This window comes from Lolium rigidum, chromosome 1 (genome assembly GCF_022539505.1).
Source record: "Lolium rigidum isolate FL_2022 chromosome 1, APGP_CSIRO_Lrig_0.1, whole genome shotgun sequence".
Taxonomy (NCBI): Eukaryota; Viridiplantae; Streptophyta; class Magnoliopsida; order Poales; family Poaceae; genus Lolium; species Lolium rigidum.
Genome location: NC_061508.1, coordinates 116487071 through 116559159, shown reverse-complemented (window position 1 = coordinate 116559159; position 72089 = coordinate 116487071). Strand labels below are relative to the sequence as shown.

Below are 72089 nucleotides of genomic sequence, written 5' to 3'. Positions count from 1 at the left end.
ATAGTGTGTTTCGAAGTATACAAACACGAACAGCGCGCAGCCACCTCACCTCAGAAGTAAGATGCACCAAGAGGCGGAGACGTGCTGTCGTGTCCCGGGGACGGAAACACGACAGATTCAGCGTACAATTAAGGTGGATTACTACGATTTTGAGGCCGAATTCAGAGGATGCATGGGAGGTAGAAGAAGGAACCCAGATGAGAGCAAGGATAAGGAAGAGTCAAACTTCATTCATTTTCTTCAACGGATTGTCGTCCCGTACATGGTTTGGCTACAATTTTAGCAGGGGAGCTGCTAAATCCATTGAAGTGATAGAAAACGGTCAACAAACCTGGACTGTTCAGTTTATTGAGAAAAATCGCGTAAAAACCTAAACAACCACAAGCCACACCTGATGCACATAGGACATACAAGATGACGGCAAGGCAGAACACACTACACACACCGCCGAGCACCCAAGCTTCGCTCGCTCCAGACTGCACATCGAAAACCGTCGCGTCGACCTGACCTATCATGAGCATTTTCGCCAACCCTCGACAACGCCAGGGAGAAATGACATGCCTTGATAGGACATGTGCCTCTCTGATCCCACGAGTAAAGACCAAAAGACTCATCCAGCATTCATCTCATGTGGAGATTGCTCCTGTAGTCCACCGTTGCCGCAAAATCCCATGAACCACGGGTCCCTTTGGCCGAAACCATCTCCAAGAATGATGTCCTCAAGAGGGAAAACACCATCCGATCAGGAGGCCAGATCTAGGGCTTCCCCAGAGCATGTTGGGAAGGAGGGTTGAGAGCTGCATATCGACGCCTTCAACAAGGCAGGGACACCTGTGAGCACTGCCATCAACAACACCGGCACAACCGAAGTAAAGCTTTTGTCGATAGTCTCACCCACCCCAACCCCAACCCCAACCCCATGATCCGACTAGCCGCCACGTCCTCCGCTCCACTACCTCCACAGCCGCCCATTGTCACACCGAGAGGATGCAACATCTGGTGTCATTCTACTCCTGCAAAAGATGTGAGAATTTAACACCCAGTGCCATTCATCTCTCCTCACCCCTACCATCTGTTGCTAGCCCTTCTTCCTCCGACACGGTGGCGCACTCCTGACATGCTTCCACCCCAATGCCTCCTTCACCTTTTGCACGGCTTCCGACAACACCTTCAGCCTAACTTACACTTCTCACTCAACCAAGAGTCAGTAGCGATGGCTGCAAGCACAACACACAACTGCCTCCATCACGAGCAGAGAGCTCCAACTCCGAGCGAAACACATGGGATGGTTGCGGCCCATAACAGCCCGGGGTGGGCCCAGGATAGGACGCGTCTCCTACACCTCACGTCGTGCTTTGCCGCCCCTCCAACGCACTGTTGGAAATATGACATACATGGAATAATAAAGATAGTTATTATTATATTTCATTCTTCATCATAAATTTTTATATTCCATGCTAGAATTATATCAAGCAGAAACATAATACATACGTGATTTCATACACACTGTATCCCTAGTAAACATCTATTAGACTAGTCCGTTGGTTAGTTCGGAGCCTCTACATATAATACATGTGTGGTTTCATAAACATGATACAATGTTCTAGCCAGCTGATATATGGTTCTGAATTCAAGTCTAGAAATTCGGATGAATACTAACGTCAGCTTAAGCGGCCATCGTGGTTGTCCGGAAGTTCGATAGTGAATCTAACTACCAAAATCAACATCACAAATGTACTACTCCCTCCGTTCCTTTCTATAATGCCTATAGATTTTTGGTATTTGTTTCAGAATATAAGATTGTAGTTTGGATTTTTTTCAATTACCCCCTCTACCGGTCAGCTCACACATGACATGCGTGAAAAAATCCATACAAAAAGGCACAATTAATTGAGATTCCTAATGCATAGCCCAACGATTTCTTAAATTTAGGAAACAATATTTTTATTTCCTTAATATAACCTGGCTGCACATATATGGAGAGTCAACCAGAGAGATTTGTGAGATTTGTTATGTTAATTTAGGAAGTTACCGATTTCCTTCATTTTACTCTGATCTCAAATCGTTAATATAGTGGGTCTTATGTAAAGAACACTCTTGTGCTAATTTCCGTGCCAAAAAACTATAGACACTATAGAATGGAACAGAGGGAGTATCATCCATATACATCACACTAAGCACATATAGTAATCTAAATATGAAATAAGTACAAGTGCAAGATAAGAGTTGTTGTTGCGTTGACACCAAATCTGTAGAGGTCAACAAGGAAGCAGTAAGCAAGCAAGGAAGAACTCGTAAAGAAGGTTGCAGTCGAGACATTCCTAAAAATCTTATTAATGGTCTCCCGATGCATGATTTTAATGGACAGGGTTTTGAGACCTTGCTCTCCCGCACGACCGTTCTCGTAGTCGTCGGGATTGAAAAGACTAGAGAAAGGCATATAAAAAAAAAGAGGGAGAGGCACTGAGGAAGTGGTCGGGTCTACCGGTATGTTCTATCTTCTCGATGTAGCCTACAACTAGAAGACATTTGGTCAACTGAATCGACACACCGTGGAAAGGGGGCGGCGGGAGGACGAATATGGAGGCGGAGAAGATTTGAGTTTACGTTCTAAATTTTCAGGCAAAAATTGAAAGGTTTTGAACGTCTGAAGGAGTTTCTTTTTTATAAAATCAACATTCTACTATGCCTGTAATAGGTATTTGAGGTATTTGGAGCCAGAGGGAGTACATGATTTTCTGCATACATATATACAACCAGCCGTATATATACAAGTATAATCTACGAATGAATCCAAGTCCAAAATGAAGGGAAAAAGAACCAAATAACGTGTGTCGGTATAGATGTGATGTCATGTCAGTCTCAACCCAGCTAAGCAAACTAGTTAACGACCTTACGTGCGTGGGTGCGCCGGTGCCGTGCCTGGTCGCACCACCCACGTCGCACGTGCGTCCAAACGCCTTCACACACCGGCCACGCGCGCGCGCGGGAAGCCTAGACGACGGCGCCGCGGCAGAGCGGGCAGGATGCGTGGCGGCAGAGCCAGCCGTCGATGCAGGGCAGGTGGAAGGTGTGGCCGCACCCGGGGAGGCTCCTGGCCCTCTGCCCGGCCTCGAACTCCTGGAGGCACACGGAGCACCCCGCGTTCTGCTGCGCGGCGGCCACCGCCTGCCGCTCGGTGACCGTGGTCGCGGGGAGGTCCGCGATGGCGTCCGCGGCCATGCCCTTGAACGACGCGCCGCCCGTCCCGAACATCTCCGCGAGCGTGGGCGGCCCGTCGACGGACCCGCCGGCGGCGTCGTCCACGGCGCTCATCTGGCTGTGCACGGCGTTCTGCACGGCCGGGTCCACCTTCTCGCGCACGAGGCGGCCCGTGAGCAGGCTCCAGATGACGTCGAGCACGTAGAGCACGCTCCAGATGCCGGACTCGTCGGAGCGCCAGATGGCGACGGACCGGTCCACGACCTCCATGGCCACCACGGCGCCGGAGATGGCGCCGATGCCGGCGCCGCGGACCAGGCCGCTCTCCGTGGCCAGCCCGATCAGCCCGCCCGTGATGGCGCCCAGGATGGTGCCCACCGTCGCGAAGACGAAGGTGATCACGCCGCGGAGGACCGCGCCCGCGACGCGCGCCGGCCTGCTGCTGGAGACCTCGTCGTCCTGCTGGTCAGGGTAGAAGGCCGGGGAGAATGTCGTGCCGTCGGCGTAGGCTAGCGCTGCCTCCATGGCTGCCGGATGATCACCTGCTGGCTGCTGACGGGTCCGTAGGTCCGGTGTCGGATGAACAGATCAGACAAGGAGAATATCCGCCGCTGCCCGCTGGTCGATCAGAGCAGTACAGAGGATTGAGCTGAGAAGGCTTGCGGTGGTGAGATGGAAGATTTTTAGAAATGATTTGGGAGTGGCTGAACTTATATATAAGAGCACCTAATACGACGAAGCGCGTTGATTAATTAGCCGAAGACTCATCGCAGGCCGGAAGCGTGGATTCGCCAGCTGATTGGAGAACTCGCCAGGTGCGCCTGGCTCGCCAGCTCAGCCGTGCACCGTCGGCGACCACGCAGGCTTCCAACGTTTCGTTTTCAGCACACACCCGGAGTACGTGGCACAAGAGGGAGCCTTGGCGTTGAAGGTCGGTGGCGGAACGGGTCCATGAGAAACCATGGCAATCATCTTAAATGCTAACGAACCGTGCGCATCGGGCACGCGGCTGATGGCAACTTGCCGTACGCTCTTGCCTTCGCCCGCTCCTTCTCTTAACGGCTAAGCTTTCCCTCTTCCGGCACCTACTCCACAGCTTCTCCCAAGCGAATTCCGAAACTTCTGCTTACTCCATCCGATGGCTGCGTGACGGGTGCAGTCCTACGTGTTAGTACCACTTACCATGTGTTTCCATCAGCCAAGATTTTTTGACAAGGCGGCGAAGAAAAGAACACAAGAGAGTATTATATTATTTTTTTGCAATTTTTTTGCCGTTATATTAATAGTACAAACAGATCCAAAAATAATAAAAATTACAAGTAGGTCTTTCGACCATCTAGCGACGACTACAAATAGTGACGCGAGCCGAAGGCGTGCCGCCGTCCTCACCCCTCCATCACAGGAGCTAGGCAAAACTTATCGTAGTATGATGTCCCTCCGGACCTCAGCGCCCTGGCCGTAGGAGAGCTCCTCCAATTGGCTGACCGTCTGACAAACATTGCCCTGGATGAGGGCGTGGAGGATGTATTCTGATGGAGATGGGAGTAGGACCATTGCTACTCTGCGCGATCTTGTTATCGTGCGATGTTCGGAGGTAGAGTGGAGATGGCGGGAGCGGCTCAGATTTGGCGGTCCAGGGCACCGCCAAACTGCAGAGTTTTCCTTTGGCTGGCGGCCAGGAATAGATGCTGGACTGCGGACAGGCTGAGCAGACGTGGTCTCCCGCACCCGGCAACGTGTCCTTTCTGTGACCAAGAGGCTGAGATGCTCGACCACCTTCTGCTTGGATGCGTCCTGTCCAGGCAGGTCTGGGCAACGTGCCTGAGATGGTGGGGAAAGATCCATTGGATGCCGCAGACTGACACTAGATTCGTCCCTTGGCTCCAATCGAAGCGTGGGGGTCCGGGCAAAGATCGAGATCTCTGGACAGCTGTCACCCTCGTCTGTTGTTGTCTGTGGCGGCACCGGAACGACATCGTCTTTGAAGGCGCCACCCCATCCTTGGGCGCGGTAGTCACCCGGATCTCTGACGAGGCAGACATGTGGCGTCTGGCGGGTTTGTTTAGGGGTAGTCTTGTAGACGTGGGAAAGTGGAGATGTCGTGAGTAGTCATGTAGTGTGTGTGTGTAGCTGCCTTTCTAAGGCAGCGTGGGGTGCGCTTTCTGGCGGCTGTGCCAGAAGTGTGTTGTACTTTGGCCTTCTGGCCTTTCTTCTATGAAACAGATACGTCTCTCCATGACGTATCCTTGAAAAAAAAAACTTATCGTAGTAGAGCTTGTTGTAGTAGACAAACGGGAAGTCATCGTGCTAAGACCCTAAAGGACTAGCGCACCAGAGCAACAACCGTCGCCAAAGATGACAACCGTAGATCGGAAGAGACTGACCTGAAACCACACCAACAAACAAGAAAACCGATCGGATCCCTCGAGACCCGCCGGGCACATGACTCCACGCTCCCTCCGACGATGATACATGCACCACCAGAGCGAGGATATGGCGGGAAGAACCTTATTCTGACATCAAGATGGAGTCGCCGCCTCACCATCCCGAAGAAGACACTGAAAATAACCTAACAATAGAACAAAACCCCTCCCGCCGGCGAGAGGCCATGGTATGCCACACCTCCAAGGCCCCAAGGCCACCGAAGACGGAGCGGACGAATGGCGTCGTCGACAAGGGGACGGAACCCTAGATGGGTTTTTCCAGCCGCCTCCCGATCAGCTTTTCCTGAGAGTCACGTGCGTACCGGTTAAAAAATTAATTGGTGTGGTTCATACTTCTTTGCTGGATTGGTTGCTCATGCCTCTTATTATTACAATCTATAAAAATAAGTACCCTACAATTGGCTTACTAATGATACATATTGTATTGCTTTATTTCTTATAAAGGGAGTTAATAATAGCAAGTGGATATCAATTACACCCGTCTATGCGACGACGATATAATGTTAAGAGCTAGTCGAATCAATGATTCACACAAACAATAGAAAATTAAAGGAAAAAAGAAAAAAATCAGGGAATCAACGGGAACTACCAACACTAATGACAACATCCAAATTACACAAAAGGTTCTCCGAGAACGATTCTTTAAGAAAGAAACAATGCACAAACACCCTCGTGGCCTGATCATCAGATCATGGGTTTTCACACGAAGAAATTCCAAAACTCTAGAGAGTGCCTTCAACAAGGAGACAAATAGAGATTTGGCATTGCCATGTACAACAAGTGATGGCCAGATCTAGGATTTTTACCCTGAAAAATCAAGATTTGGCGCGCAAATAACACCACCAAGAACAAAACTCCTCTATGCTACCGCCCCCGCTTGCCAAGACCGCCGTAAAACTACGATCATTCAGCCAATAGTTTTCAACATGGAATTTTCCATGCAAATGAAACTTCAATCAGTAGGCGAGTAGTGAAGAATTGTCTTCTCCCCATACGTTGGGATGCTTTCTCCTAACTCCATGTGCAATGCAAGCTGCTTAGAGAGATGCTTATGAAAATAAACCAAACATTTTCTTAATCGCTAGTCTTATTTGTACAGAAGAAGTTCCTAGTTAGGTATTTGTCTAGTATAATAAGCCCCGATGCTTAAAGTACAGTTAATTTTCTAAGAATTTCTGTAAAAACCTTTCACTGTACATGCCCTAAGTGCCTTACCGATCTCTTCAAACACAGGTGCAACGAAAACATAGTAACACATTGGTAATCATGGCGAAGATTGACCAACATACCACAAGAAGCCAATGAAGTGTACAATACATGGTTCCATGAACTTCGCGTAGGTTTGCGGCCATCAACAAAGGCATGGCATCCCCGAATGCATGATGTGGGGATCGATAAAGTGAGGGAGAGGCGATGGTCATGGCCGCGACCACACATGTCATCCTAGAGCCCACACCACCACTACCCCCCTTAGGTGGGAGCAAGATCTTCACGACAAAGGCGATGAGACGACCCCACACCTATTTGATCTGCTCAAACACACCACATCAACTGTTGCTGATGACAAGTCCGACATGTCGAGACGCTTCCACGAGTCACCGGAGGAGGCATCGGAGGGGCACAATCTAGTGTTGGCGACAGAGATGCAGGGTAGAGCACGTCACTACTCCCGCAGAACTCATTGGTGCCCGCTGCACCATGGGCCATCCATGTGGGCCACCTAATGCCCACCACTGCAAGATTTTATTTTTTTGTAGCCTTCACAAGCAAGATGAGAAAAAATGAGGGGGACAGGATGCCCGAGGCAGCTTTTCGCAATCGACGTCGTCCTTCAATGGCATCGAGGAAAAGAGAGGACGTAAAGAGAGGTCAGCCGTGGGGTGGCTAGGGTTCCCAATGTCGCCTAAAGGGAAGGACACATGTCTCATTTTGTTTGTTTGAAATTATGCACAATTTTGTTGGTTTATGTGTGTCCTGTGCAGCCTACCTGTACCCTGGCCACAACACGTGGAGCTCTGTACGTATGCCTTGTAAACAACTGCCCCTATGTGTTATCTGTTGCTATCTAGCAGTAAAAAAATTAGAAGAAACCCAGCATATGACATTTGTCGTGTTTGGATAATACTACCGCATGGACAAACATGGCACACGAAGGAAAGGGCGACTAAAAATCGCCGGTCAGCTTACACGGGCGCCGGTCCAGCCGGCGAACTTTGATCTTCGTGTCTTCCATTCAACGGCGCATTGATTGCCGGAGAAGGAAATTCTACAGCGATGGGGAGAGCTCCGTCAGCAGAAGCAGCGGCTGACCTTGTGTGAGCCGCCGTGGGCAGAGAAACGTTCAAAATAGGAAGCCAACACAGGTATGGATCCGCCAAGAAAATCTTACCGAATGTGATGTCAGGATTCAGATGGTTCTACAACAGGAAGGAAACCTGGATGGACCACAGCGCTCAGTGGTGTAAGCCGGACGTGGCGGCAGACGGTAGAGCCGGGAGTAGGGCAGGCTGAACCTGACGACACTGACTTTCTTGACTGCGTTTATAACTTGACCCAGCTTTCTTTTCTTTTTCGAAAATTAACTTGACTGAGTCCGATGCTGAGCATGTAGCTCGGCTCGCACAAGTAACGACTGGAATAGTCAGTGTGTAGTAAGGTAGATGAAGAGCAACCTTTTCTTCTTGCTACCACTCTTTTTTTCCCTGCAAATTACTTCCTGCGCTCATTCAGTGAACCACACACACAGGTTGGACAAAACTGCCCAAAATTGATGGTACCGACGGTTATTTATGCTAGAGATGTATCCTTTTATGTAGTATATATCTCTATTTTATAAGAGGTTTTCTGCACTTTGACACATATATATGTATTGGACTTTTAGCTCCATGTGAATCATAGCTGTTCATTTCCAACATGATATCAGAGCTCATGTTAGGGTCTCCATGCACGTAGCAACTATGTGTTTTTTCTATGCTCCTGACGCCGATCTTTCCGGCCGCCGCTGCTCTCCCTCGTTCTTCCTCTCCCGTTTCTTGCTCCAGATCGAGATGTGCCGTTGATTTTGTGGTTTCCTTCACTAATTGAGCAGTCATCGGTGGGAATCAGCTCCATGGAGCTCGATCTGGATGTCGTTGCTCGTGCTCGACCGCTGATGTTGTTGCTGCATGTACCTGCACCACCGTTGCCCATCGCCGGCCGCCATGCTCCCGCCACGCCCACACCCACCCGTCGTCGTCCGTTTCCCAGCCGTTGTCGCGGCCCAGCTCCGGCCGCCCCCGCCCCAATCCGGCCCGTTGCCGACCGCGGCCGCCCTGCCTTGATCGGCCTTGCCCCTTTGCATCGAGTGAATTCTCTCGTGTCTGAGCGATGCGACCTGATCCTGATCCGTTCTGGGTGTTGACCCGCAAAACAATGCGTTCTGTTATGGCATCCTCCTCGTCGAGCTATATCAGCATTCCTCGTTGCCAAGTGATTTTTGATGGCACCAACTATGCCGAGTTTGTTCCCTTTATGCACATCCATATACGTGATCTCTGGCTTAGGAGTGTTCTCACCAGTGAGGTCTCTTGAAAGTCATGTCCTGTTTCTCTTGTGGTTCATACTCCGCCTATGCCACATGTTCTAGCTCTAATGCTTCCTAGGCTGCTAAGGAGGCACCCAAGGCTGCCGAGGATGCTCCAGATGATGCTAACGATTAGTAGGTACTCCCTCCGTTCTATTTTAATTGACTCAGATTTAATATAACTTTGTACTAAATTTGAGTCAATTAAAAAAGAACGGAGGGAGTACATGAATACTCAGCTACTCTTAGTGCTTATCATGATGGTCTGATGCGTACTCTCAGTTGTGTGATGAGGATGTTGATGACCCACAAGTATAGGGGATCGCAACAGTCTTTGAGGGAAGTAAAACCCAAATTTATTGATTCGCCAAAAGGGGAGCCAAAGAATATTTATAAGCTTTAGCAGATGAGTTGTCAATTCACCTGCACCTGGAAATAGACTTGCTCGCAATAGTTTACTAGTAGTAACAGTTTTATAGCACTGGTAGTAGTGAAGTAACGAAAGTAATACAATAAAAACACCCAATAGCGATGATTGCAGTAGACAGCAGGATTAAAATACTGTAAGCACATGGACAGATGAACGGACGCTGCATGAATGAGACAGTCCATATAATAGCAAGACATAGGCATTGCAAGTAGTAATGATATAAGCATCCTAGTATAAAATAACCATAGGTGTGTGTTTCTATTTAGTCGTGCGTGCTCGCAATGAGAAACTTGCACGACATCTTTTGTCCCACCAGCCCGTTGCAGCGGGGCCTCAAGGAAAACTACTGGTAATTAAGGTAATTCTTTTAATAGAGTACCAGAGCAAAGCATTAACGCACCGTGAACACACGTGATCCTTGCATCATAGCCATCCCCTCCGGTTATTCCAATTTCTGTCACTTTGGGGCCTCGAGTTCCGGACAACAATATTTGTATACAACTTGCAGATATGATAAAAAAACAATAATTATCATCATGAATCAGTAACATGTTCAGATCTGAGATCATGACACCCGGGCCCAAAGTGACAAGCATTAAGCATAACAAACTGCAAAAATGTCAAAAATACTACCAACGGATATTAGGCACTATGCCCATAACAATCTTATAGCTATTACATGACCAATCTCATCCAATCTCTACCATCCCTATAGCCTACAACGAGGAATTACTCACACATGGATGGAGGAATCATGGATGGTTGATGGAGAGGCGTCGGTGATGGCGATGGCGATGATCTCCTCCAATTCCCCGTCCCGACAGGGTGCCAGAACGGAGTTTCTGGTCCCGGATTGGGGTTTCTGGTGGCGGCGGAGCAGCGGAACTCTTTCTGAAAAAACGTTGAACCCCCCGGTATTTTCAGGTCAGGGGCTTCTTATAGTGCGAAGGAGAGGTCGAGGGGGTGGCCAAGGCGGCCAGACCACCCCTAGGCGCGGCCAAGCCTTGCCCGCGCCTAGGGCTGGTGTGGGCCCCTCATGGCCCCCCTCCGTCTCGTCTTCTGGCTCCGTGAGTCTTCGGGTGAAATATGGATTTTGCGATATTTTCCGGGAATTTTCCTGAAAGTTGAATTTCTGCACAAAAACAAGACACGAGAGCGATTCTGCTAAAAACAGCGTCAGTCCGTGTTACTTGCATTCAAAACTCACTAGATAGAGGGCAAACAACAGCAAAAGTGTTCGGAAAAGTAGATACGTTTTGGACGTATCAACTCCCCCAAGCTTAGCTTATTGCTTGTTCTCAAGCAATTCAGTGACAACTGAGTGCGATAAAAGAAACTTTCACGAACCTATTTGCTTCATATGATGTATATATTCCCATTACATGATCAAATTCTTAGGCAATTCATAATAAGAAGCATGCAACTAAGGCTACTCAATAGTTATGCAAGCTATGAAAAGATACCAACACAATAATAAACAACATGAAACATAAGTATCTGCAGGATTGAAATGTTCATAATATGATATGATAAAGTGGTATCTCGCTTGCCCTATTTGTGGAGCAAAACATAAATGTCGGGGCACCTCTGAAGTTCAAGAGAAGACTAGAAGTAAAAATATCGAAAGATTCAAGCATCACAGTTATACCACAATTAATCTTATTCCGGGACAACAATATTACACTAAGAATGATAGCTATGCTTTCAAGAAAATGCTCGAAGAATGGATGGTGACTCAACATAAAAAGTAAAATATTGGCCCTATGCAGAGGGAAGCAAAATTACTCATGTGCTAGAGCTTTTCATTTCAAATGCAATAGGAGTGTTGAAAATATATATTTTGAGAGGTATGCATGTCTATGTCAACGACAGGCATTAAATGATTTATCATCCCTTCATATATATAGTGACCTCAAGAGCGGCTCCCATGTAATTCTCCAATGCACACCATTATTTAGGATCTCTCTAGTACATAATGTGCGGAGCAGTGTTTGTTTATTTGTTCATTTTATATTTTTATTTGGGATGGGCACCCAGCGCCTTGCTCTTTTTGCAATATTATGTACCAGCACATTATGCATGCTAGTCGCAGTATGAAGTCATGAAAGGACAATAAAGGACTTAATACTTCCTCATGAGCTAAAACAAAATATAAAACAGGTGGTAATTTTGAAGGTTTTAAAGGTAGCACACAAGCAATTCACTTTGGAGTGGCAGTGAAATACCACATATTGGTATGTATGGTGGACTCAATTGACACTTTATTTTTAGTGGTTGGATGCACGAGTAGAGCTCATACTAAGTACAAGTGAAGGCTAGCAATAGACTGGGAAGCGACAATCAAGAAAGCAGTAGCTGTCATAATCATGCTTGCGACGAACAAAATTAACAGAAGCATAAAAATAATACAAGAACTCCGAGGCAAGACAAATCATCAAGACTTAAATGACTTTTGTTTTAGTCTTATGCATGCTTGAGAATGTGCCAAGTCGATTCAAATGAAGCCTTCAGAGAAGGATACCACAATGTCATACTGTTATATGAATAAAGCAATGCAAGCAAACATCTATATGACATGTTACCTACTATTAGTAAATTGGAACTAATCATGAGAGAGCATAAACTACTGAGCATCATTAAGTAACATACACCTTACACACACAAACTAAACATGTCCACATAAATGAGTATATGTACAAAATGAAAACAAATAGAGTTTATACCAGCCTCTCACCACAACTCGAATTATCGTGACCGTCATTATTGCTCTTTACTCGTGTGGATTCAATAATATGAAATGATAACCAAGCTCCAATGAAATCACGGAAGACCGTTGAACCCTGCAGCAACTTTACAAAACCAAAGAAGAACAACAAATATTTTTGGGTTTTTGATTTTTAATCAACACACAAAGCAAAATCTTTTTGGATTTTTGAATAGCAAACCATAAAGGAAAAATGAAGTAAAATAAAGAAGAAAATGAAGATAAACCAGATAAATATTTTTTGTAATTTTGTGTTTTAAAAAGTAGAAACGAAAGCAAGAACAACAAAAATAAAGAAAACTAACATAAACAAGCAAATGCAACAAGTGGCAGAAATCTGCCAACCCAGAACAGCAGGCAAAGATCAATCTTTTTAAAAATGTTCTGTAGCCCAGCTCGAAAAGTGCTCAACTAACGAAAGTTAGATAACAACCTGGGGCATATGCTCAAAAATTGGCAGCTCAAAATTCAGTTCTGGCTATTTATACGAATTTTTATGGTGACAGCAAAGAATCTGTTTTTGGGCAGCATCTTCCCCAATTCTTACCTCCTTCCTATTAGAGGCTATCCTTGGTATAAAAACGATATAAATAGGCTAAGAAGAGGTTATTACAGTAGTAACAACTTCCAAGATTCAATAAAAGATAAATTACAGAAATAAACTAAACAAGAACAAAAAGAAAGCGAAACATGGATATACAAAATTCCGACGGAATATAATATGTAGATGAGCGAGATGTCGGTATACCTCCCCCCAAGCTTAGGATTTTGGCCAAAGTGGAGATCAATCCAAGGGGGACCAAGCTGCGAAAGAAGTGTTTCCACCATAATACAACGAAGAAGCACCTTCGTACTAGTATGAACTCGAGGACGGCCCGATGTAGTGCGTGGTGTAGTCATCAGTGGCCGCCTCCTCCTCCTCCTCCTCCTGCCCATGGAATCCAAGCAGTCGCAGCTGCTCGTCCAATTCCTCCTTTGAGCGCTAAACAAACTATATTGTGGTAGGGGAACCTCCCTTTCTTCTCCATCAACAAATAACATTCTATATACTATACTTCCTGCACAAGAGTTAGGAGCAACAAATTGATGGTGTTTCATAGCAGCAAGATCAAGTCTTTGTGGTTCCAACAACACATCATTTGGATCAATAGGAAGATCCAAGGAAGCTATAATACGTGCAACAACAATTACCCCATAAATGGGTCCTTTAGCAGTTAAGCGACAAGCAATAAAAGCACCAAGATTGTACTTAGTACTATTGCTGAGTGCAGTAGCTAGAAAAGCTAAGTGACAATGAGAAATATTGCTTGTGTTTTCCCTACCAAGAATACTAGCGGAAAGGTAATAAGTAAAGTATCGAATAGCTGGGAGTTGAATGTTCCTTATCTTTCCACGTTGGGCTCTGCTGTCATCATCATTCTTCACCTCTCTGTAGAGCTCCAACAAATCAGCGGGATTGTCCTTAATCTTCCTTGCTGTCCCAATAGTAGGAATACCTAGGATTTCACAAAATCTTGACAAAGGCAGCGTGACGGACTTGTTATAGATTTTAAATGCAACACTCGGCTTGAAGATAGTGTTGCTAAAGTGGAAACTCTCAACAAAGATTTTAGTGTGCAAAGCATATTGTTCACTTTCATCATTCATGTAAGTAGTTAAGTCAACCCTGTCAACAAGGAGCAAGAAATCATCATAAATCCCTGCATCTATCAGGAAGTTAGCGCAAGGGAAAGTGGATGGATGTGAATTTCCATCATCCCTTTCACCAATGTCTGGAGCAATGAGATTTTCATTGTAGGATTGCCTAAATTGGGTAGATGATCTTGAAGACCTCCTTGGTCAAGGTGCTTACCTCTCAAAGATTTCTCCATATGTGTGGTTGTCTATCCTTGTTCTCTGAAATTTTTAACAAACCTCATAAAAAATAGTTTTAAGACAAACTAATGAAATAGTTATAAGAGGACTAAACATGCATCAAAACAACTTATCCCATCATAATACAAGAATGCAAGCTCACTTAACATGTCATCTACAACAGCAAAATACTCAAGATATACTCCACCAAACAGAATTCTACTTGGATAATCGAAGGTGTCACATACCGGAGAGCAAATGCTTCAAATTTCACCAGGAAATATGGGCTGAGCAAGGAGATCGAAAATTCGCGACGAAGAACATCAATAACACGGGTTTGAGCAGAGGGGGTGTGTTCTCTCGGGTGAATGAGTGGAATGGGAGAGGGGGGAGCAAGTGGAGGGCCAGGGGGCCTCACACCAGGCCTTGGCGTGGTCTAGGTGGCAGCCGCGCCACCACATTGTGTGGCCGGAATGTGGGCCCCCTGGGCTGCCCAGGTGCCTCACTGCCCTTTTTCATGCGTAAAATTTTAGAGATATTTTCTGGAATTTTTCGAGAAACTTTTTTTGGGGCAATTTTCAGAATCTGAATAATGATTCTATCGTAGGAAAACAATTACGGAATGATGAAAAACTAAATCAAAACCAAATCTATAGCAAATCTAAGACATTCTAATATAAAGTCAATCAATAATACATAGGTTAAAACATAGTTTCATTCATGCAAAATTACTTTGTTAACAAGGTTGATCAAGTCTTGTTATCAAAACAATTTTATATGAATCAAAACCTTGTATTTCACTTTATGATTATGTTACCTCAATCTCGACAGGTATAGTCCCAATCATGACAATATTATTCTCTTTCTTCGGCTTGGGCAAAGGCAAATGAAATTTCCCAATTTGGATGGTATCAACATTAATAATTGAGTTTAGACCATAGTTCCTATCAATCTTCTTGGAAAAATAAACCGTATGCTCTTTGTCATCAACATTGAAAGTTACTTTTCCTTGGTTGCAATCAATAAAAGCCCCTGCAGTGTTAAGAAAAGGTCTCCCAAGAATAATAGACATATTATCATCTTCAGGCATTTCTAGCACAATAAAGTCAGTTAATGTCATACAATCATGAGCAACTTGAACAGGAACATCCTCACATATAACAACATGAATAGTAGTAGACTTATCAGCCATTTGCAAGGATATATTAGTTGGTATTAATTTTTCTAGATCAAGTCTTCTATAGAGAGAAAAAAAGGCATAACACTAACTCCTGCTCCCAAATCACATAAAGCAATTTTAACATAATTATTTTTGATGGAGCATGGAATAGTGGGTATATCTGAATCACCAAGCTTCTTTGGAACCTTACCATTAAAAGAATAATTAGTGAGCATAGTGGAGATTTCCTTATTTGGAATCTTCCTTTTATTAGAGACAATATATTTCATATATTTTGAATAAGGAGGCAATTTAATAGCATCAGTCAAAGAAATTCGCAAAAACAAAGGTTTCATCCATTCACAAAACTTATTATAATGTTCTTCCTCCTTTGATTTATCTTTCTTATCAGGAAAAGGCATTGGTTTTTACACCAAAGGCTCTCTCTCTCACTAACATGTTTAGTAGCAATGAAATCTTCCTTAGTGTATTTTGTATTCTTAGTATGCTTTTAAGTTCTTCTTCAATTTCTTCTTTATCGGAAGCATCATTTTTTTCATTACCACTTTTAGTTTCAGCATTAGAAATAGATATACTATTAGGATCTTTAGTAGGTTCAGAGGATTCTACAACAGTTTTATGTTTCTTCTTCTTTTTCTTAGACTTAGTCCTATCATCATTAAATTGTTGAGAATCTTGTTCAATTCTCTTTGGATGCCATTCAGGATATAGAGGATCCTGGGTAGAGGCACCACTTCTAGTTCTTATTTCATAAGCATGTTTTTCCCTAGAAGCATTAACTAGCAAATATTTTTGCACTTTAGTGAGCTGATCAATTTGAGTTTGAACCATATGGAAATGTTTAAGAAGCATTTTAACATCATTAGAGGTTCTTTCCACAATATCATGCAAATTATTGATAGCTCTAGAATTTTCCATTAGGTGATTTTCCACTCTCTTATTAAAGTTATCTTGCTTAACAATATAATTATCAGATTCATCTAAGCATTGATCAGGAGGTTTGGAGTAGGGAATATCTCTACTATCAAAGCGCTTGAGAGAGTGTACCTCAATAGTGGAAGAACGAGGGATTGGTTTACATAATTCTTCTATAGGTGGCAGATTCTTCACAACTTCAGAATTAATACCCTTCTCCTTAAGAGATTTATTAGCTTCCCTCATCGCTTCATCATTTAATTCAATCATTCCCCTTTTCTTCGGTGTTGGTATTGGCTCCGGTGTAGTCCAATCATCATAATTCTTGCTTATTTTGGCCAATAATTCCTCAGCTTCAGCCGGAGTTCTTTTCCTGAAAACACAACCAGCACAACTATCTAGGTATGTCCTAGATTCAACAGTTAGTCCATTATAAAATATATCAAGGAGTTAAATTTTATCTAATGGACATTTAGGTAGTGCTCTAACTAAAGAACAAAATCTTGCCCAGGATTCAGGCAATTTCTCTCCTTCTACCTGCACAAAGTCAAATATTTTCTGCAAAGCAGCATGTTGAGCACTAGCTGGGAAAAATTTCTAAAAGAAGGCATTAACCAAACCAATAGGACTATCAATAGATCCAGGAGACAAATTATCATACCAAATTTTAGTTGCTCCTTTCAGAGAGAAAGAGAAAATTTTAGTGACAAAGTAAGTGTGTATCTTAATATCATCGGAGAATAAATTGCTCAAAGTAGAGAGTTCATTCATATGTTTCATAGCACTTTCATTTTCAGTACCATAGAAAGGTTCTTTCTCAACAATAGATATGTAAGATAAATGTAGAGAGAAATCATAATATTTATCTCTAATATTTATGGGAGATATGGCAAACTTAGCATTAGGAGACAAATTATATCTAACAGCTCGTCTTACAAGTAGACTTTTCATAGCACTTGCATCTCTAGTAGCATGAGATTCTACAATGAAGTCATCAAGTTCAATATAAGTTTCAACAAGATCATCACTAGGATCCCCCCTAGCTTGAGGTGAACTAACAAGTGTAATAATATTTTCAGCATTTTCAATTTGTTTAGCTCTAGAAATTGTAGTATCTAGGAAAGGACCTAACGAACCACTCTTATCAAGCACAGTAGAAGCATCATCAAGAGCATTATCAGATTTAGAAGAAGTAGCAGCATCTGGTGGAGTAAGAAGTTTACTCATAACAGATGGCGAATCAAAATCAACAGAGTTGTACCTCTTCTTGTAGTGGATGGCAATATAGGGAACTTCGATTCAGGAGCTTTCCCCATAATAAATAAATTACAGCGAACAATATCACCTTCAAGTGGGATTGTAAATAAAGCTATACTCCCCGGCAACGGCACCAGAAAATAGTCTTGATGACCCACAAGTATAGGGGATCACAACTGTCTTCGAGGAAAGTAAAACCCAAATTTATTGATTCGACACAAGGGGAGCCAAAGAATATTTATAAGTTTTAACAGATGATTTTTCAATTCACATGCTGGAAATAGACTTGCTCGCGACAGTTTATCAGTAGTAATAGTTTTATAGCAGTGGTAGTAGTGAAGTAACGTCAATAATAGAATAAAAACAGCAGTAGCGATGATTGCAGTAGACAACAGGATAAAAATATTGTGGGCACAAGGATGGATGAACGGGCGCTGCATGAATGAGATAGTCCATATAATAGCAAGACATATTCATTGCAAGTAATAATGATATAAGCATCCGAGTAGAAAATAACCATAGGCGTGTTTAGTCGTGCATGCTCGCAATGAGAAACTTGCACGACATCTTTTGTCCTACCAGCCTGTTGCAGCGTGGCCTCAAGGGAAACTACTGGTAGTTAAGGTACTCCTTTTAATAGAGTACCGGAGAAAAGCATTAACACTCTGTGAACACACGTGATCCTCACATCATAGCCATCCCCTCTGGTTATCCCAATTTCTGTCACTTTGGGCCCTCGGGTTCCGGACAACAATATGTGTATACAACTTGCAGATATGATCAAAAACAATAATTATAATCATGAATCAATAACATGTTCAGATCCGAGATCATGGCACTCGGGCCCAAAGTGACAAGCATTAAGCATAACAAGCTGCAACAATATCAAAAATACTACCAACGGATACTAGGCACTATGCCCATAACAATCTTATAGCTATTACATGACCAATCTCATCCAATCCCTACCATCCCCTACAGCCTACAGCGCGGAATTACTCACACATGGATGGGGGGATCATGGATGGTTGATGGAGAGGCGTTGGTTATGGTGATGGCGATGATCTCCTCCGATTACCCGTCCCGGCAGGGTGCCAGAACGAAGTTTCTCGTCCCGGATTGGGGTTTCTGGCGGCGGCAGAGCAGCGGACTTTGTTCTGGAAAAACGTCGAACCCCCGGTATTTTTAGGCCAGGGGCTTCTTATAGTGCGAAGGAGAGGTCGAGGGGGTGGCCGAGGCGGCCAGACCACCCCTAGGTGCGGCCAAGCCTGGCCCGCGCCTAGGGCTGGTGTGGGCCCCTCATGGCCCCCCTCTGTCTTGTCTTCTGCCTCCGTGAGTCTTCGGGTGATATATGGATTTTACGATATTTTCCGGGAATTTTCCTGAAAGTTGAATTTCTGCACAAAAACGAGACACGAGAGCAATTCTGCTGAAAACAACGTCAGTCCGTGTTAGTTGCATTCAAAACTCAGAAGATAGAGGGCAAAAAAGCAAAAGTGTTCGGGAAAGTAGATACGTTTTGGACGTATCAGATGCTAAGGCTGATGCAGTTCTCTCTCAGGGTGTTCAACCTCAGTTTGATTTTGAGTTTATGGGCCTCACTATAGTCCCTGAGATGCGGTCTCACCTTTGTCAATGCTATCAGCCTTCGGGTGATTCTCTCTATTTTTCTGTGGTACATCAGGAGCATGCTCTTCAGCAGTGTGACCTTACTGTTGATGAGTTCTACACACACACCTCTGCCACCTGGCCCCAAGTTGACTCCCTTTGCATTGTTGTTTGTAGTACTTGTCTGTGCTACCAAACTATGCATTCTAATTTGGAGTTTCAGCAGATCTACGAGTACATGTCTCGGCTGCGCCCAGAGTTTAAGCCCCGACGTGCTCAGTTGTTTGCTCGAGGTTGTGTTCCTATCTCAGATGTGTTGTTTGAGTTTCAAGCTGAGGAGACTCGTCTGTGTGGTGCTGGTTTGCTTGCGGTACCCTCTGTTCTTGATGCTCGAGCTCCTGTTCTACCCACACTGTCAGTGTCACCGCGTCCCCATGTGACAAGGTATTAACTTGTCAATGCCTACGTATTGTAGACTAGGGTTTTGCTGGAAGTAGAGGGCAAGTAGATCTCGAAGGTTTCAGCCGAAAAGTACTCGACGATTGTAAAACTAGGGTTGTGTTGACAATAGATTCGATCCTCTCTTTGTCCATCGACCCCCCTTATATAGGAGGTGGAGCCGAGGGATTCATAATACACAGATTACAGAGTCCGGGAGGGTTTCTAACCCGTCCCGTAAAATTACAAGTCTATATTTCCTAATACAACTCTAACCTTCCTGGACATTAATTGGGATTCCGAACTTCATATTCTTCGACTTGTGGGCCTTCAGTAAACCCCGGGTACCATCTTCGGCAGGCCCATTGGGGATGCCTATGTCAGTAGCCCCCGAGATTTTGTCTGAATCGAAGAATCAGGGAAAATCTCCAACTTTACAATCATCCAATAACTTTGTTGACTTTATTGCATACCCTTAAACACACAATTATATATTGTACATGGATAATGGTAGTTGGGGCTAGTTCATCTGACGGATCAGGTACTAGTTAACTGCTCTAGTGGCAATCCGCAAAAACCTACTTCAAGATCACGTCCCTGGACATGATCTCGGGATACTGGTGTAAACTTCGACAGGTGCCGCTTAAGGTCTTACCATTCTGTCGAGTCCCAGTCATGTTTTTATCGGGTACCTAACGCGTCCGTTAGGATTTTTCTTTGTATCTGTTGATACGGAAAAAAGTAGCAAACCGACGTCAGAGACGGTGCCACGCCGCTCAGAACGGATCTGGGGTCTTACCTTCGCAAAGTTTTGCGGCATTCCGAGATTATTCGCGACTTTAGCGCTCTGAGAATATATTGTCGAGTGCTTTTTCGGCTGTTGGAATAGCACATTTTATTGAGCCAACGGATGACTTATCTTGACCTCCCGATGGGAGTATATGTAGAGTTATTTGTATAACTCGAAATATACTCACTTCTTTTTTATAATTTCATCGGGCACACAAACAGCGTTCCCGATGGGAGTAGCCCCCGAGGCTACAGCCAAGGACTTGTACTTGGTTGTAGGCTCAACAAATTAGTACCTCATGTCGCTATATTGTTACTCCTTCTCGAGCTTTGCATATCTATCGGGTTCGCGACCAGCGCTCCCGATGGGAGTAGCCCCCGACGCTATGAACAAATGCTTGTATTTGATCGTAGGCTCTCGCCATTTCTATTTTGTCATATCCGAAACTTCCCTTTTCAAAAGTAGCCCTCGAGCATTTGATCAAAAACTTGTATTTGGTCAAAGGCTCTCGAGATTGTCAGCCGTTCTTTCATGTCGTCAATTTTCACATCCCTGCTGCCGATGTTTTTCCATTGGTAAAATGACATCAGTGCTGACGTTGGCCACGACCTCTGTATTGGGAAGATGCGAGCAACGCTCTCTCTCTCTCTGTCTTGCGGGCCCAGAACCCTCATTAGTTTGACATGTCGTGCAAGTGGGGGACACACGTCCTCCGCTTTTACTGGCGCACGCACTGTAGCGCCTGTTCCTTTCCTTCATAGTGAAAATACGTTTCTACCCCTCCTCCACGTGTACTGCATCCATATCACATTTTTTCCATCCAACGGTGCGTTGTTTCGTCGATTCTCTATTTAAGGTCATCTTCTTCCTCCGTTCGTCCTTTCGCTCATGCCGCACCTCTGCTCTGCTCTGCAAAAATCCCCATTGCGCCCAACACTTCCTGAGCTCAATCACCCTCACGCTTTTCGCCTACGCCATTGTTGATGCCACCTCGGAAACTCACCAGGCACAACACTCCTGAATCTACGATGGCGACCGCAGATCTGGGAAGCACTGAGTGGGAGAGATCTAAAATCTCCACTCAGGATATCAACTTGCTGAAGAAGCTTGGGATCAGCAAGAAGCAGGACTCACTGCGCTTCCCCAAGGAGGAAAGCTATCCATCCCCTCCTATGGAATATCGGGTCAGTTTTGTTGACCACCTCATCCACGGCCTTTCTTCCCCCATTCACGATTTTCTTCGTGGGTTGCTTTTTGTGTACGGATTGCAACTTCACCATCTTACGCCCAACTCCATCCTCCACATCTCGATCTTTATCACTCTTTGCGAATCTTTCCTTGGAGTCCAGCCTAACTGGGCTTTATGGAAGCGCATTTTTCTCCTTCGCCGTAATGGCTCTTCGAACGTTGCCTATAACATAGGCGGCGTTGTTATCTGCGTCCGCCCTGATGTCGAATACTTCGACGTCCAATTCCCTGACTCAGTTCAAGGGTGGCACAAAAAATGGTTGTATATCCACGAGGAAAACCATGACTCAGTGGAGCACAACATTCCCCCTTTTGATGGCAACGCAAAAATCTGTCGCCGCCGGTCCTGGGATGCAGAGGCTAGCGACGAAGAAAAAGCGGCGACAGAGGCGCTGATGACACGCATCCACGAGCTTCAAAATACCCGTGGACAAGAATTGTCAGGTATCCAAATCACGGCATACTTTCTTAGGATTAGGGTGCGGCCTTTGCAAGCTCGCAAAAATCCCCTTTGGATGTATGCTGGCGACGATGATGTGGATCGCTTGTCGATAGATTTACCGGTCAAGGATTTGGAGAAGCTTGTCCGGAAAATCTCGTCGCTTAGCAAGAAAGACACCGTCCCGTCATCTTGCGGTGTGACACCATATAGCGTCACCAACGCACTCCCGCAGGTAATATATTTTTAGCATCTGCTTGTTAATGCACTCTATTCTTCTTTTTTGTACTGCCATTTCTTCGACTGTTGTTATTGATACAATCTTCTGTCAATACTTTTTCTATCTTGTCCAGAATCACAAAACTGCGTCGCCTCTTCCTCCCCTTCCCGAAGGTGGAGAAGTCGAAGAACGTACTGTTGTCACCGACGACAACCAAGGTACTTCTCGCCCTGAGAGTGAAATCGCGGGTTCTAAAAAATCCGCGGCATCCTCTGAAAAAGAAGTTGACTCCGAGGCTTCCGCATCGGCAGACTCTCCTCCCTCAGCTGCTTCTCCAAGGAATAAGAGGAAGAGGGGCGAAGTTGCTTATTCCGGCACCTCCAAAGCCGGCGCATCTCATGCCGAAGAAGTTATTCCTGATGCTGGAAGGAAAACTTTCAATCCTTATGAAGATGCGCTTGTCAGCTCGTAAGTTCCTGCTGTTCTTTGTTGTTTGTTCTCGATTTTTTTGTCTATATTTGTTTCTTATCTTGCCATCTTGTTTTATTGTAGTGGCGACGAGGATGAAAATCCAACTATTGACGCGACTGCTCGTACGAGTACGTCCCGTACTTTGGTTGTCTCTGAAGCTCAACCTGATGGGGACGAAACTTCGCCTCCTCAACAAGACACAGAGCATCCAACTCCGATTGCGAGCCCCCGAGCCTCTTCACCAAAGAGAGCTAGGGTGGAGCCAGCCAAGGAGCCGGCCATATTAATTGGTTGTTCCACGACTCCTTTAATGGAGGAAGTAAGTTGTTTCTTTTTCCTGTATTGATTTCAATGCTTTGAACTCCCTTCTGTTTTTTGCTTGGTGATGTCGAGCTTTCGCTTCCTATATTGATTTTCTTTTCTATGGTCTTCTCTTTAGCCTTTAATGAAGGAGTTTATCCGCCTCGGTACCCAATTTATCGGGTATCGTGATTACGCCGCCAAGCTTGAAGGTACTATTTTTATCTGCCTCTTCTTCTGAATATACTCCTTCCTTATGCTGTGAGAGATATTTTACTGTCGTTTATTGCGCCAGAAACTCTTGCGGAATCCAACAAATGCGCTGACGCTCTTGCTATCAAGTTAGAGCAAAGCGAAAAAGCTCGCAAGAAGGCTGAAGCAAATGCTGCCACCGTCGAAGAACTTCAAAAAAGACTTCATGAGGCGGAAACTTCTTTGAGCGACAACATAGCTCACCAGTCTGCTCGCGAGAAAGAAATCCTTACTCACTTGGAGTCGCAAAGTCGTCATTTTGCCAGTAAGTGCACAGATCTTTTGCCGTTTCTTCGGGTCATTTTGTTTGTCCTTGCTTGCTTTTCTTGACAAGCTTCTTTTTACTCATTTAGGGAAAACGCAACAAGATTATGAGCTGGAAAGTCCTGAAGGTGATCATCTTCTTGACGCGCTTTCCCTCCTTGAAATTCATGGAGATGAAGCGCGTGAAGGCCTTTCCGAAGCCAGGACAGGCATATCGCGGCTTTTTCCCTACTTCTTCAAGAATAAGGAGGAACCCGCGACTTTTACTGCCCTCGCTAAGTGCTTCAATTCTCAAGAAGATCTTGGGCTTAAGCTTCGCCAGGAAGGTTTGAAGGTTGGTGTTCAAGGTACTATCGCCTTGGTTGCTGACAGCCAACAAGATGTCGACTGGGCAAGAGTTGGCGACACGAAGGAGATGGAAACGAAGAAATGGCAGTCGTTGATTAAGGCCGCCAAGCCGAACTCCAAGAAAATCCGCGCCTACCTCGGATACAAACCAACTCCCGCTCCCAGTTCTTCGAAGCCGGAGGTCAAGTAGACCATCTTGTCTTCTCTTTTGTTTTCTCTCTTTTGATGTTGTCGCCATAGTAGTTTTGGCGCCAACATAGCTCCAGTAGTTCATTAGGGACCTTTCTTTTGTAATATCCATGTAAACACTTTGAAAATCAATGGAAGTCTATTTTTACTTGATGATTGATGTCGAAACTTTTGTTTTCCAGTTGATTTTTGATAACTACACTTCAACTTCTCGTCCTTCCGATGCTTTACCTGCCTCATCCTTCACGAAGAAAACGCCACTTAATGATGAATTCATTGAAGATTTCTCGGGTGTGGGTCCATCTCAAGAATTAGAAAATCTTCGCCAGCAACTTTAATCCATGAAGAAACAGGTTCTTTTAGTGATGGAACAGTCTCGAAAATCAACCGAAAAGGAACAAATTGCAGGTCAGCAGGCTTCAGAAGCTATAGCTGCAAAAGAGGCTGCTGTTGCTGAAGCTACGCAAGCTACGTCTCGAGAAAATTTCATGCTTGAATTATTGAATGATGCAAGCTTGGACATGGCGGGTAAGTTTCTTAATCTGTAAGTTCTTCCTTTGTTCACTTGTTCTCTTCTCTAACTGGTATGATGTCATCAAATAGGTCCTTTTTTAGACGCAGCTGCAGAAGACCAGCGTGTTGACGCAAGATCAAATTTCCTTGTTAACCTGGCGTTGGACCATGGATCTCTCTTTTGGGCTACACCTGAACGCACTCGACAAATCGTCCGGTTTCAAGATCGCGCGAGTCAGGTCCGTGATTTTCTCGACTTCTGCACAAGGACTTTGTCCTTGGTTTATAGCACCATGTTCCCGCGCAACAAGATGCCGGAAACCCTTCCTGATCTGATGGAGAAGTTTCGGGATGCTCCTCGAATCCATGGCTTTGTGCGGGCTCAATTATCTGCTGGCGCTAGATTTGCTATGATGATGATACAGATCTGCTATCCAAAGCTGGATATGAGTCAAATTGTCGCCAAATGCCTGGCCAAGATGTCGAAAAGGAAGAGGACATCGGCAAAATTGATGATGTTGTGACCCCTGTAGCCGAAGATATGATGGATGAACTTCTTCGGATGGACGCTGAGTTCTTCGTGAAGGGCAGCTATGCTGAACATAGTACTCGTGCTGAACGAGTAAACATAGATGATATACTGGGCATCAATTGATAATTGTTCGTTTGTCGAATTTATCTTTGTTGTTTCATCTTGTATGTTGTAAACACCATCTATATTGTAAAGCCACTGGATATAGATTTTCCTTTATTTTTTCTCAGCAAGCCCCCGAGCGTTTCGGTAGCTAATGTCTATATTGTTTTGTTTATGTTTTGCGAGGTTTTTAAACCAAAGCAGATAAACTTTTATTGAATATATACTATATTTGCGGGTGATATCCCCCGGATGTAACGTTAACTTGTAGTTATCTCTTGTTTTGGCGAACTATTTTTGCTGCCGAGGTAAATAACTATATTGCGCAGGAAATTTTATACTTTGTTTATGAGCCCCCGGGCCTGTCGACGATGAAAATATAAGTCATCAATATCTTTATTATATTGCAGCACCGCGAGCCCGCCTCATTAAAAACCTTTCCAGTCCCACTGGGTGCCCTGAAAAGGAAAAGAGTGCGTCTGGAAGCTCGCGGGCGTTTCAGTACATTGTATGCTTACAAAGAGGACTATATTTCGACTCTAGGCATAGAAATGCCTAAGTTGCGCCACGTTCCAAGGATTTGGCTCGGCGACTCCTGTCTTTTTGTCCTTGATTCTGTATGCTCCTCCTTCGATTATTTTTGTAACGATGTAAGGACCGAGCCACGGCGACTCGAGTTTCTCATGGCTTTTTTGTGTGAGCCGAAGAACTAAATCACCTACCTGGAAGGATCTTGGTCGCAAACATCGACTGTGGTAATTTTCCAGGTCCTGCTGGTACTTAGCGACTTGTGACAATACTTCGTCGCGAGCTTCGTCGAGTGCATCGACATCGTCCTCCAAAGTTTTTCTTGAAGCCTCTTCCTCATATTCCGCTACTCTTGGAGAGTTATGCTCTATTTCTATCGGCAACACGGCCTCAGCTCCATGGACCATAAAGAACGGAGTTTCCTGTGTCGCTGTATTTGGTGTTGTTCGAATACTCCATAACACGCTGGGCAACTCCTCTGGCCAGGTATGTTGAGCTTTCTCCAATGGTGCTAGCAGACGTTTCTTGATACCATTGCATATGGTACCGTTGGCTTTCTCAACTTGACCATTGGTCTGCGGGTGCGCCACGGATGCAAAGTGTAGTTTTATGCCTACCTCTGCACAATATGCCTTGAACTCATTGGATGTGAAATTACTTCCATTGTCCGTGACGATGCTGTTGGGGACGCCAAATCGAAAAATGATACTTTTCACGAACTTGACTGCTGATGCCGCGTCTGGTGAATTTATCGGCTTTGCTTCTATCCACTTCGTGAACTTGTCGACAGCTACGAGCATATACTCGTATCCTCCTGGCGAAGCCTTGTGCAATTTTCCCACCATGTCAAGACCCCATTGAGCGAAAGGCCACGACAACGGTATTGGCATAAGCTCTGCTGCCGGAGAATAAGGTTTTGCGGCAAACCTTTGGCACACATCACAAGTGCGGACTATGTCCTTTGCGTCCTCAATTGTCGTTAACCAATAAAACCCTGCTCTGAAAACCTTGGCTGCTATAGCTCTACTGCTTGCGTGGTGTCCGCACACTCCTTCATGTACATCCTTCAGAATTATCCTCCCTTGCTCAGGTGTAACGCAACGTTGTAATACTCCCGAGATACTTCGTTTATACAACTCTCCTTTTACCATAGTAAAGGCTTTGGATCGCCTGCTAACTCGCCTTGCTTCAACTGGATCGTCGGGTAGTTCCTTTCTCAAAATATATGCTATGTACGCCTGCATCCATGGGATCAGTATCATCATTTTTACTTCAGGCTCCTCCTCTTCTCCTGATGGTGTTTCTTTAGCCCCCGAGAGATTCTTTTCCTTCTCCTTCTTCTGCTGTTTCTTCGGCTTGGTGGATCTCTCAGATATCTCTTCCCAAAACACACCAGGTGGTATTGCGAGACATTGCGACCCGATGTTTGCAAGAACATCGGCTTCATCGTTACTTAGTCTGCTGATGTGATTTACCTCGCACCCATCAAACAGCTTATCGAGCTCACTATACACCTCCTTGTATGCTATCATACTTTCATTGACTGCATCACATTGATTCATGACCTGCTGAGCCACCAATTGTGAGTCGCCAAAGATTTTTAATCGGGTTGCGCCACAAGCCTTTGCCATCTTCATCCCGTGTATGAGAGCTTCGTATTCTGCCTCATTGTTAGACGCGTTTGGGAACGTCATCCGTAAGACATACTTCAATTTATCGCCTTTAGGTGATATTAGTATCACGCCTGCTCCAGCTCCCTCCAATCTCTTGGACCCGTCGAAGTTCATAGTCCAAGTTCTCGATAAATCCGGGGTCCCGTGTTCTGCAGCTCCATCCATTCCGCAATAAAATCAGGTAATATTTGCGACTTTATTGCCTTTCTCTTTTCATAAGTGATGTCCCGAGGGGAGAGCTCTATTCCCCAAAGGGAGACACGACCCGTAGCTTCTGGATTGTTTAGTATATTGGATAAGGGTGCCTCATTGACCACTATTATCGGGTGCACCGAAAAATAGTGCCGCAGTTTTCTTGCGGTTGTAAAAACTCCATATGCCAACTTCTGGTACTATGGGTACCGTTGTTTGGAAGGCGATAAAACTTCGCTGACGAAGTATACCGGCCGTTGCACTCCATCGAGTTTTCCTTCTTCTTCTCTTTCAACCACTAGCAATGTGCTTACCACCTGCGGTGTGGCAGCGATATATAACAGGAGAGGCTCCTTCTCCTTTGGCGCCACCAAGATTGGTGGTGTCGAGATTGTGCGCTTGAGATCCTCGAAGGCTCTGTCCGCTTCTTCGTTCCATTGGAATTTATCACCTTGCTTGATCAATGCGCAGAACGGCAATGCCTTTTCTCCTAGCCTGGCGACGAATCTGCTTAAAGCTGCGACTCGCCCAGTCAACTGTTGTATTTCTTTCAACTTTGTTGGTTTCCTCATTGTTACGATGGCTTGGATTTTCTCTAGATTGGCCTCGATCCCTCTTGCTGAAACTAAGAACCCGAGAAGTTCTCCCGTAGGAACACCAAAGGAGCACTTTGTCGGGTTCAACTTAAGGCAAAACTTGTCAAGGTTGTCAAAAGTTTCCTTCAAATAATCAATCAAAGTTGACCCCTTCTTTGTTGTTATGACGACTGATACGTCTCCAACGTATCGATAATTTCTTATGTTCCATGCTACTTTATTGATGATACCTACATGTTTTATGCACATTATATGTCATATTTATGCATTTTCTGGAACTAACCTATTAACAAGATGCCGAAGTGCCGGTTCTCGTTTTCGCTGTTTTTGGTTTCAGAAATCCTAGTAACGAAATATTCTCGGAATTGGACGAAATCAACGCCCGTGTTCCTATTTTGCCCGGAAGCATCCGGAACACCCGAGAGCCGCCGGAGGGGCCCCGTGGGCCCCGGATGACATGGTGGCGCGGCCGGGGCTGGGCCCGCGCCACCCTATGGTGTGGTCGCCCCTTTGACCCTCCTGCGCCGCCTCTTCGCCTATATAAAGCCCCTGCATCGAAAACCCTTACGGAGAGAGCCACGGTACGCGAAACCTTCCAGAGCCGCCACCATCGCGAAGCCAAGATCTGGGGGACAGGAGTCTCTGTTCCGGCACCCTGCCGGACGGGGAAGTGCCCCCGGAAGGCTTCTCCATCGACACCGCTGCCATCTCCACCGCCATCTTCATCACCGCTGCTGCTCCCATGAAGAGGGAGTAGTTCTCCATCGAGGCTCGGGGCTGTACCGGTAGCTATGTGGTTAATCTCTCTCCTATGTACTTCAATACAATGATCTCATGAGCTGCCTTACATGATTGAGATTCATATGAGTTTTGTATCACTACTATCTATGTGCTACTCTAGCAAAGTTATTAAAGTAGTTCTATTCCTCCCGCACGTGTGTAAAGGTGACGAGTGTGTGCACCGTGTTAGTACTTGGTTTATGCTATGATCATGATCTCTTGTAGATTGCGAAGTTAACTATTGCTATGATAATATTGATGTGATCTATTCCTCCTACATATGCATGAAGGTGACAAGTGTGCATGCTATGCTAGTACTTGGTTTAGTCTTTTGATCTATCTTACACTAAAGGTTACTAAAATATGAGCATTATTGTGGAGCTTGTTAACTCCGGCATTGAGGGTTCGTGTAATCCTACGCAATGTGTTCATCATCCAACAAAAGTGTAGAGTATGCATTTATCTATTCTGTTATGTGATCAATGTTGAGAGTGTCCACTAGTGAAAGTCTATTCCCTAGGCCTTGTTCCTAAATACTGCTATCACTGCTTGTTACTTGTTTTTACCGAGTTACTACCGCATGTTTACTTCCTACAATATTACTATCGTCAACTACGCGCCAAGCACTTTTCTGGCACCGTACTACTGCTCATATTCATTCATACCACTTGTATTTCACTATCTCTTCGCCGAACTAGTGCACCTATTAGGTGTGTTGGGGACACAAGAGACTTCTTGCTTTGTGGTTGCAGGGTTGCATGAGAGGGATATCTTTGACCTCTTCCTCCCCGAGTTCGATAAACCTTGGGTAATCCACTTAAGGGAAACTTGCTGCTGTTCTACAAACCTCTGCTCTTGGAGGCCCAACACCTGTCTACAAGAATAGAAGCTCCCGTAGACATCAAGCACTTTTCCGGCGCCGTTGCCGAGGAGGAAAGGTAAAAGGCACTCATACTTCGGTTTCGGAGTAACGATTACTTTTCGGCGCCATTGTGTGTGTGCTCGAAGCTATTTCCTTTAGACTCTGCAATTGCGACATTTGGTTTCTTGTTTACACTAGTTAGGCATAATGGACAACAATGACCTTTTTATTCTATTTCCTGATTTAAGACATGGATGGTTTGATGCGAAAATTAAAAAACCCATGGAACATATTAATATGAATGCTTTGAACACTATTGTTGCTAATGCTATGGAAAATTCTAAGCTTGGGGAAGCTGGCTTTGATGAGCATGATATTTTTAGTCCCCCAAGCATTGAGGAGAAAATTTACTTTGATGATACTTTGCCTCCTATTTATGATGATTATAATGATAGTAGTCTTTTGTTACCACCTGTTATGGAGGATAAATTTGATTATGATTACAATATACCTCCTATATTTGATAGCTACTTTGTTGAATTTGCTCCCACTACAATTAATAAGAATGACTATGCTCATGTTGGGAGTAGTAATTATTTTATGCATGAGACTCATGATAAGAATGCTTTAAGTGATAGTTATATTGTTGAGTTTGCTCATGTTGCTACTGAAAGTTATTATGAGAGAGGAAAATATGGTTGTAAAAATTTTCATGTTACTAAAACACCCCTCTATGTGCTGAAATTTTTGAAGCTACACTTGTTTTATCTTCCTATGCTTGTTACTTTGCTCTTCATGAACTTGTTTATTTACAAGATTCCTATGCATAGGAAGCATGTTAGACTTAAATGTGTTTTGAATTTGCCTCTTGATGCTCTCTTTTGCTTCAACTCTTATTTCTTACGAGTGCATTATTAAAACTGCTGAGCCCATCTTAATGGCTATAAAGAAAGAACTTCTTGGGAGATAACCCATGTGTTTTTTTTACTACAGCAATTTTTGTTTTGTTGAGTCTTGGAAGTTGTTTACTACTGTAGCAACCTCTCCTTATCATGTTTTTGTGCCAAGTAAAGTTTCTATGTCAAAGTTGATGTTATATTTGGGATCGCTGCGCAGAAACAGCATTGCTGTCTGTCACGAATCTGGGCACAGGCCTCTGTAGAAAATTCGAAAAAATCTGCCAATTTACGAGCGTGATCCTCAGATATGTACGCAACTTTCATTAGTTTTGAGTTTTTCCATTTGAGCAAGTCTGGTGCCAGCTTTAATTTCGTCTTTACGGACTGTTCTGTTTTTGACAGATTCTGCCTTTTATTTCGCATTGCCGCTTTTGTTAAGTTGAATGAGTTTCTTTGTTCCATTAACTTTCAGAAGTTTTGTGCAATGTCCAGAAGTGTTAAGAATGATTGTGTCACCTCTGAACATGTGAATTTTTGATTATGCACTAACCCTCTAATGAGTTTGCTTGAAGTTTGGTGTGAAGGAAGTTTTCAAGGGTCAATAGAAGATGGTGATATAATGTGATCGAGAAGAGTGAAAGGTCTAAGCTTGGGGATGCCCCGGTGGTTCATCCCTGCATATTTTAATAAGACTCAAGCATCTAAGCTTGGGGATGCCCAAGGCATCCCCTTCTTCATCGACAACTTATCAGGTTTCTTCTAGTGAAACTATATTTTTATTCGGTCACATCTTATGTACTTTACTTGGAGCGTCTGTGTGCTTTTATTTTTGTTTTTGTTTTGTTATCTTAGTTCTCTGAATAAGTTCATCCTTGTGTGGGAGAGAGACACGCTCCGCTGGTTCGTATGAACACATGTGTTCTTAGCTCATAATATTCATGGCGAAGTTTCCTCTTCGTTAAATTGTTATATGGTTGGAATTGGAAAATGCTACATGTAGTAATGGGTAAAATCTCTTGGATAATGTGATACTTGGCAATTGTTGTGCTCATGTTTAAGCTCTTGCATCATATACTTTGCACCTATTAGTGAAGAAATACATAGAGCATGCTAAAATTTGGTTTGCATAATTGGTCTCTCTAAGGTCTAGATAATTTCTAGTATTGAGTTTGAACAACAAGGAAGACGGTGTAGAGTCTTATAATGTTTACAATATGTCTTTTATGTGAGTTTTGCTGCACCGGTTCATCCTTGTGTTTGTTTCAAATAACCTTGCTAGCCTAAACCTTGTATCGAGAGGGAATACTTCTCATGCATCCAAAATCCTTGAGCCAACCACTATGCCATTTGTGTCCACCATACCTACCTACTACATGGTATTTCTCTGCCATTCCAAAGTAAATTGCTTGAGTGCTACCTTTAAACAATTCAAAAGTTATTACCTCTTATTTGTGTCAATGTTTTATAGCTCATGAGGAAGTATGTGGTGTTTATCTTTCAATCTTGTTGGGCAACTTTCACCAATGGACTAGTGGCTTCATCCGCTTATCCAATAATTTTGCAAAAAGAGCTGGCAATGGGATTCCCAGTCCCAAATTAATTAACAAAAATAGACACTCCTCCATGGTATGTGATTGTTGGACGGCACCCGAAGGATTCGGTTAGCCATGGCTTGAGAAAGCAAAGGTGGGGAGGAGTGTCATCATAATAAAACTAAAATAAAAAGGCACTCCTTCATGGTATGAGATTGTTGGCGGGCACCCGAGGATTCGGTTAGCCATGGTTTGTGAAAGAAAGGTTGGAAGGAGTGCCACCCAAAAATAAAATAAAATGGGAGCCGCTCTTTGAAGGTATGTCTGGCAAGGGGGTTAGAGTGCCCACTACCATTCGTTGACAACAACAAACACCTCTCAAAGCTTTACTTTTATGCTCCCTTTATGTTTTCAAAACCAAAGCTCTAGCACAAATATAGCAATCAATGCTTTCCTCTTTGAAGGACCATTCTTTTACTTTATTGTTGAGTCAGTTTACCTATCTCCTTCCACCTTAAGAAGCAAACACTTGTGTGAACTGTGCATTGATTCCTACATACTTGCATATTGCACTTGTTATATTACTCTATGTTGACAATTATCCATGAGATATGCATGTTGAAAGTTGAAAGCAACCGCTGAAACTTAATCTTCCTTTGTGTTGCTTCAATACCTCTACTTTGAATTATTGCTTTACGAGTTAACTCTTATGCAAGACTTATTGATGCTTGTCTTGAAGTACTATTCATGAAAAGTCTTTGCTTTATGATTCAGCTTGTTTACTCATGTCATTACCATTGTTTTGATCGCTGCATTCATCTCATATGCTTACAATAGTATGATCAAGGTTATGATGGCATGTCACTTCAGAAATTATCTTTGTTATCGTTTTACCCGCTCGGGACGAGCGGAACTAAGCTTGGGGATGCCGATACGTCTCCAACGTATCGATAATTTCTTATGTTCCATGCTACTTTATTGATGATACCTACATGTTTTATGCACATTATATGTCATATTTATGCATTTTTTGGAACTAACCTATTAACAAGATGCCGAAGTGCCGGCTCTCGTTTTCTCGCTGTTTTTGGTTTCAGAAATCCTAGTAACGAAATATTCTCGGAATTGGACGAAATCAACGCCCGGGTTCCTATTTTGCCCGGAAGCATCCGGAACACCCGAGAGCCGCCGGAGGGGGCCCTGTGGGCCCCAGATGACATGGTGGCGCGGCCAGGGCTGGGCCCGCGCCACCCTATGGTGTGGTCGCCCCTTTGACCCTCCTGCGCCGCCTCTTCGCCTATATAAAGCCCCTGCATCGAAAACCCTTACGGAGAGAGCCACGGTACGCGAAACCTTCCAGAGCCGCCACCATCGCGAAGCCAAGATCTGGGGGACAGGAGTCTCGTTCCGGCACCCTGCCGGACGGGGAAGTGCCCCGGAAGGCTTCTCCATCGACACCGCTGCCATCTCCACCGCCATCTTCATCACCGCTGCTGCTCCCATGAAGAGGGAGTAGTTCTCCATCGAGGCTCGGGGCTGTACCGGTAGCTATGTGGTTAATCTCTCTCCTATGTACTTCAATACAATGATCTCATGAGCTGCCTTACATGATTGAGATTCATATGAGTTTTGTATCACTACTATCTATGTGCTACTCTAGCAAAGTTATTAAAGTAGTTCTATTCCTCCCGCACGTGTGTAAAGGTGACGAGTGTGTGCACCGTGTTAGTACTTGGTTTATGCTATGATCATGATCTCTTGTAGATTGCGAAGTTAACTATTGCTATGATAATATTGATGTGATCTATTCCTCCTACATATGCATGAAGGTGACGAGTGTGCATGCTATGCTAGTACTTGGTTTAGTCTTTTGATCTATCTTACACTAAAGGTTACTAAAATATGAGCATTATTGTGGAGCTTGTTAACTCCGGCATTGAGGGTTCGTGTAATCCTACGCAATGTGTTCATCATCCAACAAAAGTGTAGAGTATGCATTTATCTATTCTGTTATGTGATCAATGTTGAGAGTGTCCACTAGTGAAAGTCTATTCCCTAGGCCTTGTTCCTAAATACTGCTATCACTGCTTGTTACTGTTTTACTGAGTTACTACTGCATGTTTACTTCCTACAATATTACTATCGTCAACTACGCGCCAAGCACTTTTCTGGGCACCGTACTACTCGCTCATATTCATTCATACCACTTGTATTTCACTATCTCTTCGCCGAACTAGTGCACCTATTAGGTGTGTTGGGGACACAAGAGACTTCTTGCTTTGTGGTTGCGGGGTTGCATGAGAGGGATATCTTTGACCTCTTCCTCCCTGAGTTCGATAAACCTTGGGTAATCCACTTAAGGGAAACTTGCTGCTGTTCTACAAACCTCTGCTCTTGGAGGCCCAACACTGTCTACAAGAATAGAAGCTCCCGTAGACATCAACGACATCGTCAATGTATACTTGTACGTTTTTACCAATCTGTGTTGCAAGGCACTTCTGCATCATCCGCTGATATGTTGCTCCCGCGTTTTTCAGGCCAAAAGGCATTGTTCTATAGCAGAACACGCCATAAGGTGTTATGAACGTTGTCTTAACTTCATCATATTATTTTAATCTGATCTGGTTATAACCAGAATATGCGTCCAGGAAGGAAAGACGTTCGCATCCTGCCGTGGAGTCGATGATTTGATCGATCCTTGGGAGGGGAAAATGATCCTTTGGACAGTGTTTATTGAGACACGTAAAGTCGACACACATGCGAAGGACTTTCGTGTTTTTCTTTGGGACCATCACTGGGTTAGCTACCCACGTGGCTTCTGTATATATCTCTTTAATAAAACCAGCTTCTCTGAGTCGATCAATCTCTGACAGCATGGCTTTCGGTTTGGTTCCGAAAAACGCTGCAAAGGTTGTTTGATTGGTCTCGCTATTGGATCCAAGTTTAGGTGGTGCTCGGCAAGTTCCCTGGGTACTCCTGGCATGTCAGCTGGACACCATGCGAAGATTTTTCAGTGCTCACGGAGGAACTCGACGAGCGCGCTTTCCTATGCAAGGTCCATGTTTGTTGCAATGGACGTCGTTTTCTTTGGGTCTGTCGGGTGAATCTGCACCTCCTTGGAATCCTTAGTAGTATTGAAGGTTGGCTCCCTGAGTGGCCTTCCCGCATCCGGCAACACATCATAATCAGTTGTGAGCCTTGACGCCATATATTCTGCTTGCATCCCGAAAGTTTCTGACAGTCGATGAAAATCCTTGTCGCATTTATCAGCTAACGCAAAACTTCCTTTGACTGTAATTGGTCCCTTAGGTCCAGGTAACCTCCATAACAGGTAGCTGTAGTGTGGTACCGCCATAAATCTGGCATATGCTGGTCGTCCCAACAAGGCGTGATATTGTGACGGGAAATCCACAACTTCAAACTCCAACCTTTCTATCTTGTAGTTTTCTCGGGTCCCATACTGAACGTCGAGATTGATCTTCCCCAACGGATAACTCAGCTTCTCTGGCGTAATTCCATGGAAACGTGTGTCAGTTGGTTTTAAATTTTCCAGGGATATGTTCATCTTCCTTAGTGTATCCGCATACATAAGTTTTAGACTGCTGCCTCCATCTATGAATACTCGAGACACGTCGAATCCTGCGATCACTGCTGGTAAGATAAGTGCTGACTGCCCTGGTCGAGGAACTTGCTGCGGGTGATCCGCAATTGTGAAGCCAATGTCCTGTCCCGACCAATTTAGGTACTCAATCGTTGGTGGAGGCATCTTCTCTGCCATGAACACTTGTCGCGAGATTACTTTCTGAGCCCTATTAGACGACCTGGCTTTCTGAATCATCGAGACCGCGCCGTTGGAGTTGGGGTCAACATATGGAGGTGGGTGTGGTGCTGCCGCTATTCTGAGTTGTTGCCGATTTTCGTCCGTAATTGCGGGAGGAGGTGGTAGGTGGATCTCACTCCTGGGTTCTTGGGGGTTTCTATTTATTGCCTGAGCATTGGCTAGCCCTGCGACCCTCTACATTGCTTGAAAATTGCGATAATCCTTCTGCAGATGTCATGACTACCTCTTCCCATTACTGTCGAGATAAAAATGCATTTGACATGGCCCGTTCATCATATCCTCGGCAGATACGAAAGGTCTCTGAAACCTTGGCCCACTATTTTGCCTGTTACTACGGAAATCACCTCTATTGTCGCCTTGTTGCTCGCTACTTCTTTGGTAATCATCTCGACTGTTTCCTCCAGTATTTCCTCGGAAACCAGCCGATATTTGGCCAGGAGCATCATTACTATAGAACTGTCGAGAGAATCGTCGTCTATTTTGGAAATTTCGACTGCGGTCCTCCTCTGGCGATCTATGTCGCTTGTTGTGTATAGCATCTTCTCCGTCTGCCCATCTGTTTGCTATTTCCATCAGTGGTGATATTGTCTTTGGGTTGGTTCTCCCCAAGTCTTCGACGAAATCTGCTCGTCGAATTCCTGCCACGAACGCATCTATTGCTCTCTCGTCAGATATGTCCTCTGCCGAGTTTTTGATGATGTTCCACCTCTGTATATATTTTCTCATTGAATCATCATGTTTTTGTCTACACGACCGCAACTCTTCCAATGACGCGGGTTTTTTACAGGTAGATCGGAAATTCTTTACGAAGATATCCTCAAAACTGTCCCAACTATCGATGGAACCTAGGGGAAGTTTCTTTATCCAAGATCGTGCGGCTCCACTCAAGTCTACTTGGATGCTCTGCATGGCCGTTGCCCTGGTTCCGCCTATTAACTTCACCATCTCGAGGTAATCAACGAGCCAATCTTCGGGATCCTGTAGCCCATCGAATTTTTTTAAATTTTTGGGCAACTTAAACCCTGACGGCACTCGAGTTTTTCGAACCCGTCTCGTAAAACACGGAATTCCACACATGTCTTCTTCAGCAACTTCCGGTGAATGCCGATGTTCCCTTCTTTCCTGTCGCGCTCTATCCACCCTTGCCTGAGTCGCTGAATTTCTTGCTCCACTTGCTCTCGGTGGATCCTGCACTGCTGTGGTGGGTCGCAGACTATTTTGTCTTGCAGTTCCTTCGGGAGGTGTTGCTGCGAACGCTGCGCCCATGGCTCCAACTCCTGCCATTGCCATGTTGTACAACGCTTCTCTCGGATCCCCAGGAGGTGGTCTGGACGCAAGGATGAAAGCTTGCGTTGCCATGTACCCAGCTTCCGATGTTTTAGGGATAATATTTCCCCTTGTGTCGATTGACATAAAAGACATGTCGAGGTTTTGAACTAAATTCTCCCTCTCTGCTTCAGGTATATTTTGCAGCCGAGATCTTGCTCTTCTTCGAGCTTCTCTGTGGCTGTCTCCCGAAGTTCCTGACTGTCGGCTTAGATCTGCTCGTCGCCTGCTTGACGCGGAAGCTGCCTCCTTTCTTCTATTTAGTTCAGCTGTCTCTTTTTCTAATTCTCTGCTCACACGAGCGAGTCTATATTGATAGGCTTGCAATTCCTCTGCCGTAGCGGTTGTGGTCATTGGTTCTGTGCCATCCATGGCTCTTGCGGCTCTATCCCACGCTTCTTGCAGGAGTTGGACCCTTAGACGCGGTGTAGGCCCGACATATTTGGTGCCTAAACCTCGCCTGAGATCAGCGGGATCAACATATGGGTTTCCCACATTGTCGAAAGCCTCTGACGTTTCTGGATCTGCTCGGTTTGTTTCCTCAATTACGTAGATCTGATGATATTTTGAATTTTGATTTTTGTCAGGATTGGTGACACCATTGCATAGATTGGTGAAGACCTTTCCAATAGTAATAGATCTGTCGATGAAATTGAGGCTGTCGATGCTTTCTGAGTCGCTGCTTATATCAGAGTCCGCAGACGACTCGAAAGACATGTCGCTGAAGATCTTGGCGAGCTTTTCGCTTGCCATGGTGTTGATGAAGCGTGGCGATGAAATCTCCTCTTTGCCTGATGAAGAATCAGAATCGATCGCTGATAATCCCGACGAGATCGGAACTTCGAGACGATACGATCCTTCCTTGTCGACGCCGAATCGGAATTGTCCGAACGTCATCTCCATGGGCTCCTCCAGATACGCATATGCATCCAAACGGGAGGGCGGGTGAGGAACAAAATCGACTAGATCAGTTTCGACCTGTTTACCTCGATCCATCGCGTTGCTTGCTACTGACGAAGTCGACGATCTTGAACGTGCCATCGAGATCACCTCCTTGTCGCCTCTAATTCCCACAGACGGCGCCAATTGACAACGTATTAACTTGTCAATGCCTACGTATTGTAGACTAGGGTTTTGCTGGAAGTAGAGGGCAAGTAGATCTCGAAGGTTTCAGCCGAAAAGTACTCGACGATTGTAAAACTAGGGTTGTGTTGACAATAGATTCGATCCTCTCTTTGTCCCTCGACCCCCCCTTATATAGGAGGTGGAGCCGAGGGATTCATAATACACAGATTACAGAGTCCGGGAGGGTTTCTAACCCGTCCCGTAAAATTACAAGTCTATATTTCCTAATACAACTCTAACCTTCCTGGACATTAATTGGGCTTCCGAACTTCATATTCTTCGACTTGTGGGCCTTCAGTAAACCCCGGGTACCATCTTCGGCAGGCCCATTGGGGATGCCTATGTCACCGTGCTCCATCATCCCTACCAAGACCACATGGTACCGGCAGTCGTTCTTCTCGTGGTGAGGGAGGGCGCGGTCTCGCTCTCTCTATTGTGACTACTGTCGGAGTCAGACTGCTATCAAAAGCATGGCTTGACCTCATCCTCTATGGGGACTCGTGCCTCTTCGTCGACCGTTGACTTCACCGAGCTGATATTGTGAGGCTTAAGCGCTTACTTGCCTCCTCTGGCTTCTCTTTCACGGGTACTGCTATTTCTGTGACATGTTCTTCTAGCACTGAGTGTCCACCATCTACACAGCCAGGTACATCTTCGTGGGTTCTAGATTCTGGAGCTTCCTTTCACATGTATTCTGATTCTTCCGTTCTCTCTTCTCTTTGATCTGCTGATTTTCTTGTGAATGTTCTCACTGCTGATGGCACTTCTCTTTCTGTTGCTGGTCGCGGCAACCTTTCTACTTCTTCCTTCTCTGTTCCTGATATTTCTCATGTTCCTCAACTCACCATGAACTTTTTTTCCGTTGCTCAACTTGCTGATGCTAGTTTCCGTGTTATCCTTGATGACGATTCTTGTTCTGTCCAGGATCATCGCACCAAGGCTCTTGTTGGGGCTGGCCCTCGGCACTGTGACTTTCAGGGTCTTTGGGATCTCGACTGGCTTTGTGTTCCTTCCATTGCTACCGCATCCACCGATCGTCGTGCTCTTGGTGTTTCTACTCTCGCTTCTTTCCAGTAATGGCATCATCGACTTGGTCACCTTTGTGGCTCTCAGTTGTCGTCTTTGGTTCATCGAGGTCTTCTTGGGCCTGTCTCAAGATATGTCTCATTGCAGTGTCAGGGTTGTAGACTTCGAAAATAGAGTCAGTTACCTTATCCTATTATCGAGTCAGTGTCTCAGCGTCCTTTCGACTTGGTTCATTCTGATGTATGGGGTCCGGCTCCCTTCGATTCGAAGGGGAGCCATCGCTACTATGCAGCGTCCTGGGATCTAGTTGAGGAAGAAGCCACGAGGATTACCACTATACGCGTAGGTGCGGAACTTGATGAAGCGCGTCAGGGCAGTGTTGTCCTTGATTCATTCCAAGCCGATCCCACGAATAGCTCCCGATTTCGCGAACTCCTTCACCTTGAAGAGTCACACGTGCAACGCCTCTACCGGTATCCACAATACGAGGAGCAGCACCGATGGTGGACTGCTAGATCCAATACGACGGCTGGACTGAGAGAGGCTAGGGTTTCCAACTCATGGAATGCTCTAACCATACCCTTGGGACAGCATCCGCCCCACTTTATATAGGGAGTGAGTGTGGGCTTCACAACTCTTGCAGCCCACTTACTTGGGCCCTATTTTTGTCACCGCGAGTCCAACTCACTGATAAAATCCTGGCCCGGTTCGAGCCCAACTCCAAATGACTCAATTTCAGCCGGATCAATTCAACTGGCTCCTTTCTCTTAAGTGTGTGACCCTGCATGTTTACGACCACTTAGACACGACTAGACTTACTCCTCCAAGTATCTCATCATGGCTCCGAGTCTCACTCACTTCTATGAACACTTGGTCTCAAGTCGATAACTGGTAGCGGCTCCTAGCAGAACATGCCAGCTCCCAAGTGACGAGTCATAGCGACTAACCTTTCAATGCGACTGATGTCTGAGCCCCTTTTTGCCTCACGATATACCTTGTCAAGCTATAGCGAGTTGTCATAATCCCTTTAATAGCTTAATTCTCTTCTCGATCCGTGATATGTGATTCATCCGACTAACTTTTAGTCGATCGCCCCGGTTAACACTTAACCGAGTCGCGCATGGCCATACTTTCTGAATCATATTATCCAAGAGGGCCTAGAGAATATTTCTCCAAGTGGAGGGGAAAAATACCACCTTGGTTATCCATGTCATGCATCTTCTTTCTCAGTCAACCCGAACTCTGCCTTTATAACCGCCCTCTTACATAACAACATTCGATAGAACCTAAGTCGCCCGATCCATAACTCGGATCTTGTACCTCATGTCTAAGGATGACATTGATTGAGACATACAAATGATGACTTGCTCATTGCATCTCATTGTGGGTCAATCCGATTGCTAAACACTTTAGTAGAGCCCGTGTAAGTTGGATTAGAATCACCATGCCCATGACAAGTGGAGCCGAGTCATCAGCCGACTTGCACCTTAGTCTAAGTCGTGTGTCCCTCACAACCTCATTGACTAAGGAAAATTTAGTATGAACAACATAACTATATGGTTCCACAACTGAATCACGTATTCAATGATACATATAAGAGTTCATACATGGATAACTCTACTTTATGAATACATCAAGAAATACATCATCCATGATTGCATATAGGGCATATTTCCAACAGTACTATTGTCTAGTTCTCTTGTCCTAGCACCCATACTCAAAATGGCAGGGCCGAGCGCAAAACATCGTCACCTGCTTAAGACGGTTCGTGCAATGATGATCGCCTCTCTTCCTCCTCACTTTTAAGCTGAAGTTGTGTCTATTTCCACCTATCTCATCAACATTCAGCCCTCAACTGTCATGCATGGTGGCATTCCTCTCGAGCGTCTCTATGGCCATTCTCTTGATTACTCGGCGCTCCGCCTGTTTGGTTGCATTTGCTATGTACTTATAGCACCACACGAATGCACCAAGCTGATTGTTCAGTCCGATGAGTGTGTTTTATTAGTTACAGTGATGAGCATAAGGGTTATCAGTGTTGGGATCCCTTTGGTCGTCGGATGCACATTTCTCGGGATATGACTTTTGACTAATTGCCATAATGCATGATTAGGAAAAAAAAAAACCAGGACACCAACATAGGAACTTCACATGTTGCTACGAGTTGTGCATGAACGGCCATGCCATGGTACCAAGACGCTTCACCATTTCACTCTACAAAACTTGAACGCACTTCAATATCACATAATTCTACCTACACTGCATACATTCACTTTGTACCATCTACCGTCATAAAGATAAAACCCTAATACACACTCCTACGCTCCTTAGATAGCCTGTGATTGGTATTTATTAAGGTAACCTCTATTTGAAGTTCCCATACCTGCTAGGCTGGTAGTACAAACTAAAAGGCGCCCTGGATGCCCATCACTCATCCAGTTTGTCTGGTAGGCTGGTACAGGCAATATAGGTCTGATGCTAAACTTGCCTTCCTAGACAAAACATGTGTGCTCCCGTACCAGCATTCTGCATCTTCTTTGGTTAAAGGGGCAAGAAATGAATAAAGCGAGATATACCGCAGCCAACAGAACAGTTAAGTAGTGCACTTCATTTGAGATGCTCCCATGCAGTCGATATATTGTAGCGTTCGTCAATAAAAGCGGTAGTGTCCAAGAAGCAGCTTTCATGTTTTTACCCTCTCCCTTTAATGTGGACTGTAGCATTGCTGATGTGACTTCTGAGCTCATGGTACCAACACCTAAAGAAGACCATCGACAATCAAAACCCTCCAGATTTAGTTTACTTTACCTTTTGCTTTTCTCCCCTTTGTTCCTTGTGTCTTTCCTTTTCTTTATTTCTGGCTCTATCTAATTCTATCGCCTCATACGGTCACCACCCTTTACCTAGGTTCTCACTTTAAGCATCTTCTCTTTGCTTCTTCATGGAGGCAGAGGGCCTTCTTATATTAAAAAATGAGGGTGGGTTTACCATTCTCACTTGAATACCGGCTTCAACTCTTCAACCAGAGCAAACAAACATCTGGCCGCCATGGCAGGGGTTGGCACTGGGGCAGGAGCTCCTGTCGTGAAGGTGTACCATGAGAAATCCATGATCCTGCCCGATGTGTCAAGGGTGCTTGCTTGCCTGTATGAGAAAAATGTTGAGTTTGAAACTGTGAAAGACTCGTACAAGGACATACTCAGACTCCAGGTACTTGCTGTCTTAGTTTTTGTGGAACACCCATATTGTAGTAGCGGTTTCTCGAGTCTATGCGAGTTGGTCTTATATAAGCTTCTATATTCTCTGTCTGCCTCTGCAGTCAACGAGGAGCGTTCCAGTTCCATTCTACGACGGACCCATATTTCGACAAGGTAACACTGCTTGTTACATAGTTGAGCCTTTTTAAGTTTGTTGAGATGCAATCCCTGATTCTTTAAGCTAGTGTGGTTACAAATAAATAGTTTTGTTTACCACTTATACACGCTGGAGTGAGATTTACCTGTCTCAAGACTCAAAACATGCACGCCTTGTAGCTAACAAAGGTTGATCTAAGAGCACCCACCCGAACCCAGTGAGACGAATTCAGGTTTAAACTTGCGCACCCATCCTGGAAAAATAATTGGTGCAAGAATAGTAGTAGAACTGACATAACAAACAATGTGTTTTTTTAAGAAGATTTGACAGAATGTTTATGAATGGCAATATAGCATGAAAGATGATACTTAAAATAGAAGCAAAGAAAGAGAAACACAGCTTACAGGTTTAAACATTTCTTTAGCATTCTGGTTTCCAAAATCTTTGGCAATACCACATACACCCTCGTTTCTATGTACTAGTTCAATCAAAACAACTTGGTAATTCCCACTTATCAATAGTTTGTGCATACCAGTATTTCTGCTCATCAATAGCTAAACTAGTCAAGCAGATTATTAGGACATGTTTATGCTTATTGTTTCCTACTTCCCAGGCTGCATGTCAGTGATTATTCAAATGATTGTGGTACTAACATTATTATGTAATCAGTAAAGCTCTGTCTTCTTAACAAGAAAAAGTACTGCAAGCAGAATTAGCAACAAACCATGACGATGGATCAATTTGTTTTTTTTATCGAAAACAAATTGATCCATCGTCATGGTTTGTAAATGAAATGCAACACATTTTGACGTCTCGTAAGCATGATTAAAAATGAATAGCTTCATGAAACCCTTTCGTAGAAATGTTTATATTGTTTCTATGTCGAATGCAAGTAAGTATACCATGGTAATGCTAGTAAGTATAAAATGATATACTGATCATACGAATTCATAACAACACTGTCTCAGTTTTTGAAGTGAAGTTATCTAGTAGTTTCTTAATGGCTACTTAGTAACCAGAAACATAAATGATGCACCTTCAGAGTTCAGTCAGGATAACAGAACTGACACTCATCTTCTGAACTGCAGAATCAAGAGCAATCTGCCGCTATATAGCAGAAACATACGAACAGCGTGGCTATCCTTTCCTCCTGGGAAAGGATGTCCTTGAGAGGGCTTCCATTGAACAGTGGCTACGGCATGAGGAGCATGCCTTTGATCCTCCAAGCAGGGCATTGTTCTGCCATCTGGCTTTTCCTATGCTTGATGAAGACATGAGTGATATCGACAGAGAGAAGAGAAAGCTGGAAGAAGTCCTGGAGGTCTATGAACAAAGGCTTGGCGAGAGCGAGTTCCTTGCTGGGAACAAGTTTACTCTTGCTGACCTTGTTCACCTACCAAACACTCATCACATAGTGACATCAGAAAAGTTCGCTTACCTGTATGACTCAAGGAAGAACGTGCAGAGGTGGTGGAATACCATCTCTGCCCGAGATTCTTGGCAGCAGGTGGTGAGGGATATGCAAAGTGTGGAGGAGCAGAACCAAATAGAAGAACTTGAGCAGCAGCAGCTGGAGGAGCAGTGGCAATGGGAGACAGAACCACCACCAACATCTGGTCGCCGCATCTTGCGCATAGACCCTCGACAGCAGACCGGCACCGAGTCGCGAACAGTACTGGTTCCACCACCCAGCGGCGGTGCCATATCACCATTGTCTTTTACAGTTGAACAGGAACAGCAACCTCTTCACACAGAAACAACCTCTCATGGTGAAACTTCACCTAACCACAGAAAAGGAAGTAACTTCTTTACTACCACCGATAAAACTCCAGCGCCCTCAAAGCAAAAAACCTCCACCCCTCAGAAACCACCTAGCAGTGTTGAAGGCACTAGGAGTAACTTCTTTACCCCAACTAGCCCTCCTACCTCCACCAGAGTTTCTTCAAAAACTAATAATGAGAAATCCACCTCCAAAGATGCCTCAAAAACCTCTGACAGGGATTTTCAAGCTCGTCAGACTGGTGAAGTAGTTGCTCCCCATAAACTCCATTCAGGATCACACAAAGCCCCCCAAGAAAATACTCCTGATAAATCCACTGAGAAATCACCTAGCAGTGTCCAAAACACTACGAGTAGCTTTTTTACTCCTCCTGCCACCACCAAAATGCCTCAGACAACCAATACTGATAAATCCACCTACAAAGATGCCTCATCTCCAACCATACCCAGTCAAGGATCATCCAAAGACAACATTACAGAAGCTAGAGACGCTGATCAAAAGAGGTCTGCATCAGCAACAACCAGGGAGCTACCATCAGGTTCTCAAAATACCTCTCAGCAATCTAAAGCATCACCTAATCTGAAAGCTTCTGACTTGTCACCAATGCAAGAAGAATTTGAAGATACTCAGGGTGAAGATGAACGGTTCTCAACTAAGAGGCTCAGAAAAATGATTCAGCAAAGTGATCCAGAAGTACTCAAACCACAGTCTACAGATTTGCAAACCCGTCCAACACAGGAGGAAACACCTTCCATTTCTAAGAAGCCTTTGTATGTCCAGGACAGAAAAGGGCAAGCTGGTAACAATCTGACTGATGGAAAAATTGATGGTATTCCATCAACTGGCACAAGAGATCCTGGCACTCCATCAACTGGGACAAGTGATCCTGACACTCCAACTACTGCTGATGCAAGGAGAGCAACTACACCACCAAAAGGAGTTGATCCTGATGGTCGTGGTGCCACTGAGCCACGAAAATTACAATCCATCAATGAGCAACAACCAGCTCCACCAATGCCAAACCGATCACCAACAAGTAGTGCTCGGGGTGCTTCTGCATCATCAAAAGGAGCTGCTCAAGATGATGACTTAGCCCAGTCAAACATTGATCAATGGAGGCACACGTCTACTCCTGCAAACCAAGAAGGAGCTCCAGATGCTGCTATCACTGATAAGTTGGACAAAGCAGCAGACAAAAGAGCACAGACACAGGCTCCAAACAAAACCTCGACCGGCCAGTCGGACAAGATCGCTATGCAGACACCACGACGTACAACTACCACATCAGGTAAAAGCCTCTACCAAAAGAAAGTTGCGCAGTCCGATGAAATGGTGTCTCACGTGCCAGACAATATGGAAGCATTAACACTAAGTAGTTACCTCAAACCAGGCATCAAAGGCCTTCCACGGAATAGCAGATTCAAATTTTAAATGAGTTCCATTCACCAACTATCTCACAGACAATCCTAATACAGTACAGAAAAACTGCATTTGTACTGTCAGTTCAGCAATTCTAACTGTCATAAAACCATTCATCATATCACATACTATAAGAAGGCTCAGTATTTAACCAATTGTAGTTATACACCCATAGTTCAGTCAGAATAGCCGATTCATAGTTCAAAACTATTATTCATATCCCTGATTACCAGTCCTAAATTTTGTTATTGCATGAACATATAGTATATGTTGTGATGTGTGGACTGACCATGTCATAACACCGATCAACTTTCAGACCAACCTCCAGTGTCACCTTTTTCTGCTGATAGAAGGAAGACAGGTATTGATGAAGCCAGTCAAACTACCAAGGTAGCACCTGATGAGCAGCCTGCTGGGAGAGCTCCTACGAATTCTGTGAATAAGCCGATATCTCCCAAAGATAATGGCAAGTTAACTAATGAAACCGTATATTATAGCAGCTCAGAAATATCCAGAGAAATGGCACCACCAGGCTCCGAAAAGAGCATGGGACAGCAGAAAATGCAAAGTGATAAGTCCAGTATATCACTGCAAGCCAATGGGAAGCAAGGTTCTGAAGCTGCACTTCTCACAAATACTGATCAAAACACTGGGAAAACTTCAGGACAAGATTTACAAGAGTCTCAGAAACAAATCTCCCCTGATACTCAGCAAATGAAGAACAACAGAAGCAACAGCACATTGGATGGCTCAAGCAAACCCACCCAATTTGATGGCAATGAAGGTGATGTCCGTGAGACACAGAGAGGTGGCTAGTAAACCAAACTATAGCACGCCTCTGTCAGGTCATCTTGTTGCAGCTTCTTCGTTGTGGTCTTATCTACCCCGCCACTTCAACATGCTCATCAATAAGGTCCATTATATCTTGTCACCTTTGGACCAGCCATGCCAGCTACTGTTGTGTACTCCACCTTTTGTACTGCTATTCTTATTCAGTGGTGCATTCTGTACTGTTCTTTTGCCGAACAGTGACTTGTTTAGATACCTTACGTTAGACTCATTTCGAATAATGTGAATGTGATATTTGTTCTCCCCAGGAACCACATCTCTTTGTATTTATCCATATGATTTCATCGTTGTTTCTTTCGCAAACGGAACAAAATTCATGGATAAATACAAACGTGCGATTGAGTTTGTATTTATCCATATGTGAATGCAAGCTCTACTTATTGTCACGGATATTTGTTTAGGATGCATGGAAATGACAAACGAAACTGTTTCTTTCGCAAACTAAACAAAAATTTCTGTGACAGGACATCACCTAGCTTGATTAATGCTTTGCTTTCTTCTTAGGATGGGGTTTTCCTTTTGTTTTCGAGGATGCCTTGTTTGATGGTTGGTACTTGCTCCGCTTCTTCAGTTTCTCCTTCTTCTGCTTCTTCCACGCGCTGTCTGGGTCTACAAAGTCTTCATCGCTGTCATCTTCAACAGGAGCGGATCCATCCTCGTCTGATTCAAGATCATTGTCCTCATCTTCCTCTTCCTCATCTGAACTCAAGATCAAATCCTCAACCACGTCCTCGTCGGTAGGTAAATCATCATCGTCACGGGCTCGTTTCTTGTTCTTCACCATTGATGTTCTGCAACAACAAAGGGAAGTAACAACATGTCTTCCACATACAAGGAAAGCAACCAAAAAATAAGATAAAGGGGTTAGAACGTACTTAATCTTCTTCTTTTCAGCCAACAAATTCTTACTGAAAGCCATAGTTTCTTCACTATCATCCTGTTGCTTCTGCACCTCTGATAACCTCCGTGAAAAGGTAGAGGACTCAGCCCCCACAATAACGCTGGTATGGAAAGACATGAATTAGTAATGCCATTAATCAATAGATGTATTCAGGAAAAGGAGTGCGTGAGTTCATGTCACTCATACAAACTACTGAAGTATGGTGTGTGGTAAGATGATGGAAGTCGCTCGATGTCTCTACTCCTAAAAAGGATCAGAGTGTTCCGTTTTCTGCCTCTGGAGCACTCCGTTTTCTTCTGTTCGTGTGGCTGGCTGTGCATCTTTATTTTGCAAGTTGGGTCGTGGGAGTTAGGAAGACATGAAGGTGAACCGGTGAAGGGCAAGAAAAATTATGGAGGTGAGTTGTGACTTCCTGAGTTGTCTCTGAATCAGAATTCTTGATAATTATTTCTGTTTGTTTAGAGTTCTAATTGAATGCCTAATTGGAGTTCAGTGTACGACTGTATGGTGGATCCAAGACAACATAGTGGAAATAATCAAAGAAAGAACCTGATACTGGAGTAGTATACATTTTCTTCCTATTCGATTTATGAGCTTACATCCAGACAAATTGTCTTTAAAGACTATAAATTTCGAGGCGTCTTTTACTGTGTGTTGGTCGTTCAGTAGAAATAAGATATAGAGCATTTATTTGTTTGCTAAAGTACAATAAAAATTATAATTGGATTCATTGACAAATATTTGTTGTTTCACAATCAGGTGAAGAAGCTCTTTGTCCTCTGGGACTCATCGGGATGTCGCCTTCTGCAGGTGCTGGGCCACGCGCGCGAGGTGCTTGAGTAGGCGACAACGGCGCTCGAAATAGCGGCCTCCGTTTGCTTGTACTGGGGGGACGTGGCAAGCGAGCGGCGGGACCGAACGCGGCATGGCAGCGACAAACGCACTGGAGCTGGGCATCAACGTTAGCCATGTCGACGCCATGCTCCACCTTGTCTTCCCCGGCAACATGTGCGGCATGACGCCATGGGAGGCGTGGTGGTGACGAACGCGCTGGACCTGGGCATATGGCAGCAGGCCAGGAAGTCCAACCAGCGATCGAAGGACTCAGTGGCCAGACCCTAAACCAGTACCTCATGAACTACCTAGACAAGCTCTTCGGCAAGCCCCGAACATGTGTTTGGCTTTATGACTTAGCAAGTGATTGCCCTTCGTATTCCCTCTCTTTATTCTAGCTATGTTAGATCTTCTTCCTTTTTTATTTTTACACCACATACCACTAGCCATGGAAAGAGCCACGTGGAAGCTTGCTATCCATGTGCCAGAATCATGAGTTGGTTGCGAGATCTATGGGTTTCACCTCTAGCCTACCCCAACTTGTTTGGGAATAAAGGCTTTGTTGTTGTTGTTTGTTGTTGTATACCACTTGCCCATTTTGCACTAAAAAGTACTGTGTATGACTAATATAACCAAGTTATGGCACAATTATTGCCATCCCTTTTTAGGGTTTCTATAGATGGCACATAACTTTCATTACATAAGTTATGCCTGAATGGATCATGTAGTACAACTCAATCATGTGAAGCGGATTGCACCTTTCCTTGCCATTGCCCGACAGGGGTGGAGGGTGGGGACAACAAATTTAGCTTTGTGCATATTTGCAAAATACAAAATATCAGACATACAGAATATGTTAATATTTTTTACCCGTAACAACGACGGGCATTTACCTAGTTAGCATATATATTTATTGGTATTATGCACGGGCTACCATCCACAAAACTAACCTTGTCTCGTCCATAGCATCGATTCTGTTCTGGGCTCTCTGATGTAGAGTAGCAACATATCTTGAAAGAGGACTTGACTGTTCTTCCTTTTAAACCTGCCCTTGGTGGATCACGGTCGTTTACGGCCCGCAAGAGGACGCTGACAAGATCGCCTTCTTGCAGCAGCTGCGCGACATCCGCGCCAACTGCGACGGCCCGTGGATGATCTGTGGCGACTTCAACCTGATTTATCAGGACGAAGATAAGAATAATGCCAATCTGGACCGCCGTATGATGGGCCGCTTTCGACGGGTCATCAACGACCTCGCGCTCAAGGAGGTGTATCTCAATGGGCGCCGCTACACGTGGTCCAACGAGCAGTCCCCTCCCACCCTCGTCCGCCTCGACCGCGTCCTTTGCACCGCCGATTGGGAAGACACCACTGCCACTGCCACCTCCGCTGCATTGCTTCGGTCGTCTCCGATCATAGTCCGCTGCTACTGGATTGCTCCCCCCTGCCTCCAGCCCACAGGCGCTTCCACTTTGAAGACTTCTGGGTGCGGATGCCGGGGTTCCAGGACACGGTCGCTGAAGCCTGGCACTCCGTTGAGCAGGCCGACCCCTTCCAGCGCCTCTTTCTGAAACTACAGGCAACGGCACGGAAGTTGACAAGCTGGAGCGCGCTCTCCGTGGGCAACATTCGTCACAAACTCGCTATCTCTCGCGAGCTGCTGCTGCGTTTCGATAAAGCGCAAGAAGGGAGGCTCCTGACCCCGCACGAGGACTGGCTGCGCAAGGAGATCAAACGGACCTACCTCGGCCTCGCCTCGCTTGAACGAACCATGGCGCGGCAAAGGGCACGCATCGCATCCCTCAAAGACGGCGACGCCAATACCTCCTTCTTCCACCGCCAATGCTCCTACCGCCGCCAAAAGAACAGGATCAGGAGCCTCACTGACGACGGTCGCGTCCTCACCGAGCACGCAGACATCGCTCAAGCCGCGTTCCACCACTACGACGCCCTGCTCGGAACGGAGGTGCCCAGGGATCGCACGCTCAATTTTGAGTACCTGATGGGACAGGACCACGATCTGCACGACCTGGACGCCCCCTTTAGCGACGAAGAGATCTGGCAGGCTGTGAGACGCCTCCCTGCGAGAAAAGCGCCCGGCCCGGACGGCTTCACTGCGGAGTTTTTGCGCGCGTGCTGGCCACTGATCAAGGGCGACGTGGGGACATGTTCCGGCAGTTGCACCAGCTACGAGGGCGCGGATTCGCCAAACTCAACCAGGCGTTCCTCACGCTGCTACCCAAACATGCCGAGGCGGCCAGCCTACGCGAGTACCGGCCAATCAGCCTGATCCACCTCATGGCCAAGCTCTTTGCCAAGGTTTTATCCTTGAGGCTCGCACCCAAGCTCGACGCCATGGTCAGCCCGGCCCAGAACGCGTTCATCGGGGGATGTAGCCTACACGACAACTTCGTGCTCGTCCGGCAATCCGCGAGGCTGCTGCACCAGCTGGGCGCGCCACGCATCCTCGTCAAGCTCGACCTCGCGCGCGCATTCGGTTCCATTGCCTGGCCGTTCCTATTCGAAGCCCTGCGGCGTTATGGCTTTGGGAGCCGCTTCCTTGACTGGCTCTCCATCCTGCTCTCCACGGCGAGCACGCGTGTGCTGATCAATGGCGACCCGGGCCCTCCAATATGGCACCGGCGCGGACTGCGCCAAGGCGATCCCCTCTCGCCGCAGCTATTCGTCCTCGCCGTCGACACGCTTGGACGACTTTTCCGGCATGCGACGCAGCTCGGGGTGTTGCGGGAACTCCACCCCCGCCGCACAATACCAACGATCTCTCTATATGCCGACGACGTCATCCTATTCTGCCACGCCAATGCAGAAGAAGTTAGGGCCGTCAAAGCGATGCTTGAGCTGTTTGGGAGGGCTTCCGGCCTCTGCGTTAACTACGCAAAGAGCACGGCCACCCTCATCCGATGTGCGCCGGAGGAGGTGGTCACCGCCACTGCTGACCTTGGCTGCCCGCTCGTTGACTTGCCCATCACCTACCTGGGCATACCGCTCACCGTAAGGAAGCCCACCGCAGCCCAACTGCAGCCAGTCGTCGACAGGGTTGCGGCCAAGCTGCCAACATGGAAAGCAGGGCTCATGGACCGAGCGGGCCGCCTCGTCATGGTCAAATCGGTGCTCGGCGCAATCCCCATCCACCAGCTCCTGGTCATTGCGCCTGACAAGCGGACCATCAAGCTGATCGCGAAGATCCAGAGGGGTTTCCTATGGGCAGGACGTGCTGCAGCCAACGGCGGACACTGCCATGTAAACTGGCAGCGCGTGGCGCGGCCGCTCAGCCTTGGCGGCCTCGGTGTGCACGACCTGGAATGCACGAGTCTGGCGCTCCGCTTGCGCTGGTTATGGCTCAGCCGCACGGACAACCGACGCGCATGGCACGGCCTCGACCTGCAGTTCACTGCAGCCGAGCGCTCCCTGTTCTTTGCCTCCACCACCATGACAGTGGGGAACGGGCTCAAGGCCCTGTTTTGGGAGGACAGATGGCTTGGTGGCCGATCCGTTGGCGAAATCGCGCCGCAGCTCTATGCGTGTGTTCCTAAACGAAGAAGGAAGGGAAGGACTGTGGCAGATGGCATGCTCGCACACAACTGGGCACGCGACATACACGGAGTTCTCGGCCTCCACGAGATCGGCCAGTACCTCACGCTCTGGCGCATGATCGACGCCGTCGTGCTCTCCGACGCCCAAGACCAGCTAGTCTGGAAGTGGACGCCCAGCGGCACCTATACGGCCCGCTCCGCCTACCTCGCCACGTTCCAGGGATCCACGCCATGCCCTGCCTGGAAGCACACTTGGATAGCATGGGCGCCTCCCCGGGTCAAAATCTTTCATTGGCTTGCCCACCAAAATCGCTGTTGGACGGCGGATCGTTTGGCGAACAGAGGCCTGCAACACCATGCTAGATGCCTACTATGCGACCAGGAACCGGAGACCATGCGCCACCTGCTCATCGAGTGCTCATTCACCAAGCAGATATGGCATGAGGCCTTGGCCTGGCTGCGTATCCCATGCCGGCCTCCGGAAGACGCGGACGCATCGATCTTCGCCTGGCTGGACACTGCTAAGCGCTCAGCTCCGAAACCGATGCGTAAGGGACTAGGGTCTGCTGTGCTGCTAGTGCCGTGGATGGTTTGGAAGCACAGGAACAGCTGCGTCTTCGAGCGAGGGCGGCCTTCGGTCGCCGACCTTGTGCGTGACATCCAGTGCGAGGCTAGGCTCTGGGCACAGGCGGGCGCCACCGGGCTTGGCGTCGTACTGCCAACAACCTGGGATGTACACTAGGTTTTTTCTTGGCTATCATCTGTAATCCGCCTCCTATGAGGCTTGTAAACTTGTTCCCCCTATCTTTTCAATGAAATGAAACGCAAAGAGTCCTTTGCGTTTTCTCGAAAAAAAATATTATATGTTTTACCACAACAACACAAGAATAAAAGTATATAAATAAAGTGTGCAGATAGCAAAGCCAACACAACAACTCATACCTGTAGCAATGAATCTACAGCTGCATCATTGGGAGAAAATGTAATCCCTGCACGTTTTGGACTTATGAACTCCACATTTGCCTCTACCTGGAACCAGAAATGATGATAAAAATCAGCAAACATGTGTTGGATTAAGCATTATAGTAAAATGTTCTTTTACACATGCTTAGCAAACCTGGTGAATAAGATCCTTCATCTCTTTTCGAAATCTCTCAGCCTTGATGGTTTTACAAAAGTTCCGAAGTTGAACTAGTGGTAAAAATGACATTTCGAAAAAGGCAACGGAGTAGCTCCACTGGGCCAAATGCTTAGCCAGCTCATCAACCATGGAGTAAATGCAAGCTTCCTGAAAGGCACGCGTCTTCACTATTTTCTTATCAACCTGCCAGAGAGGAAACCAGTTCTATGTTTATTTTTTCAGAGGCATGTTCCCATAGAATTGCAGTAGAAGAAAATAAACCTGTTTAACATTGATCAGATTCACTGCTTTGCCAACACCACCATCTGGACGCCCTCTAAGTTCTTTCATTTCTAACATATCAAGCAGCAGGGACGACACCGGAATAAAGGTACTGGTGGCTTGAGCAATGCAATTAAGCATTTTTACACATCTAATGCGTACAGGGAAGTAGCGTGCACTTGGCACCAGACATGCTACTCCATGAATTATCTGGGTTAATGGATAAGCCAAAGGACGGAAATCTTCATGAGAACTACATCCACAGACAACACTTGTCCAAAGCTCAAGGCAGAATATATATTGCCAATCATACACTTTTTGGTATGATTTCTGCACAGGAAGAATGTAAGCTCACCATCAGTTAGCAACAGGAAAACATGTGAGAAGATAACATTTGTATTTTCAAAATACAAGACAAAAAGTACTTGGCAATACTAAGAGAAATAATACCTCCAGCTGTTTGTTTGTTGGTTTGTTTCTTTCTTTCTGTTTTTTATCCTTTGATGTCTTCAAAAAATAAAAGAAGAGCCACAAAACCATCAGATCATGAGTAATTAATGAAGTTCCAGCATATGACCATGAGACTTCAACAGACAAAATACCTTTGGTCCTCTTTCAGTAAGGGCACCTCTCAGGATAACTGCCAGTTGACGAATGAAAACAAAAGCATGTTGATAAGCACTTTTAGGGTCCACACTATACAATTCTTTGACACAATTCCCAAGAAATTGGATGTGCTGCAGTTTCGATCCCCCAATAGACTTGGACAATTTGCAGTTTACCAAATAAGCCTTGTAGATACCCTTGAGGCACGCATCAAGGCAATCCAGACCTACTTGAATACACAAATCTCGAAGGAACAAAAACGAAACAAGAGGCATAGCACCACGACCTCTAGCCCAGGTATACAACAGGGCCTACAATAGGAACATCCAGTTGAAAATAAATCATTGTCAGATGGACATCAGAGTAACGCAGAAAGCTACTTAAAGATGAATGAGAAGCCAAAGCTAACACACCTTAACATACTTCCTCAGGAGAGAAGGGAAGGCTGCCAGAAAAACAGCTGATGCTCTGACATGGTGAATAGTAAACGCTATCATTTGCTCATCAGTCATCTCAGTTATCATATGGAGTGCATTGGCAAGATATACCCTCATTAGGTTACCATGCCTCTTCCATGGAGTGGTCACCATCAGCTCATTGATTTTCTCTTTCCTCCCTCCAGAGCTAGGGGCATGGAGTAATTGGCGAAGAATGCTATCCATGTTTTTTAAAACGAAGTGCATGACTTTATCCAGTACACTACCAGACATGACACTGAATTTTGGTGCTGAATTGTCAGCAGTGTCCTCACCATAATGGCAGGCTCTCCTGAAGGCTTGAAGAATAGACCGGATAGAACCTATCTTCCCATCCTCTGCACCATCACACCAGGAATCAACCATTTCCATTGTAATAGGTTTAACAATTTCTTTTGGTTCCTCCTTAGGGACAGACCTAGGTTCCTCATCACTTTCTTGATCATCCTAAACAAAAAAGCAACCCAGTTCATATAATCCTCTAGAGCGAGAATAGAAAATTACTACAAGGAAAAAGGTTGCAATTCATCTTACATCGATGTCCTCTTCATTGAAGCCCAGGAGATCTTTATCACACTCTTCTAGATATTTAAAGAATTCAGGATCCTGCAAAAAAAAGATTTCAATAAGTTTCATAAGCAGTCAACAGTAACAAAACAGCACAGAGAATATAATTAGAATTTACAAAATTAGGAAAGAAACAAACAACTAACTGAGAAAATAGAATTGAGCTCCTGGCGGTGGCTGTTACATGTGTAAACCACTGTCCATAAAGGATAGGACTTAAAAAAGGAATTGGGCAACCAGAGCACGAAAAGGTAGCCAAAAGCCATCAAAGGATTATGGACGGATTCTCATAACCATCAATCACAGATTCAGTAACAGCAAAAATCAATAAACTGAGAAGCCATTTTAGGGAACAAGACTATCAAAAGTTAAACCAACACCACATTCTTCAGCAAAAAGGGGCCTGTAAGAGTTCAAATCAAAATTTTGGAATTTAATTCAAATAGAAACTAGTTCTATTTCAGCATGGATGTGCCTACGCATATGGTTGCAGATTCACCAGTACCAACTACAGTGCAGCTGAAGTCAGTGAACCTTAGCATTCCACACTGAAATGGGAAGTAGAACTCCCCTAATTGGTGCAGAAAATGACAAATTATATTTCCAATCTCAAAATTTCACTCTGCAAACCAGCTATTGTAGGCCTGCATTGTGCTTAAAAGTTACATTACTTAGAATGGTCACTGCAATTTGGACTTTCTTTATCATCATTCTTTAAGGTACCAGACTAGCAGTGATAAGAATTCCTAAACATCTCTTCATGTATGCACACTTGTCGAAGAAGCTGTTGTTGCCTAGCACTGAAGAGCTAAACCAGGCATCCAGAAAAGGAGCCCAATTTTTTGGTAAATAAACTTAATGGGGACATTGCATATGATTCAGAATATATACTTTGCAGAGCTATATGAATATGAATACCCGGCTTGCTAAGCTAATCATGGCTGCTAAACCATGACTAGTGATGGATTGCAAAATCATACTCCACTGAAGGACGGCGCAGAAACCAGAATATGGTAATGGACAGGAGACGAACCTTCTCCTGCAGCCTCTTGAGTTGGTCCACGTGCTCCTTGGCATTCTTCTTCTTGGAGCTTCCCTTCACGTCCTCCTCGTCCGCTTCCTCTCCATCCTCCCAATCATCGTCGTCCGAGACGGGCAAGTCCACTGTACCCCGCAGAGCCACAGGAAGCGAGCAGCGAGTCAAAAACGGAGAGTGGAAAGCAGGGGAAGGGAACGAGAAGCGGCGGGAATCGCACCGTATTCGTCGGAGTCCGACACGGCGAGCGGCGGCGGCGCGGGTGCTCTAGTGGAGGTGGGAGAGGAGGCGGCGGTGCTGGTTGCCCAAACAGAGGGGAAATTCCCCTTAAAGCCCCCACAACGCATTTGTATTTACAATAAAGCCCTTGTCTTTTTCGCAATATCGCGCGAGCCAATTCCGGGGCGCCTCCCCGGCCACCGCCACGAAAACCATGGCCGTCCCTCCAAAAAAGTCCAGGTCTTGCTCGCAGCACATGCACGCAAGGCGAAGCCGTGTGAGGAACCGCGCGCCGAAGCTAGCGATCGAGGAGCCATAGCCGACGATCGAGGCCAGGGGCCGGCCGGAGCTAATTAAGCTAAGGTAGGCAGCGGCGGCGCGCGGCCGACTGCCGGGGAAGATGGCCAGAGATTTCATGTCCTACTACTCGTGCTCGAACCCGGTGGACAGTCTTGGGTGGACGCCCATCCCCGGCATCGCCCTGGACACGCTGTTCCTCGTCGTCATCCAGGCGCTCGCCGTCATCGTCCTCTCCAGCCTCTTCCACTCCTTCCTCCGCCGCTACAACCAGCCCACCGCCATCTCCCAGATCCTCGTAAGCAATCTACTCCGTAAATTTCTTTCAATTTCACGGTTCCTTTCCCGCGAAATCCCCTGTTCGTCATATATATATGCATGGCGCGTGCAGGCCGGCATGGTGGTTGGCGGGATGGGGATTCGCAACGCCATCGTGCACGTGGACGTGGACAACGTGGAGGACATGTACAACGGCTACATCTCCGCCGCGCGCATCCTCTACATGTTCCTCGTCGGCCTCGAGATGGACATCGCCGCGCTGCGGAGCACCACCCGCCGCTGCGTCGCCTTCACCTACGCCACCGTCGCCGCCAGCCTCTTCCTCGCCGCCATCGTCTCCAGCGGCATGTACGGCAGCATGATGCACTCCCCGGTCAGGACGCCCGAGATGCTGGCCGCCACGCTCATGGTCGCGCTCACCAACACCTCCTCCATCGCCGTCGCGCGGATCGCCAGCGACCTCAAGCTCACCGTCACCGAGAACGGCCGCCTACTCGTCGCCGCCGCCATCGGCACCAACATCATCTGCGTCGTCGGCGACGGCGTGCTCTCCTCCACCAGGATGGCCAAGGAGAAGAGCCAGGACCTCTCCCTCGGCTTCGTGGCGCTCGCGGCGGCGGGGCTCGCCGTGTGGGCGGTGCGCCCGGCCGTGACGCGCGTCAACCAGCGCAACGTCGGCCAGCACCACGTCAAGACGTGGGACCTGGGCTTCATGATCGCGGCCATCTGGATCATCGGCAACTTCCCGCAGAAGCTCGGCTTCGACGGCCTGCCCACGAGCTTCGCGCTGGGGCTCGCGTTCCCGAGGGAAGGCCCCGCGGCGCGCTCCGTCAGCGACGCGCTCGTGCCCACCGTCAACGGCCTGCTGCTCCCCTTCTACTTCGCCACCATCGGGATGCGGATGGACTTCAACTCCATGTCAGGCGCCATCATCGTGCCCGGCGTGCTCATGATGCTGCTTGGCCTCGTCGGCAAGGCCATCGGCGCCGCCGTGGCCTCCGCGTACCTCAACATCCCGCTCTGCGACGCGCTCCGCTTCGGCGTCCTGCTCAACGTCAAGGGCCACGTCGACACCATGAACATGAAGTTCGCCAAATCAGAAGGGGTAACCATATTCATATCATCGACGATTTGAGTTACCCCTGTCTTTATTGAATGGACTTGACTGATGGTAGTGGTATGGTATTGGTTGGTGCAGGTGTGGGCGGAGCAAGCGCTGTATGCGATGATCATCGGCAACCTGGCCAGCACCCTCGTCGCCGGCCCGGCCGCCGCGGTTGTGCTGCGTAAAGAGAAGGAGGCGTACGCGAGGAGGCACCAGGCCCTGGAGTCGTTGGGCGAGGAGCAGGAGCTGCGCATGCTCACCTGCTCGCACAGCGCGCACTCAACGCCCGCCTTGCTCAGTCTGGTTGAGCTCCTTGTGACCGATCCGGAGACGCAGCCCGCCGTCCAAGTCCTCCACCTGTTCGATGGCGGCCAGAAACGCGCGGCGGCCGCCGCCGCCGCGGCGTCGTCGACGACGCCCTACCACCAGCAGATCATCGACGAGTACGACGCCGGACGCGACGCCATCACGGACATGAACACGGTGGTCGACCTGTACTGGCGCGCCACGGGCGTCGCCTTCCGGCAGATCGACATCGTGGGCAGAAGCGCGTCCCGCGACGTGGACGCCGTGTGCCGCTGCGCCGCGGACGCGCACGCCACCCTGCTGCTCCTCCCCTGCTTCAAGGAGCAGCGGTACGACGGCAAGATGGCGTGCCGTCTCGAGGAGCGCCGCGAGCTCAACCTCGGCGTGCTGGCGCGCGCGCCGTGCACCGTGGGACTCCTCGTAGACCGGCCCTACCGGAGCATCGGCGCCAGCTTCCAGGTCCCCTGCAGCGTCGACACGAGCACCAGGACCCTGCTGCACCCGTGCAGCGACAGGGCGGTGACCCACGTGATCGCGGCGGTGTTCCTGGGCGGGCCCGACGACCGCGAAGCCGTGTCGGTGGCATCCCGGCTCGCCGAGAACCCAAACATCGGCCTCACCGTGTTCCGGTTCGTGAAGCGCAGCACGTACGACACCGTGACGTCCTCCACCTCCAGGGCGGCGGCGATTGCGGCGGGCGACGACCTGGAGCAGCCGTTAAACGAAGGGGACGCGGACGAGCGGTTCATGTGGAGGTTCTACGAGCTGTACGCGTCGAGGGAGATGGCCATGTACGTGGAGAAGGTGGTGGAGAGCCCGGCCGACGTGGTGGAGACGCTGGACGCCATGGCGGGGATGTTCTCGCTGGTCATCGTGGGGCGGGGCGGGCGGCAGCCGGTGGAGCTGCTGGCCGGACTGGATCGGTGGGCGGAGGCCGGGCGGGAGATGGGCGCCGTGGCGGAGATCCTGGCGTCCAACGCGTCCATGGAGATGGGCTCCGTGCTCGTCATGCAGCAGCACACGGTGGTGGTACCGGTGCGCCGATGACCGTCGTACGGATGGAACAACGTAGCACTTGTACTGATTCAGTTACACAGATACTACGCAGCTTGTGTATATTTAGACGTGTCGATTAGGATGCAGAAGCTGACCATTGGATTGTTGTGTGTGGGCATCTGTAAGATCCGAGTTTTCTTTCGTTAGAAGCACTTACAATCTGAAAAGGAAGAATCTGTACGAAAATGCACTTTTGATCCCAGATCGCATATGCACCCTTTACAAAGCGAATTTAAAAATATTGAAAAATTTAGCCAGTATATCGCCACATTCTATGTCATCACGTATAGTTCATAGTGAGATGATATTTTTTGTGGCCTGTGCAAAAGAAACAAACAAATACCTAGTAAAAAGCCTTATTTTAGCATTGATTTTTATCTTTTTTGCATAAGCCACATAACAACACGCTTTTTCATGAAACAACTTCATGAACACGTACGATGTTGAGATGTAGCGTAACATGTTTTTTTTTTGATTTTTTTGATATTTTTTAATATGTTTAAAGTGTATTTTAAATAAAGGGAACATATACATCCATGAAAGCATCATGTCCGAATCGACATAGACAGTAGATTGCAACCAAACTTGCTGCAGGTGTTTTCCCCTCCCGGGTCGCCTCGCGCGAGACGGCTTCGTAGGCTCCACTCCCCAAACCCTAGAAGCCCGCTCCATCCAACATCCTCGGCCGCTGCCGTCGGCGGTGTTGGCGATGCCAGCCACACCTGGCCACCAAAGGTGGGAGATGAGGGCGGCGCCCCTTAGACGGGCCCCTACGTGCGGAGCCGGACGTCAACCTGGGTGGGGATGGTGGAGAGCAGGCGGGGGCGCGAGGGCGTGGAGGCGCTCTCTGGCGCACGGCTGAGGCCATGGACGCGCAGAGGAGCTCGGTAGGAGAAGAAGCAGGGTCGGCGGAGCTAGGTGGAGCATCGGCATGCACCGGCGGAGGCGGCGGCGGCACGAAGTGTCTCGCCAGGAAGGAGCTCCTGGCGAGCAGAGGCTGGCCGCCGAGGTGCTGAGGTTGCCCTCCCGGTGGCTACCTCACGCAAGATCTGGAGGAGAAGGGCGGGCCCAATCTAGGCCTTCACGGGCTGATGCTGGGCCAAAGGGGCTTGGGCTGCTGCTGCCACAACACGGAGATCGCTTGGAGTGGGTGATGACCTGGCAGACGGCCCTGGCTCGTGCCAGAGTTGAGGAGGCTGCGGATTGTTGTCGGGATGGAGGCGGGAGTTGGACATGGCCCTCTCCTGTGTGGGGTGTCGTCGACCACGGCTTGCATCTACGGTAGCAAGGAACTGTGGTAGCGGCGGTGTGAGGCTCTTGGACATGGTGGCTCAATCCTTGGAGCCGGGGGATGTGCGAAGAGACAGATGAAAATCCAGCCCGGCGCCCGTGGGTGTCGTTTCCTCCTTGGAGGCGTCGTCGAGGTGTGTCGGCATCCCCTTGCTCTCTCTTGGATGTGGGCAGTTGTCTTGGGGCGAAAGCCTAGATTCTGAGTTGGATCGGCGCGATGGCGGCGTCCTCGACACCATTCCTATGTTGGGATCATCGTGTTTGGAGACACGTCATGAGGTCCTAGGTTGCTCTCTGATACGTTGCAAACGTATCTTTAATTTTTTATGCTCCATGCTTGTTTTACACCAATTTATATATGTGTTGCTTACACTTCGTGGCACTTTTATGCATTTTCAGGGACTAACCTATTGACAAGATGCCACAGTGGCAGTTCCTGTTTTTTCTTGTTTTTTATTTCAGAAAAGTTGTATGGGAAATATTCTCGGAATTGGACGAAACAAAAGCCGAAGATCTTATTTTTTCGTAACGAAGACGAAGTCCGGAGGAGAGACGAAGAGGGGCCACGGGGCCAGACCCTGCCTTCGCGCGGCCCAGGTCCTGGCCGCGCCAAGGGGTGGTGTGGGCCCCCTGGCCTCCACCGACCTCGCCCTTCTGCCTATAAATTCCCTTCGAAGCAAAAACCCTAAAACATACAGCCTTCGTCCACGAAAAGTTCCGTCGCCGCCGCCATCGTCCAGACGAATTTCGGGGGTCAGAAGTTCCTGTTCCGGCACCCTGTCGGGACGGGGATTGACCCCAGGAGCCATCTCCATCGACTCTACCGCCTCCACTTTGACTCCATGATGGTTCGTGAGTAGTTCCCCCTGGACTATGGGTTCTAGGTTGTAGCTAGTTGGTACTCTCTCTCCCATGTACTTCAATACAATGATCTCATGAGCTGTCTTACATGATTGAGATCCATATGATGTAATTGGTGTTGTGTTTGTTGGGATCCGATAAATTATGGAATTGTGATCAGATTTTTCTTCATATTATCATACTACTGTTATTTAAGATTTTGCATTCTCTCCGGTACTTGTAGTTACCCTTATCAAGTAGTTACCTGTATCATGCATCTAGTTTTCTGGAAGAGTGACAATAACTTCTAGCATTGTAGATGTGTTGTTGCTACTAGGGAGAAAACAACAATGTTTTGTCTAAGGATGATTCAATTGTTTACTTTACACACATTGCTTACCGATAGTCTGTTGCTTGCAACTTAATACTGGAAGGGGTTCGGATGATAACCTGAAGGTGGATTATTAGTCATAAACGCAGTTGGATTACAGTCTATGTATTATGTTGTAATGTCCAATTAAATACTACAGTAAACTTTATCTTATCATAGCATGCATTGTCATGCTCTCAAAATTATCAATTGCCCAACTGTAATTTGTTCACCCAACACATGTTATTGTTTGGAGAGTTACCACTAGTGTACATAGCTGGGAACCGCAGTCCTTCTGTCATCATCATTGCTCTAAAGTCAACTACGCACTGGAATACTTTCCGGTGCCATCTCCTCTGTGTTGATGTTGTTGTGTTACTATTGCAATTTCTCTCATATTACTACTGCTTTCACATCACCCCTGTTACTAGTGCTTTTCCAGGTGCAACTGAATTGACAACTCCGTTGTTAAGGTTTATAAGTATTCTTTACCTCTCCTTGTGTCGAATCAATATATTTAGGTTTTACTTCCTGATACGTTGCAAACGTATCTATAATTTTTGATGCTCCATGTTTGTTTTACACCAATTGCTATATGTTTTGTTTACACTTCGTGGCATTTTTATGCATTTTCCGGCACTAACCTATTGACAAGATGCCACAGTGCCAGTTCTTTGTTTTCTGCTATTTTTGTATTTCAAAAAAGTTGCATAGAAAATATTCTCGGAATTGGACGAAACAAAAGCCGAAGTTAATATTTTACCGAAATGAAGACAAAGTACTAAGGAGGGTCAAACATGCGTAGCAGGGCGCCCAAACCACCCCTAGGCGCGGCCTGGACCTGGCCCGCGCCTAGGGTAGATGTGGGGCCACCAGGCACCCCGCCGACTTAAATCTTCCGCCTATATAAAGCTTTTGACGAGAAAACCCTGAATATACAAGCCTCCGTCCACGAAAAGTTCCGTCGCCGCCGTCATCGTCCAGACGAGTTTCGGGATCAGAAGTTCCTGTTTCGGCACCCTGCCGGGACAGGGATTGAACCCCGGAGCCTTCTCCATCGACTCCGCCGCCTCCACTTTGACTCCATGACGGTTCGTGAGTAGTTCCCCTGATGTGGGCATCACCCTTCGGGTAACTAGTGTTGCACTACCTCTTACGTCCCAACTAGGGGCCCATGAGGACACTCGATGACCAGGTGGACCGCTACGTCGGTTAGTAAGAAGGATTCTTAAAGAACAAGGCAAGAAGGCGAAGAATACAAGGAAAGATTAGACCTAGGACTCTTTGTAACCTAGTCGTACCCGGATAGACCTCTCGAGACCTGGCTCCCAATATAAGGGCCAGGAGAGGGGCTGCTGAGGGACACACACAATCATAGTATTCATAACCACCATAGATCTAGAGCTAGGTCACCGCAGAACTTAGCCTCTCGACGAAAGTCACAGTCGAAACCTTCAGCACCACATTGTAATCGATATTTCAAGCAATCAAGATCAGACAGGCAGGACGTAAGGGTTTTACCTCATCGAGGGCCCCGAACCTGGGTAAATCGCTCTCCCTGCTTGTTTGATCACCGATGTCTCGTGTCAGCCTACAGGATTCCATCTACCCTAAGCCCCTTACGGAGGGCATTGCCGGGGAGTACCCTCGACACCCCCCTGGACTACAGGTTCTCGGCTGTAGCTATTTGGTACTCTCTCCCATGTGCTTCAATACAATGATCTCATGAGCTACCTTACATGATTGAGATCCATATGACGTAATTGGTGTTGTGTTTGTTGGGATCCGATAAATTGTGGAATTATGATCAGATTGTTCATCATATTATCATACTACTGTTATTTAAGATCTTGCATGCTCTCCGGTACTTGTAGTTACCTTGATCAAGTAGTTGCATGTATCTCCAAGAGGGAGTATTTATGCTCGATAGTGGGTTCATGCTTCTAGTTTTCTAGAAGAGTGACTTTAACTTCTAACATTATAGATGTGTTGTTGCTACTAGGGAGAAAACAATAATATTTTGTCTAAGGATGATTCTATTGTTTACTTTACACACACTGCTTAATGCGATAGTCTGTTGCTTGCAACTTAATACTGGAAGGGGTTTGGATGATAACCTGAAGGTGGATTATTAGTCATAGACGCAGTTGGATTACGGTCTATGTAGTATGTTGTAATGCCCAATTAAATACTACAGTAACCTTTATCTTATCATAGCATGCATTGTCATGCCCCCACATTATCAAGTGCCTGTTGGAGATATGCCCAAGAGGCAATAATAAAGTGGTTATTATAATATCTTTGTGTTTATGATAAATGTTTACATGCCATGCTATAATTGTATTAACCGAAACATTGATACATGTGAGTTATGTAAACAACAAGGAGTCCCTAGTAAGCCTCTTGTATAACTAGCTTGTTGATTAATGGATGATCATGGTTTCGTGATCATGAACATTGGATGTTATTAATAACAAGGTTATGTCATTAGATGAATGATATAATGGACATACACCCAAATAAGCGTAGCATAAGATCAAGTCATTAAGTTCAATTTGCTATAAGCTTTCGATACATAGTTACCTAAGTCCTTCAACCATGAGATCATGATTACATCAAACGCCATTGCGTAAATGGGTGGTTATGAAAATGGGATTAAGTATTCGAAAAGTATGAGTTGAGGCATATGGATCAACAGTGGGATTTGTCCATCCCGATGATGGATAGATATACTCTGGGCCCTCACGGTGGAATGTCGTCTAATTAGCTTGCAAGCATGTGACTGGGTCACAAGAGATGACATACCATAGTACGAGTAAAGAGTACTTGTCGGAAACGAGGTTGAACTAGGTATGAAGATACCGATGATCGAACCTTGGACAAGTAAAGTATCGCGTGACAAAGGGAATCGGTATCGTATGTAAATGGTTCAATCGATCACTAAGTTATCATTGAATATGTGGGAGCCATTATGGATCTCCAGATCCCGCTATTGGTTATTGCTAGGAGAGGAGTATCAACCATGTCTGCATAGTTCACGAACCGTAGGGTGACGCGCTTAAGGTTCGATGTCGCATAAGTAGATTCAGAATATGAGATGGAGTCCGAAGTTTGTTCGGAGTCTCGGATGGGATCCAGGACATCATGAGGAGGTCCGGAATGGTCCGGAGAATAAGATTCATATAAGGGAAGTTGATTTCTAGGTTTCAGAAAAGTTCGGGATTTTTCCGGTGAAAGACCGGGAAGGTTCTAGAAGGTTCCGGGGGTCCCACCAGTGGGCCCACGACCCTAGGAGACCTAGCATGGGCCGAGGGGATGCACCCTATCCTAATGGGCCAGGGGCACATGCCCCTCAAGGCCCAGGCCGGCCACCCTTAGGGTTTTCCCCAAAACCCTAGGGGGGATCAACTTGGGAGGGAAGAATTCCCCCTCCCCCCTTTGGCCGCCGGCCCTAGATGAGTTTGGGGCATTGGGGGGCCACCCAAACCGACCTCCCCCCTATATAAAGAGGGGAGGGGTAGGGGCGCTCACCCCATCAGACCTAGCTCTGGCCGCCCCCCCTCTCTCCTTCATAGTGTTGTACCGTCTTGGCGAAGCCCTGCAGCTTTTCTCCTCCACCACCACCACCACGCCGTCGTGCTGCTGGGATTCCGAGGGGATCTATCACACCTCCGCTGCCCGCTGGAACGGGGAGAGGACGGGCTTCATCGACACCGTACGCGCGACCGAGTACGGAAGTGCTGCCGGATTGCAGCACCGGGACGATCGTCTACACCAACAACGAGATCTAATCTCGTAGGCTTTGGAATCTTCGAGGGTTAGTCTCGCAATCTTCTCGTTGCTCCGATCTCATAGATTAGATCTTGGCTTTTCCATAGATTAGATCTTGGATTCATTCGTCTTTGCGGTAGAATTTTTTTTGTTTTCTATGCAACGAACTGCTGCGGCGTGGAAGCAGCTTTCCTTGTGACGGTAAAGCACACGTCCGTTGGGAACCCCAAGAGGAAGGTATGATGAGTACAGCAGCTAGTTTTCCCTTAGTAAGAAACCAAGGTTTATCGAACCAGTAGGAGATGAAGGCCACGTGAAGGTTGTTGGCGGAGGAGTGTAGTGCGGCGCAACACCAGTGATTCCGGCGCCAACGTGGAACCTGCACAACACAATCAAACTACTTTGCCCCAACTTAACAGTGAGGTTGTGAATCTCACCGGCTTGCTGAAAACAAAGGATTAAACGTATGGTGTGGAGAATGATGCTTGCTTGCAGAAAACAACAGAGAACAATGATTGCAGTAGATTGTATTTTAGATGTAAAAGAAAGGACCGGGGTCCACAGTTCACTAGTGGTGTCTCTCCAATAAGATAAATAGCATGTTGGGTGAACAAATTACAGTTGGGCAATTGGCAGAATAGAGATGCATATACATATCATGATGACTACTATGAGATTTACTTAGGGCATTACGACAAAGAACATAGACCGCCATCCAACATGCATCTATGCCTAAAAAGTCCACCTTCAGGTTAGCATCCGCACCCCTTCCAGTATTAAGTTGCAAACAACAGACAATTACATTAAGTACTGTGCGTAATGTAATCAACACAAATATCCTTAGACAAAGCATCAATGTTTTATCCCTAGTGGCAACAGCACATCCACAACCTTAGGGGTTGCTGTCACTCCCCAAGATTCAATGGAGACATGAACCCACTATCTAGCATAAATACTCCCTCTTGGAGTCACAAGTATTAACTTGGCCAGAGCCTCTACTAGCAACGGAGAGCATGCAAGAACATAAATAGCACATATATGATAGATCAATAATCAACTTGACATAGTATTCAATATCCATCGGATCCCAACAAACACAACATGTAGCATTACAAATAGATGATCTCGATCATGATAGGCAACTCACAAGATCTAAACATGATAGCACAAGAGGAGAAGACAACCATCTAGCTACTGCTATGGACCCGTAGTGCAAGGATGAACTACTCACGCATCAGTCTGGAGGCGGGCATGGTGATGTAGAGCCCTCCGGTGATGATTCCCCTCTCCGGCAGTGTGCCGGAGGCGATCTTCTGAACCCCCGAGATGGGGTTTGATGGCGGCGGCGTCTCAGTAACTTTTCCGTATCGTGGCTCTCGGTACTAGGGTTTTCGCGACCAAGGGAATAAATAGGCGAAGGGGCAGCGCAGGGGGGCGCCCGAGGGGCCCACACCATATGGCGGCGCGGCCAGAGGTGGGGCCGCGCCGCCCTATGGGGTGGCCGCCTCGTGGCCCTTCTCCGTCTCCTCTTCGGTGTTCTGAAAGGCTCCGTGGAAAATAAGACCGTGGGCTTTTGTTTCGTCCAATTCCGAGAATATTTGTAAACTAGCTTTTGTGAAACCAAAAACAGCAGAAAACAGGAACTGGCACTACGGCATCTTGTTAATAGGTTAGTTCCAGAAAATGCATAAAAACATCATAAAGTATGACTAAAATATGTAGGTATTGTCATAAAACAAGCATTGAACATAAGAAATTATAGATACGTTGGAGACGTATCAAGCATCCCCAAGCTTAGTTCCTACTCGCCCTCGAGTAGGTAAACGATAAAAACAATAATTTCTGAAGTGACATGCTACCAACATAATCTTGATCAACATTATTGTAAAGCATATGAGATGAATGAAGTGATTCAAAGCAATAGATTGCTAACAAAAAGATAATGACTAAACAACTGAATCATATAGCAAAAACTTTTCATGAATAGTACTTTCAAGACAAGTATCAAAAAGACTCGCATAAGAGCTAACTCATAAGGCAATAGATTCAAAGTAAGAGGTTTCGAAGCAACACAAAGGATGATTAAGTTTCAACAATTGCTTTCAACTTGTAACATGTATATCTCATGGATAATTGTCAACATAAAGTAATATAACAAGTGCAATAAGAAATCATGTAAGAATCAGTGCACACAGTTGACACAAGTGTTTGCTTCTAAGATGGAAAGAAGTAGGTAAACTGACTCAACATAAAGTAAAAGAAAGGCCCTTCGCAGAGGGAAGCAGGGATTACTCATGTGCTAGAGCTTTTTATTTTGAAAACATGGAAACAATTTTGTCAACGGTAGTAATAATTCATATGAGTTATGCATAAAACTTCCTATAAGTTGCAAGCGTCATGCATCGAATATTAATAGTGCTCGCACCTTGTCCTAATTAGCTCGGATTTCCATGGATTATCATTGCATTACATATGTTTCAACCAAGTGTCACAAAGGGGTACCTCTATGCCACCTGTACAAAGGTCCAAGGAGATAAATCGCATTTGATTTCTCGATTTTGATAGATCTCAACTTGAGGACATCCATACCGGAACAACATAGAAAACAGATAATGAACTCCTCTTTTTAATGCTTTAAGCATTCAACAACAAATAATATTCTCATAAGAGATTCTGAGGATTAATGTCCAAGCTGAAACTTCCACCATGATACATGGCTTTGGTTGGCGGCCCAATGTTTTTCTCTAACAACATGCATACTCAAACCATTCAACTCATGGCAAATCTCCCTTACTTCAGACAAGACGAACATGCATAGCAACTCACATGATATTCAACAAAGGTATAACAAGTTGATGGCGTCCCCAGAAAACATGGTTATCGCTCAACAAGCAACTTATAAGAACTAAGATACATAGCAACATATTCATTACCACAATAGTTTTTTAGGCTATTTTCCCATGAGCTATGTATTGCAAAGACAAAGAATGAAATTTTAAAGGTAGCACGCGAGCAATTTACTTTGGAATGGCAGAAAGATACCACATATAGGTAGTTATGGTGGACACAAATGGCATAGGTTTTGGCTCAAGGTTTTTTGATGCCCGAGAAGCATTTCCTCTCAGTACAAGGCTTTGGCTAGCAAGGTTGTTTAAAGCAAACACAAGTATGAACCGGTACAGCAAAGACTTACACAAGAACATATTGCAAGCATTATAAGACTCTACACTATCTTCCTTGTTGTTCAAACACTTTCACCAGAAAATATCTAGACCTTAGAGAAATCAATCATGCATTCCAAATTTCAACAAGCTCTACGGTAGTTCTCCACTAATAGATTTAAACTACATGATGCAAGAGCTTAAACATGTTCTACTTGAGAGCTCAAAACAATTACCAAGTATCAAATTATTCAAGACAATATGAAGCATTTTCTGTTTCCAACCAAATAAGTGTTGCGGCTTTCAGCTTTCGCCATGAATATTAAAAAATAAAAAGAAGAACACAAGTGTTCAAATGAAAAAGCGGAGCGTGTCTCTCTCCAACACAAGGATTGCTGGGATCCGAATTTATTCAAACATAAACAAAAATAAAAGCAAACCGACGCTCCAAGTAAAGGACATAAGATGTGACGGAATTAAAATATAGTTTCACTAGAGGTGACCTGATAAGTTGATGAAGAAGGGGAGGCCTTGGGCATCCCCAAGCTTAGACGCTTGAGTCTTCTTGAAATATGCAGGGATGAACCACGGGGGCATCCCCAAGCTTAGACTTTTCACTCTTCTTGATCACATCATATCATCCTCCTCTTTTGATCCTTGAAAACTTCCTCCACACCAAACTTAAAGCAATCTCATTAGAGGGTTAGTGCATAATCAAAAATTCACATGTTCAACAAGGACACAATCATTACCAACACTTCTGGACATTACTCAAGGCTACTGAAATTTAATGGAGCAAAGAAATCCAATAAAACACAGTAAAAGAGACAATGCGAAATAAAAGGCAGAATCTGTCAAAACAGAACAGTCCGTAAAGACGAATTTTTTGAGGCACTTAACTTGCTGAGATGGAAAAACTCAAAACTAATGAAAGTTGCGTACGTATCTGAGGATCACGCATGAATTTTCGCAGATTTTTTTGATTCTTCTACAGAAAGAAAAACACGAATTCGTGACAGATAAGAAATCCGTTTCTGCGCAGAAATCCAAATCTAGTATCAACCTTCTATTAGAGACTTCACTTGGCACAACAATGCATGAAAATAAAGATACAAAGGTAATGCTACAGTAGTAACAAGCACCTTGACTCAAATATAAAACAAAAATTGCAGAAGTAAAATAATGGGTTGTCTCCCATAAACGCTTTTCTTTAACGCCTTTCAGCTAGGCGCAGAAAGTGCAAATCAAGTAATATCAAGAGAAGAAGCATCAACATTATAATTTGTTCTAATAATGGAATCAAAAGGCATCTTCATTCTCTTTCTAGGGAAGTGTTCCATACCTTTCTTAAGAGGGAATTGATACTTAATATTTTCTTCTTTCATATCAATAACAGCACCAACAGTTCGAAGAAAGGGTCTTCCCAAAACAATAGGACAAGATGCATTGCATTCAATATCCATAACAACAAAATCAACGGGGACAAGGTTATTGTTAACCGTAATGTGAATATTGTCAATTCTCCCCAAAGGTCTCTTTATAGAATTATCAGCAAGATTAACATCCAAATAACAATTTTCTAAAGGTGGCAAGTCAAGCATATCATAAAGTTTCTTAGGCATAACAGAAATACTTGCACCAAGATCACATAAAGCATTACAATCAAAATCATTGACTTCCATCTTAATGATGGGCTCCCAACCATCTTCCAACTTCCTAGGGATAGAAGCTTCAAGTTTTAATTTCTCTTCCCTAGCTTTAATGAGAGCATTTGTAATATGTTTTGTAAAGGCTAAATTTATAGCACTAGCATTAGGACTTCTAGCAACTTTTTGTAAGAACTTAATAACTTCAGAAATATGACAACTATCAAAGTCTAAACCATTATGATCTACAACATTCTGAAAAATTTCAGCACTTTTATCACAACCAGTTTCAGCAGTTTCAAGCAATTTTGCACGCTTTGCAGTAGAATTAGAAACATTGCCAACACCAATTATTTTACTATTGATAGTAGGAGGTTTAGCAACATGTGAAGCATCAACATTACTAGTGGTGGTAATAGTCCAAACTTTAGCTATATTATTCTCTTTAGCAAGTTTTTCTTCTCTTTCTTCTCTTTCCCATCTAGCATGCAATTCAGCCATCATTCTAATATTGTCATTAATTCGAACTTGGATAGCATTTGTTTTAGCAAACTTAGTATCTTGAACTTCATCAGGCATAACTTTTAGTTTCAAAATATCAACATCAAGAGCAAGACTATCAACCTTAGAAGCAAGAACATCAATTTTACCAAACTTTTCCTCAACAGATTTGTTAAAAGCAGTTTGTGTACTAATAAATTCTTTAAGCATGACTTCAAGATCAGAGGGTACACTCTTATTATTGTTGTAAGAATTACAATAAGAATTACCATAATTAGAAGGATATGGCCTATAGTTGTTGTTACCATAATTATTCCTATAAGCATTGTTGTCGAAATTATTATTTTTAATGAAATTCACATCAACATGCTCTTCTTGAGCAACCAATGAAGCTAAAGGAACATTATTAGGATCAACATGAGATCTACCATTAACAAGCATAGACATAATAACATCAATCTTATCACTCAAAGAAGAGGTTTCTTCAACAGAATTTACCTTCTTACCTTGAGGAGTTCTTTCAGTGTGCCATTCAGAGTAGTTGATCATCATATCATCAAGAAGCTTTGTTGCAGCACCTAAAGTGATGGACATAAAAGTACCTCCAGTAGCTGAATCCAATAGGTTCCTCGAAGAAAAATTCAATCCTGCATAAAAGGTTTGGATGATCATCCAAGTAGTTAGTCCATGGGTAGGGCAATTCTTTACCAAAGATTTCATTCTCTCCCATGCTTGGGCAACATGTTCATTATTCAATTGCTTAAAATTC

The 72089-nt window shown here is 45.7% G+C and overlaps 1 protein-coding gene and 3 pseudogenes across 1 annotated transcript; 2 read left to right on the top strand and 2 right to left on the bottom strand.

The window, feature by feature from the left end:
- Window positions 1-2880: 2880 nt before the first annotated feature.
- Window positions 2881-3849, bottom strand: LOC124650551 (annotated as a pseudogene).
- Window positions 3850-42711: 38862 nt separating this feature from the next.
- LOC124661232 (cell surface glycoprotein 1-like) lies at window positions 42712-47345 on the top strand. The gene is made up of 4 exons (XM_047199129.1): window positions 42712-42911; window positions 43021-43072; window positions 44144-46123; window positions 46571-47345. The coding sequence occupies exons 1-4, from the start codon at window positions 42750-42752 to the stop codon at window positions 47068-47070; spliced, it is 2694 nt and encodes an 897-aa protein (XP_047055085.1). The 5' UTR covers window positions 42712-42749; the 3' UTR covers window positions 47071-47345.
- LOC124650541 lies at window positions 47322-56742 on the bottom strand (annotated as a pseudogene).
- Window positions 56743-57098: 356 nt separating this feature from the next.
- LOC124650531 lies at window positions 57099-59732 on the top strand (annotated as a pseudogene).
- Window positions 59733-72089: the final 12357 nt, after the last annotated feature.

Bases quoted from the DNA above. Each gene is read 5' to 3' on its own strand.
- LOC124661232 (XM_047199129.1), top strand. From the start codon at position 42,750: ATGGCAGGGGTTGGCACTGGGGCAGGAGCTCCTGTCGTGAAGGTGTAC. The intron at 42,912-43,020 runs GTACTTGCTGTC...CTGCCTCTGCAG, and splicing joins AGGACATACTCAGACTCCAG to TCAACGAGGAGCGTTCCAGT. The intron at 46,124-46,570 runs GTAAAAGCCTCT...ATCAACTTTCAG, and splicing joins ACGTACAACTACCACATCAG to ACCAACCTCCAGTGTCACCT.